The sequence below is a fragment of the Oreochromis aureus genome, linkage group 8 (genome assembly GCF_013358895.1).
Source record: "Oreochromis aureus strain Israel breed Guangdong linkage group 8, ZZ_aureus, whole genome shotgun sequence".
Classification (NCBI taxonomy): domain Eukaryota; kingdom Metazoa; phylum Chordata; class Actinopteri; order Cichliformes; family Cichlidae; genus Oreochromis; species Oreochromis aureus.
The window spans coordinates 442,300-499,976 of NC_052949.1; the positions used below are offsets into that span (position 1 = coordinate 442,300).

Sequence of the window (57,677 nt, forward strand, 5' to 3'; positions counted from 1 at the left end):
TGGCTGAAGAGAGTTTGTAGTTATATACAGTGTGTGAGAATGAGTGGATTTAAGAAAGTGAGTGACTCAGGTGTGTCAATTAGTTTGTCATGTGTTTGAATGAATGTTGAGATGAGTTAAAAAAACTTCTGTGTTTTAAAGCAAAGTTAATATTCATAATTTAATTTCCAAAATTTGCATATGATCTTCTATTTGTAGCAGATCTGCTGACTATCACATAGCAACTGGAGCAATCTCAAATAGAGGTCAGTCCACCTGTCACCTGTGTTAACGTCTTCAGGGATGGGCAGAATGAATGGTAAGGACGTTTTGAGAACCTACTCAGCACTCCAGAACAAGCGTGGAACAGTTTCACGCTTTGCTGGATGTCTGGTTGGTTTCATCTCTTGCATTTTTAGAGATGGACCATGGGATTGGAGGTGCTTTTGGCAGGAAATTTGGGCCAAATGAAATGGGAATGTCTCGCAGTAATTTTGGAGACTCTTTTGAAAGAGGAAGGGGTTAGTATTCATGTGACAGACTGTTCTCACTTACAGCTCAATTAACCTTTTATATTTGCCTTTTTTTTTGTTTTTTAAGAACAACTGCACTTTATGTTGAAATTATTATTATTTAAAGACAATACCATTTTGAAAATGTACTTAAAGTACTTAAAATAACACTTTATTTTTAAGTCCAATTTTGGCCAGGGATATTTTTTTACTCTGTTTTAAATTTAAATGTAGTTTAAATGCCCCCTCCTCCCCCCCAAATTAAAAGAGCTTGAGTTTACAATATTCATGTCCATGTCTATCATTTCATTCTGTCGCCCACTGAAACCCTTTAAAACAAAAAAATATTTGAGCTTTGGGGCAAATTTTTGTTGTGCGGTTAAATGTGATTAATCGAAATTAATTAATTACAAACCCTCTAATTAGATTTTTTTTTTTTTAAATCAAGCCCCACTCCTAATGTACCCACATACACATATGTATATTTGTTTTTTTTATACTGTAGTTTTATGGTTGGGCATTGCACAGCTACAAGCATTTCACTGCATGAGACAAATAACATTTGAATTTATCATCTATAGCAGCACTTTGCCATCATTCCCAGTCTGCCTAGAAATACAAGAACCTTTTCCAACAGGTATTACACCAGAACAATTTTGACTGTGCCAAATCAAGTTCATCCACAGATACCTGATCTGTACTCTGTGGGTCCCCATTTCTTAATCCCGTCAATAAATACAATATTATGTGCACGGATCCTTGAGAACCAAGCAGTTTGTTCTTCTTGGGGAAACAAGGGAACCAGCGCTTCATGCAGATGAGCTGCATCAAGCAATGCAGACAAATTTTCTAACTGAGACTGGACATTAGAAACATTATCCTCAAATTGCATTCATTCTTTAATAACCTTTATAGCACTTTTAATTTCATTAATCTTAGCGTGGCGTTCTGTTTGAAGCCTTTAATTTTATTTTCCGAGGCTGTAGCAGTAGGTTTCTGTTGTCTTCTTTTTCCATTGCATTAATTGGTTTCCTTGCATTTTTCTTTAAACATTACAAAATCCAAACACCTTATATGCCACACAGCTTCATCATCAGCTTAATGACATTCAGTTCAATAAACCTTGGCCAACTGCCTTCTTTGAAAAATTATCAGGTGTCTAAAATATCATCATGGTATTACATAACATGGAGAAAAAAAAAATCACTGCTGTGGTCTTTTAAATGACAGTAATTGTGATGATCTTAATTCTCATTCTGTAGTTTGGGACTGCGAGGCGGCTGCCGTCCTTTGCTGCTTCACTTGTTACCTCCAACATCTAAGGGAAGGAAGTCTTCAAAGATTAGCAGATCAGATGCTGCTCACCTCCTAATGAAATTCATGAAGGTATGATTTTTAGAATTGTGTAAAAGTATATGTCTCTTTTGATGAGAACAGATGCAAATTATCAAGGGCTGATATTTTAAGATGACAAGGTGATCCAAAGTGCAGCAGATGTATCTATCCCAGACAGGCTTGGTGTTGCAGGACTGACATGTCAATGTTTCTATTAAAACTAAATGTACACATTGGAACAAAAATAATTGTGCGCGTGGAGTGAAACATTTCCAAATCAAATCACTTTTATTGTCACATCACATGTGCAGGTACACTGGTACAGTACATGTGAGTGAAATTCTTGTGTGCAAGCTTCACAAGCAACAGAGTTGTGCAAAAATACAATAACATAAAACAAGCAAAATATAAGAATGGCTAAATCTGAGAGTAATAAATATATGTACAATATATAAGAGTATATGCATTACTGGATGTGTATACTAATGTTTTTCTACGTGTGTGCGTGTGCGTGTGTGTGTGCGTATATACATATTTTACAAATTAAATAGAGTAAACAATAAAATAAGATATATAAAATATACAGAGGTTGGTAGTCGGACATGTGCAAAACAGTGGCATTAATGTACAGTATGGAGTGCATAATGTTGAAGTTCCAGTAGTGAAGGTGAGGTGTCTATGACGTGTTCAGCAGTCTGATGGCCTGGTGGAAAAAGCTGTCTCTCAGTCTGCTGGTACGGGACCGGATGCTGCAGAACCTCCTGCCTGATGGAAGTGGTCTGGACAGTTTATGGCTGGGGTGACTGGAGTCCTTGATGATCCTCCCCGCTTTCCTCAGGCACCGCTTCCTGTAGATGTCTTGGAGGGAGGGAAGCTCACCTCCAATTATCCGTTCAGCACACCGCACCACTCTCTGGAGAGCTTTGCGGTTGTAAGCGGTGCTGTTGCCATACCAGGTGGTGATGCATCCAGTGAGGATGCTCTCAATGGCACAGCGATAGAAGGTCCTGAGGATGCGGGGGCTCATGCCGAATCTTTTCAGTCTCCTGAGAAAGAAGAGGCGCTGCTGTGCCTTCTTCACTGTTTTGTTTAGGTGTACTGACCATGTGAGATCCTCAGCCAGATGTACACCAAGGAAGCGGAAGCTGCTCACTCTCTCCACAGCAGCGCCGTTGATGGTGATGGGGGTGTGTACTTCTCTGCACCTCCGGAAGTCCACTATCAACTCCTTTGTCTTTGCGACGTTGAGGGTGAGATGGTTGTCTTGACACCAGTGGGTCAGGGCGCTGACATTTTAATATTGTCATAATTTCAGGCAGCAATGCCTCAACATCAGATTACCAATTTTGTTTAATGTGAATCACTTTCACATTATTTCTCTCTCTCAGGTGGGAGGTAGCACGGAGGCTTTTCTTAAGGCTGGCCCCACTCAGTCATTTGTCCTGTGTTTTGAAGAAAGAAAGAACATCCAGAGTTTCTACATTGTCCTAGATCAAAAGGTCATTCCCTGTGTGACGCAGATGGGAACTGCAGGTTTTGACAAGGCAAAACTTTTCAAGGCACATTTTGTATTTGCCGTGTCCTTTGACGAGGCATTGGACAACTTCTACACATTCATCCAGACCACCGTGTATGGCATTGATGTTGGCAGCGTGAAGGACAGTCCTCGGGTCAGGGAAACAAGAGGAAGTCTTCACTGTACAGTTTAAAGATATCCACTATTCAGCACTTTGACTGGAAATGTTCATCTGTTACATTTGCAAGATACACCACATAAGTTGCTCAGTGTTATTTAGACATTTGAAGTTCCAGCATGGTTTGTACCCAGGAAGGTTTTTACGTTTGACCTGTGGAGAGCCTGGATGTTCATTTATCTTTCGCACGTACTCTGGTTACAAACGGCACTTATCCCGAGCACATGGAGACTGTGTTCACTCTGAGGTCGTCAATAATTTTGATTTTGAGCCTGTACCTAACAATGGAACCTCTGTTTCACAGCCTGTAAATGTGGCTCATCCCATGACAATTACTACACAGGTTCCAGTTGAAAAAAGGCAAATACTGAACATGTGCAGCTCTGTTATTGCTCAAGTACAATCATCAGGAGTTCCTGAAAGTACTGTCCAGCGTTTAGTTGGTACATTGGAGGAACTGGTTAATGACATCCATGCACATGCAAAACAATTTGTTGTTGAGTGTTTGTCAACTGATACATCAAGAGAAACCTTAGAAAAATTTGAGGATTGTTTTGATAAGACATGAAAATGGATTTTCAAGCTGAACACAGAATCTAAAAGGATAAGACATTTTGAGCAAAAACGGAAAATAGTCGAACCCATAGAGCATGTTCTTGGTGTGCGTTTTGATGTACGCAAAGATAGAACAACAGGGACATACAGGCAAGTTCCTGTCAATGATAAATTCATGTAAGTGCCCATCATGGGATCCCTTTCATCTATGTTTTGGAACAGTGAACTTTGGTTTTGTTTTTTGGAAACTGCTACAAACATGGAGGGATTTTACAGAGATTTAAATGACGGCTCCTACTTCAAAAATCACAGTTTATTCTCACAACAAGAACATGCTCTCCAGATCCAGCTCTACTATGACGATTTTGAAACTGCTAATCCTTTAGGCTCAAAAAAGGAGTGCACAAATTTGGCTGTATTTATTTTGTTTGAGAAATTTGCCATCAAAGTTAAATTCTGTGTTGATGAACATTCATCTTGTAGCCCTTTTTCATTCAGAAGACTTAAAAAAAATATGGGTTTGATCCTATCCTAAAGCCACTTGTTGATGATCTAAAGATTTTAGAGACTGAAGGAATGCAAGTGCCCTTTTCAGCCACACCTGTGAGAGGTTCGCTTTTTCAGATTACAGGTGACAACTTGGCTTTACATAGCATTTTTGGTTTTGTTGAATCATTGCAAACTATTGTTGTAGATTTTGTTTAACTGATAAGAGAGTTGCAGTCAGTTTTTAGTGAAGATCATGTAGGCTTAACACTGTGTTCCAAAGAACTTCATTACAAACACTGATGCCATTCAACAAAATCCTGCTTTGGCCTCAACATTTGATGTAAAAAGAAATTGTCTACTCAATTCACTTCGGCTGTTCCATATTTCAGACAACTATGCTGTAGACATAATGTATGATCTACTAGAGGGAGTGGTGCAGTATGAGTTAAAGCTTGTGTTTGAGTACTTGATTAAGACCTCTTTGATATCCTTGAATTCATTGTCACAGAGAATTATAAGCTTTAACTACAGATATGGACAGAAGGAACAGGCCAGGTGGACTAAAACTGGATGACAACGGCAAAGATCTTGGGCTTAATGCTGTGCAGTCATGGTGTCTTTTGCGGAATAGCCCATTGATTTTTGGAGATATCGTTTGCAGAAATGATGGCCACTGGAACTTGCTACTTTTGTTTGTTCAAATTGGGAACATTGTTTTTTCACCCATTATAACTCACGGCATGACTTGCTATTTGAAACATCTGATTGTTGATCATCATAAGGCTTTCAGATCTCTCTTTCCAGAATGGAATTTGATTCCAAAGCACCACCTAATGATCCATTACCCATGCTGCATTAAAAAAAAAAAAATTGGGCCACTCATACATATGTGGTGCATGAGATTTGAAGCAAAGCACAAGTTCTTCAAAAGATCTGTAAAGAACTTTAAAAATATCACAAAAACACTAGCAAGAAAAAACAAAACAAAACAAAAAAACACAACAACAACAACAACACACACACACACACACACACACACACACAAGAATCAATTAGCCTTTCATTTTGGAAATTTTTCATTTTAAGAGGGGACGGCAGTAAAAACTCCAGACCTGTGACATCATCAAGTACACTGGTGCTCCAATTGTACAAATCACGAGTCCGTGCTCGCGTTCTTGACAAGTCCGGACTCGCGTACTTGAGAATTGAGAAAGGGCCCATGTTTTGGGTTCCTGCAACTGGGGCCCGTTCTTCGTACCTCGCTTACTACATCCAAGATCAAATGACACATCCAAGATCAAATCATCGCGCTAACTTTGAGCTCGCTAATCCGGTTCTCCGAACACACCTGTTGTTGACGATTAGTATAGCTGGATGAAGTAATCTGAGATCATTGGGTGGCTTAAGAGGGGCTACGCATCGATAGTAGAAACATTGATCGGCAACCCTGTGATTGGTCGGCGAAGATGTCGAAGGAGCGCGCTCAGTATTTTACGGCAGCAGAGCAAGAACTCTTGATTGAGGGATATCAGGAGTTTCAGAGTTTAATTAAAATGCAGGGGAACACTGCAAAGGCTGCAAAAGCAAGGAGAGAGGGCTGGCAGAAAGTTGCTGACAAATTAAACTCGTAAGTGATCCATGATATTACATTATATCATGTGATATTATATTATACCACATTATATTATATTACATCATATCCTCTTTCACATTAGAGCCACAACAGGACCCACTAGAACATGGGAAAAAGTAAAAGTGAAATATAAGAATATTCTACAGAATGGTAATATTTATCACTTATATTGCTTTTAGTCTATGACAAGAGACCCTGGAATAATCTGTTTGTTTGTTTATAACAGCAACCAAGAAAAGGGCAGAGCAAATAAAGACAGGTGGTGGTCCTGCACCCCTCGTCACACCCTTTTTGTACTGTGACATTTATTGACATTGTGGGTTTTTTGTGTGTAGTTTGACATAACACTCCATCACTTTTACCTGTTCCCATGCAAGGGGTGACTGAAGCATGCACAGTAAGTATATATATATATATATATATATATATATATATATATATATATATGAAGAGAGAGAGAGAGAGAGAGAGAGAGAGAGAGAGAGAGAGAGAGAGAAAGTAAATAATACCCTCACGGGAGAATCGATATCTCTCTATGAGCACACCGTCGCGCTGAGCTAAAGGATCCTGTCTATCCCGCAATATCCGCTAAATTCTGTAAACTCTCCTTATCAATCTTGCACCTTCCTTGCTCGCGTACATACGGACAGGACATGGCTGCGACAGACTTCCCAAATCCACCTTCGCTTTTATAGCCGTGGTCTCTCATCTTGATTGCACGTAGTAATTTACTATTACTACTCTAAAATATGAATTACATCTGACATGATCTACTACATGTAATAGAATGATTAATAGTACATTTCCCTTTTTTTCGGAAATGACCTGTATGTATCTGTATGAAATCAATAAAAGAATCAAATGCTGCATTATCTTTAGTTACATTGATAATATTTATTTATGGTAAAACAGTGGCGAAATATCGCTCTTGCTTTCATATAACTGCAGCGGACATACCTGAGTGGCCGGGATCTAATCCTGTTTACATAAAGTAAGCCTGCTCCCGAGCAGGTTTACACTTACGGATCTGTTGCTATGACAGCAAGTCCCAGATGAGCTTCGGAGAACCGAACGATCCAAGATCACGCGAAATCGTCAACATTCAAATCCGGCTAACTTACTTAGCGAGGTACGAAGAACGGACCCCTGGTCCGTAGGGTTATTGTCTCCCTAGAAACACTTTCATTGTGTTTATTCCTTTTTGTTGTTCTTTTTTCCTATTTCCGTTTTGTTTTGAGTGCTTTTGCAGCGTTTTGCTTATTGATGGTGTTTTCTGAAGTTACAGTCCATTTGGGCCCTCAGGGCCACCGTATAAAGCCCTCAAAAAGGCACTTGTTTTGCCTGAACAATAATAATAATAATAATAATAATAATAAACGGAGCAGATGCAATAGGGCCTTCGCACTCTCAGTGCTCAAGCCCTAACAAGTGCTCAGACTTCACAGACAAACATGACTGCGACTCACAAAGTGTTACACCAATTATTACGCCAAATTGCCATATTCACTCACAGAATCAGCCTACGGCATCAAATGCTGTATCAAACTGTGCATTAAGCTGCGGTCAACAGAAAGCTTCTCCCCATGCTCATCGTACCTTTCCGCTCATCAAACAGCAGGTGCGCGAACAGGTGAGTGCCATTATTCATCATCTAATACACACCCAGGAGTCACACCCCACAACCGTGCACCAATACAGCGTGTGGACTAAACCAGCCCTCTAACCCAAAAAAGGAAAAACTCACATATGGCTCCAACACTGAGCTTTCTACAAGACAGACAGGACATCTGTGTCCACAGCTGGACTGGCCATCGGCCCACCGGGCAAATAATTTTTCGTTTTTATGATAATGTATACTTTATGTATACTTGATTTTTCGTTTTTATGGGCCAATGGGTTCTTGTTTGTTTGTTTGTTTGTTTGTTTGTTTTTGTAATGGTATAAACAATGAAAAGTGATGGATTGGCCAATTGGTCAGGATTGACTCTGGGCTGGACCAATTACAGCCGAGGAGGTCCGATGTGCTCTCCCTCTGAAAACAGTCTTATCACAGACAAACAGAAGAAAATGGTATTGAGGTGAAAAGGAACACAGTTTGTCCCGGACTTCAGCTAGAATGAAAGAAAGACACAAAGCTGGAGTTATTCTGTCTTTACGTTGCAGCTGCCTCTTCTCCTCTCATTCTCTCCCCCTCCCTCTCCTGTTGCTACTTCAATCATGAAACTGATCAATGATCAGCTGATCGGCTTTTCTCTCTTGTTTATCGTCCACTTTGCTCCAGAAACAGGAAAGCAGTTAATAAACAACAGCAGCAGGTTTAAGCTTGATCAGCTGTTGTTAGAATTGATTTAATATTACTCTCTAGTATCAGCTGATGTTTGCTGGAGCCACAGCTGTAAAGCTGCTGGTCATGATGTCGGTTTGGATATGTGGTGAGAGGGAAACATGAAGATGAAACCAGGAGATGTCCTTACTGAATCATCAGAGCTGAACAGGTGATGGAGAAACATTTTAATGTGGGACAAACAAACAAAAAAATACATACAATAAAACAGCGTGCTCTAATCGCTCTAATAGGATATTATGGTCAACAGTATCGAACGCTGCACTGAGGTCTAGCAGGACAAGCACAGAGATGAGTCCACTGTCAGAGGCCATAAGAAGATCATTTGTAACCTTCACTAAAGCTGTTTCTGTGCTGTGATGAGCTCTGAAACCTGACTGAAACTCTTCAAATAAGCCATTCCTCTGCAGATGATCTGTTAGCTGTTTGACAACTACTCTTTCAAGGATGTTTGATATGAAAGGAAGGTTGGAGATTGGCCTATAATTAGCTAAGACAGCTGGGTCTAGAGATGCTTTTTGAGTAAAGGTTTAACTACAGCCATACATAGCCGATTATTAGAGATCTACATTGTATGAGATGTATCTATACAACTGACTATGTGATTAGTGAATACATCAGGCAGGAGAAACCTGAGAAAAAGGAGCAAGGAGAACCATCGTGGAGGACAGGCCCCTGCACAGTGTGTACCCCCCACAGATAGAGAACGTGGCTGGACTGAACGACAGCACAGAGGCAGGCTCAGCTGTTTCTATTAAAGCATCACTGAGCAAGTTTGAATGTTTTAGCTTTAAAAAGAACCAAAACTTTCAGCAGACCTGCAGTTTGCTGCCTCATCATCTCCTCTTCCTCCTGTCTGATAAGTTTCAGAGTTCCTCCTCTTCATCTTTCACTTCCTGATGAGCTCTTTGTTCCTGTTCACTGATCATCACAAAATCAATCAAACAACTAATTGAATCTGATTCTCTCCATGTAAGAAAGATACACATGATTTGGTGTCATGCAGACATTTCAGTAACAACTTATAATCACTCATTCAGTTCACAGTGAATAAAAAGAAAACTAGAGTCTGAAGTTTCTGAGGTTCGGGCTTCACAGACACACTGAGGAGGAAGAGGTTTATTTGTGATTGAACCAGTTTCTTAGGTCTGCTGAAGGATCACTGCTTTGATTCACACTTTGGGATAATCTGAAATTTGACAGATAAATCAGCACTGTGGCTGTAAGCAGTTTCCTCCAGCAAGAATGACCTGGAGAGTAAAACATTTTAAAAACCATCAGACTTGCTTCTGATGCCTCGAGGCTGGACTCCTGTAACACATCGCACGCTCATCTTTCTTACAATGAGTCTAAAAAGCTGCAGATTGGTACCAAAAAAGAGAGGTCACATGACTGCTGCGATGCGCCGACTCCCGGTGACTACAGAGCGAAGCGTGTCTGCTGCGTCCACACATTCCTAACCATCCTGCAGTTAAAGGTCATGTGAAATGGCGCTGTGCCTTCCCCGTGTCTGCACCTCTGGAACGACCGCCCAGCTGATCTCAGACCAGCTGCAGCTGTACGCTCTTTAAATCAGAATCAGAATCAGAAATACTTTATCAATCCCGAAGGAAATTAGGTTACAGCAGGCAGCACGCTAATGGCGCATGCGCACTTACAATGGAACCCTCTACCAAACTTTACACAAACATCACATTGGGAAGACACGTCAGACAGGTAGGCTGATAGGAAAAAACAACGGAAATAGATAAGATGAGGTGAGAGGAGGAGAAAAAAAACACACTCAGACTGAGCTCCTAGTGGGAGATCAGTTTGAGAACAGAAAAAAACACCTCAGCACAAAAAGCACATGACTGTCAATACACCATAGAAACACACGACAAGCAACAGGGGCGGGTAAGGGTGAGAGAGAGCTGGTGTAGACAGTGCATCCAGTCCTGCAGCATGTCTGCGCTGGTCCAGTAGCTGAGAGTGTCGCCATCTGCCAGGGAGGGGACAAGCATCTGTGGAAGGCGATGGTTGGAAAGGAGGCGGGATCAGTTTGTGTGATCATTGTATGACTCGTCCTGAGTTTAGCTGATGAGAGGGTGTGGCTTGCTTGCCTGAACCCTGCCAGGCTAATTAAACAGTCCAAGTTCAAATCTTTCTGTGGAGCCTTTGAAACAGCTGATGGTTGGAGGCGGGTCGCAGTCGTGACCTCGGCGATCTTCAGGTTTAAACAAGCCATGAAAAGGACCGACAACTGATTTTCATTAAAATGGGCCTAACGACTCTGTTCTGAGTGCTCAGCAACAGGAAGTGATGTCACTGAGGGTGTGGCTTGCTTGCCTGAACTGCCTACGTTATCCATGAGTATCAGCTGCAGCATGAAACAATACAGAGATGATCAGATTGTTTTATTGATCAATTTGTCTTTTTTTTTTTTTACTTTGTTTTGGTTTGCCAGACTTTGTTTTCAGGGATCAATAAAATGTGAATTTGAAATATTGATGTAAATGTTGAATGACTCAGCTCTGATGATGTCAGCATTCCTTCTATGGAGCCAGATTTACAGATTCAGTCATAACTAATGTCAGACTGCAGGAAACGGATGAGTCTTCAAAGCTCGGCACGTGTCTCCACAGAGAAACCGGACGAAGAGCGTTTAGCACCATCAGACTCTACAGATCAGAGACCTCTGTTCTTCCAGACGTGCAGACGTTAGCCTCTATCAGAGCTTCTCTGCCTGCAGAGAGTGCTCAGTGAGAAACATTGAGCCTCATCTAAAAGTCAGAGGCTCAAACTTCCTGCTAAAAAAAACAGCTGCTCCATTTGGGCAGGAAGTAAATAAATCAGGAGATAAATGGAAAATAAAGAAGGAAGTAAAGCAGGAGCAGTGAAAATATTTATTTAAATATTTCATTAAATGTTTCAAACTCTTTCAGGAGGAAACTCAAACCCAGAACTGCAGACAGGTGACCTGCACTAACATTACATGCTGAAAGTAATCAGAGTACATCAAAAATGCTCAGTAACTGATCACTTTCTGCTTATCAAACATGTTTGTTAGCCTCAGCGTGCTAACAGTCAGACTCCTCACATCCCACCACTGACCCCCTTATTGGTCAGATCAGAAACAGACTCCTCCCACTTCTCCATGGTTTCTTGACTTTACTTCATGTGCTGAAGACACAATACTGTCAACTTATTGGGTATTATGGATCCACGGATCAAATTATCAGTAAATCGGCTTCAGGTCAGGAGCCAATCAGACGCCTGAATTGGAGTCATTATGATGATGATCCTCTTATATAAATGGGATAATCTGAAGTCAGCATCTGTTTACTGTCAAGTTCAAACTGCATGTCAGGGCTCAGCATGGCTGAAGTCTGCCCGGCAACAGATGAGTGCCGTCAGCGCTGACACTAGCCAACCGCAGTGTTCTAAAAACTAAAAAGCAGTTCAATCAGTTTTCAGTTAAAACTCAAAAAGATACATTGAGTTAGTTCCTGATAAAATAAACATGGATGATTTTACAGGTCAGTGAATCCACAGCAGCAGGACGAGGAAGCTTTGCTTTAAACCTCACAAAGCTTTTCAAAATAAAGAGCTGAAAGAAGGCTTTAAATAAAGTTTAATCTCGGGGTCAGACAGCAGCTCCATCTCTTTAATATTTAAAGTGATGAGCAGTGTGGGGTCATGTGACTTCAGCCTGAGAATGACGTCCAGTAGAAACCTGTGGAGACAAGCTGCTCTCAGGAGGAAGAGGTGGTGGTACAGCCGACCCAGGGACGCACAGAAACAGCTTCACGGCCTCTGAGGTCATGTGACAGCAGCGATGTAATCCACATCGCATGTGACAGCACCAGATTTAACTTCCCGTCTGCACGCACGCTTACAAGCTTATATAAGCATAAATCTCCCTCAGTGAAAACTATCCACACACACACACACACACACACATTCTGGATCAATAACTTGTACAGACCGTCCATCTCACTTCCATGTGATTCTGCTCAATCACATGGCTACTCTGACTCGCTGACCCCCTTTTCCCCTCGGTTCAGTCAGCTGGACTCTAATCGGACAAAACCAGGAATGTTAATCACGCCTGCAGCCATCACCTCACATCTCGTCACGCCAGCCGCCTCCTCCTGTCCCAGAGAGCATGTTCGAGTTTATTGAACCCAACTGAAACCCTTAGCCAGTTACCATGGTAACAGCCTCAGAGTTGGTTGAACAACAACAGGACACTTTTAGGTGAAAACATCTCAATTTAAAACAATTAGTGATTATTAAACTTTGATCTCTTCATATGATGTCAGTTTTTCAGAATAAAATAAGCGAGAATCAAACTTTACAAATGTTAGACTTTTATTATGAAATGATACACAAAAATAGGAACAGACAAACACTCCCTGCTTACATCACTTCCTGGTACAGACATCATTACATTTCACATTACGTTACAGCCTTGCTACGGTGCTAGCAGCTAGTTAGCTCACGAGCTAACCAAGTTAAATACCATAAGTCAGAGCTGAGGGCGGGGTTCTGTGGTTAGGGACCATCAGGACTGTGCCCCCACCCCCTGATACAGTTGCTCATACAAAAACTCCAAGCCTCAGGGTTGACAGCACCTGAACGCAGCACAAGCCCTTCAGGAAACACTTAAGGGCCCATCAGTATTGACATCATCATCGTTCACTTTAAACACATTTCCCTCTTACTGCTTACTTCCTGTCACATGGTCCCCACATCCCCCACACACACGCACGCACACACACACACACACACACACACACACACACACACACACACACAGGTAAGAGCACTGGAGTATTCAGTAAAGGTTTCAGGAGCAAAGAGGAAGTGAAAGGTCACGTGACTCCACCCATAGCAGAGGGTCAGAGTGAAACAACTAAACGTGACAAGGCTTTCCTGACCTTTGACTGTTTAAAGCTACATCAGTGAGGGGGAAAAACATGGCTGAAATCTGCCCGGTAACAGATGAGCCACAGTTTTGACATTGACGTCAGACAAGTTTGCATCATCAGGCTAACCTTTGAACTTGGTCGTGTATGAGGTCATGTGACTTTAGCTCAAGGACTAGCCTCTGAAGCTAACATTTTCAGGAACTCAGGATCCCCACAGGGAGACGTGAAGGCACAGCTCTGTCTGAAGCTGGTCCAGTCCCTGAAGGGTCCAAGTCACAGGTCAAAGGTCAGATATTACAAGATCTCAGCATCAAAACAAGTTCAGACTCAGACCGCGAGAAGTCCGGTTAGTCTAAGCTCACTGACATAACATGACATACAGCGAGTCCGAGTCGACGCAGTAGCGAACGACTGCAACAAACAAATCTCCGATAAGAGAGCGACCAGTCTGAACAGAGACGGACCACAGGTGTGCCAGCTAAACCAGCAGCAGCTCAGGTGACCACAGCTCTGCCTCCACGAACCCTGCCATCATCATAATAACTAGCAGTGAGTCACAAGCCCTCTGCGTGCCGTCTGATGTAACGGCTAAAACGCTTCCTGAATCTGACCTGTTACAGCACACCACCAATCGTCACGGTCATGCACAGTTCATGAACTAAGGACACTCAAAGCTGTGTCCTGACGACAGAAGCAATTCAGTTCATATAAAACAACCCAAAAAAGGTGAGCCCCGCACCACCTCCTCAGGAACCCTTACATTAACCATGCTGGTGTTTCAGAGTCCTCCAGAGAAGGATGGTCGTGAAGGTCATCCAAGTCCTGTGAAACCCAAAAGAAGAAGGAGAACATGTAGACCAGAGGAAAAAACGTTTGTAAGGCGCTGAACTGATTACGGATCTTTGGGAGCTTCTGAGAAAGCACTGAATCTTAAGCCCGTCAGCTCATCTCGTGGATCCGTTCAAAGTCTCCTTTGGATGCTGGTTTAAAGCCCTTTGGAACTCCTGGTTCCTCCCGACTGCTTCTCTGTGCTGTGTATAAAGGAGCCCCGGGTGGTATCCGGCTGGGCGCCGGGATCGTGGGAACCAGGGTGTAAGTTAAAGGTTCAGTTTTTGGGTGCATGGGGTAAAAGAGTATGAGACAGATCCGGAAGTAAACATCTGTCTGAGAATTCCTGTGAGGTAAAGTGAGGAAGTGCGCAGTGAATCCTACAAACATCTGGATCACAGCTGGAGGATAAAGTGTTTCTTTAGTGCTCGAGTGGATCTTGTACATCATAAAAGCCAGTGAGTGTGACCTAAAAATGTGTCTTGTGGCAGTCTCACCAGTAGGGGGTGGTCTCTATGTGGCCCCAGCTCTGCCATTCAGGAAAGATTCCCGCTGATGTCCGAGGGCTTCCAAATGGATCAAAGTCCGAATGGATATCATCTCTCTTGTCTCCGCTGCAGTCCCTCTGGAACGGCACTCCAGCTGGACTCTCAACGGCCGTGCTCCGACTGTTTCGATCGGCCGTTGCCAGCCGGTAGTTGTTCCCAAGGTTGTTGTCCCAGAAGGTCTGGTCCTGAGTCTGGTACCGGATGCAGAACTCCACTTTTCCAGAGGGCTTGAGGAGCTCCGGGAGTGCGATGGAGAATGAGAAGGTGTCAGTGTCTGGGCAACCGTACACGTTGTTCAGGTACTGACAGCGAACGTCCTGGAAGGAGCACCACGAGTCAAAGGTGATCCGCACCCAGACAGACTTCTCAAAGCAGATGTTTCGGACCTGGACGGTACCCGAGAGCAGGTGTGCCTGGACTGAACAGGTCTCCAGGCACACCTGTTGGGCTTTGAGCCGACTCCTTAGGTCTAAGTAGTCTGCGGCTGGCTGGGTGAAGGCCAGAACCAGGCAAGAACCACAATCTGCTGAATCTGGAAGGAGGAGATGAAGAAAAGTGTCAATAAAGAACATGAAGCTCAGCTGAAATGTTCTGACTTGCCAACTGCTTCAGGGATGCAGAAAGAAGAGCGAAAAACAGGCCGTGAGTAAGCAACCAGGCACAAAGAAGCTTCCAGAACAATGTATTGATTAATAGATTACGGATTTGTTTGTTGTTAAGTATCAGTGACCTCCTCCGTCACCTTTGATGTCTGCCAGGTGCAGTCCGGCGGCAGCACCCTCGATCTCGGTCAGCAGCTCGCTGAGCGCCTCATCTTCGCACTCGTTGTAGACGTGGACAGTGGCGAGTGCCAAACCCCGCGAGTCAGCAAACACCACGGTCTTCCTCTTCTTCCTCCTCAACATCCCCAGGCTGCTGCTGCTGCTGCTTTCTGCGCCCGCTGATGGTGCCGTCGCCATCGCGGAAGAAAGGCAGGGTCGCAGTGGCCGGCAGTGGGGCAGCAGAGTGGCTGAGGATGAGGAGCGCTTGTTGCAGTTCCCGAGGAAGGAGCGCAGAGGAGGTGAGCTGGCCAGGCAGATCCTCACGGCCACGTCGATGGGCATGATGGGAGATGGGCCCCCGGGGCGAGGGTTCAGGACATGGAGGACCCTGAGGAAGACAGAGGGGGTCAGTATTCAGAGCGCAGAAGAAGAAATCTACATTAATTTGAATAAAGTCAATAAAGATACCGACTCTCTGCAACACCAAACACCTGAACTACAAATGGCCACTCAGACGAAGTTCAGATCGTGATGAAAAAGTGACCAATCAAATAATTCTTTCCTCGTTAATGTATTAAATGGTCAACATTCTGTGATTCTTAATACATTAAAACTGCCTATAAAGCAGGTATGTCAGGTGTGCTCATACAGGACCAGCACTCATTTCTGAGTACTGGACTGACTTTTAGACCCAGCTGTGGGTTTTCAGAGATTCTCTTTCCTGCCTGTCATTTGTTTTCTTCAAAAACTTGGCTGTGTGAAGACAGCGAACAGTGCAGGAGGCCCAGGTGTCTTTAGAGGTGATTTTACACATAAAAAACCCAAACTGGACGATATCATAGAACTGCAGGTCCAACTTCAAATTAAGGAGCTGGTAAAAGTTGAGACTTAATACAGTGTCTAAAAATCAGCTGGCGTGCAAAAGTTTTTTCATGCAGGAAGTGAGAAAAACTCCAGCGTGAGTCTCTGGGCCACACATAGTTAGGTTTCAATACAGACAGTTGGATTGGCTGGTTCTTCTGATCAATGTTTGAAACCAATAACCACCAAATGATTGATTATTGGGCATCTTTACTTAGTTACCTTTAGCTAACAGGTATGTCGGACACAGAAACATGAAGAGGGCGACTAACAGAAGCCAGGTACGTTTTTTTTTTTTTTTTAAAGAAAACACATTTGCATTTATCTGCTTTCTGTTTCTGATTTCACTTGAAGCAGCAAGAAACATACCTGAAGAGGTGCTGACATTGTAATCTGATTACTGAGTGAATGGTCAACAGTCAAAGACAGATTATTGCTTATTTGATGGGTAATCTGCAGCTCTGTGATGAATATTTAAACACTTTTCCGATTTTAAAGCTTAAGTTCAGAGTTTACAGACTGACCCGGCGGTTCTTCTGATCAATGTTTGAAACCAATAACCGACAGAACCATCGCTTACTGATCAGTGCCAGGCTGAACTGGAGCTCGAGTTCACAGACTGATGATGAGAAGGAGGATGAAGGCTGTGGCGCAGTTTAATTTTTGAGCAGCTCACCTGGTGCAGTTCATGGAAACCTGTCGCCCGGTTCGGCCCGTCCCGGACAGCAGCGGGGTTTCCCTCCGTGTCCACGGTTTTTTGTTTTGTTTTTTACTTTTTTTTCTTCGTTTATTTTTCCGCCATTTTAAAGTCCGACCGCTGCCTGTCCGCGCGCACCGACACGCCCCCTGACAATCCGAGAACGGGGAGAGAGTGAGAAGCCAATTAGCGCTCGGCACCGTCAGCTGGTCACACTGACAGCCAATCAGAGAAACGCCACATAGAGCGAGTGAGAGCGTGAAGGAGAGAGAGCGTATCTCGGGACGGAGAAGGTGGGCGGGGCCTGATGTACACTGAGCTTTGACTGACAGATTTGTTAACAGGAAGAAATGCAGGTGTTAGTGAGTGAGAGACACCACTGATAACTGCCAATCACGCTTCTGTACGTCATCCACCCGCCCCCTCTTAAACTGACGCATGTGCCTGAAGCAGAATTTGCTGTTTTTAAAGTTACCACATCAACAAAGTTATGATTTTGATCTGTCTCATGTATCACTGATTCTGGATCTTCAATGTCATCAAGGTGGACTGATGAGGACAGAATCTTCTCTGGTGAAGCTGCACCTTCTGAAAGATGGATGAGACGGCCATCCTACAAACTTCCCCACAGGTTGGTCGAAGCTGCTTTCCTTTATACGTACAGATTTCAGCTGCAGAGACCTCAGGAAATCGCTGAGTTTTGTCAGACAGACTGAGGGCTGAAAGTTCCCACAGTGAACAGGTAAACTCACAGGTAAAATCAGAGGAAGCTTCATCCTTAGCTGCCTCATACATGATCAGCCTGTCCGTCAGTTTGCCTCCTCTGCAGACCGTGAAACTGAGGTGAGGACAGGATTAGACTTTTAGACTTTCCTGCAGCAGCTTTGCATGATTCAAAGATCAGAATAATCCTTCTTTGTCTGTTACTGGTTGCAGCTCCTTGACTCCTCCGTTCTCGTAAAACAAGCTGTTTTAGTGCCTTCCCTTTAAGGGGGGTTTGTTCTGATTCACTGACTTCCGGAAGTCTGCAGAGGGGCAGTCTGTAGTGCTTTAGAAAGACGCTGATGTTTTGTGAGGAGTCAGAGGTACGTGTGATCTCACATGATGTAGATTTAATCTGTGACACATTCAACTGTTTACTTAGCCTGGCAGGGCGAAGGACACTGTCTCCGTTGAACTATGGACACGCACACACATACACTTACACTGATAAGCAAACACTGATCCCTCTCCCCTTCCAAACGCCTTCGATGCTTGTTTCCTGCGGGGGAACACGGCGGGCCTATGTGCCGCGCTGGAATGATAGCGCTGTGCAGGGCGGCTGCTGTGTTCGCTTCGGATAACTCCTCACCCCCCACCCATCCCCGTGGCTTGTCATGTCCTTCATAATGTTGTGCTGTGGACATTCATGTGCTTTTTGTGCAGAGGAGTTTTTTTTGTTTCCTGTTCTCATGCTGTCCTACCATGGAAGCACAGCATGAGTAGGGTCTCTTTTTTTTCCTCTTGTACTTTCCCATTGTAATGTACATTTCAATGTTTTTCTCTAATGCTACCAATCTCCGACCTGTATCCCCATGTAATGTCTGTGTTTTATGTGTAAGGTCGGGGGGGTCCCATTTCACTGCAGGGCAACCTGCATGTGGCGAATAAAGCTTTGATTGATTGATTGATTGATTGATTGAAAACACCCTTTGACAGAAACAAACCTCCAGCAGAACCAGGCTCAGGGAAGGGCGGCCATCTGCCGTAACTGACTGAGGTTAGGGAAGACGAGACAAACTCACGCTGTGGAAGAGAGCCAGAGATTAATAAGAGCTAATGATTAAATGCAGAGAGGTCTATTAACACATAGTGAGTGAAGAAGAAACACCCAGTGCATCATGGGAATCCCCGGCAGCCTACGTCTATTGCAGCTTAACTAAGGGAGGATTCAGGGTCACCTGGTCCAGCCCTAACTATCCGGTCTTTAAGTGATGACGTGATGAATCCTGCTTTCAGGCCCAAACTACCCTGCGTTTAATAAGGCTTTTGTGTTTTTAACATGTTTTAATGCTTTGTATCTGGTTCTATTTATTCTCAAAAAGCCCCTAAAAACAGTCAGCGATCACTGTCGGCCTCTCTCAGTTTTTATTACCGCTGTTCATTTTAAAGCTCAATTTTTAAACTCTTACGCTGTAACTACAGCCCAGCCCATGCTGCAGTATATTAATGACTAACCTGTATTGTGGATGGATTATCTCAGTTGTTCTCCTGACTGAAGTTTGGTCCGTTTACAGCATCCTGCCATGCGATTGCATGTCCCTAACCATCAGGAACCCTCACGCTAACTTTTATCGAGTGGAAAAAAGTTAGCATTCACCCTCCAGCTTCATTGTGTTTATGGTCGTGTCCAAATTCATGGGCTGCATCCTCCTGAGGACCCGGCCTTCGCGGTCTACGTGGGCCGGGTCCTCAGAAGGTCGGGTAGGCCGGAAGTAAACGGCTGTGAAATTGGACGGTCTAGCCTTCTGATTAACGTCACCGCTGACAAGAGCTGTGCATCTTGATTTGTTTCAGAAATCTCTCAGTCAGCACAGGCTAAATTATATTTAGATGGAAACTAGCGAGCTAACTTCCTGCTAACTTCTAACTCCATTAAGTTTAATAAATTCCATTTTCATGGATGCCTGGCTGTTTAACTTAATTGTTGTACCTGGTAGAGCAGCCACACTGATCATTTTATTACAGATGAAAGAATTTAGACAGTTTTTAACTCTCAGTGATGCCGCAGTGACTTTTGGCTTATGGACCTGCAGCGGAGTTTGGGCCCAGACACGACCAATGACGTCAGACTTAAAGACTGGATATGCTTTAGCAAAAAGGAAAGTTTTAAGCCTAATCTTGAAAGCAGAGATAGTGTCTGTCTCCTGAATCCAAACTGGAAGCTGGTTCCACAGAAGAGGGGCCTGAAAACTGAAGGCTCTGCCTCCCATTCTACTTTTAAATACTCTAGGAACAACAAGTAGGCCTGCAGTGTGAGAGCGAAGCAGTAAAAATGAATGCTATGTCTTCAGTACAGCACAAGTGAATGGTGCACTGAGGTCTAGCGACAGCAGTGATGATAATGACCACACCAGGCAGAAGCTTCATTAATAAGGTGTTTAATAGCTGTTTGGGGTAATAAGACACAGATTGTGTTCTGTTCCAACAGGAACTGTGCTTCATCACTTTGCTTACTTCATCTGCAGACAAACGTCGTCTTCATTGTAAAAAACACAAGTGCTTATTGAAGATGTGCAAAACAGAGTAACAACAACAACAACAACAATAATATAATAATAATAATAATAATAATAATAATAATACTGTCAGCAACAACAAGAAGAAAAGAGCTTCAAACTTCACAAACTCACAGTGACAAAACTCTGTACCATCAAAACAGAAATTATGGCTTGAACAGTGCAAACAGTCCAACACCAGATCCTCCGAGGTCCAGCCCTGATACCCAGATATCCGGTGCTCGCCGCTGTGAAGGGAGGTTCCTGTGCCTCCTCCACGCCTCATTCTTCACACTGAAACTGCAGTCAGGTCCAAAGTTTGTGGACAGTTTGGGTCTCTGAACGGCATGCCTGAACTTGGAGCTCCACGACCTCAGAGAGCGGTTGTTATTAATAACCCCAGTATGCGTACTGTCTAACCCAGGGGTGGGCAATCTCAGTCCACGAGGGCTGGTGTCCCTGCAGGTTTTAGATGTGTCCTCGAACCAACACATTAGTCCAATAACATGATTATTGGACTTTGTGAGCTAATGTTAACTCACAGGCTCTGAGGCACATACTTTGGTTTTAACGTTAGACTCACCCTGAGACTGTCACCGTCCACGCCATAACAGGGTCAAAGTTACAGACAGCACAAATTAAAGCTTCAGACACGTGTATGGGGAAAAACTTTGAGTCCTTTTTTGAATTTATTCCTGTTTTTTGAACCAAACAGGAATAAATTCCTGTTTGGTTGTAGGCACAGCGCCTCCTTCAGGACGTCCTGAGCAGCTGATTTAATCAGTTTAAAGAGCGACGTAGCCTCACCTTCAGACTTCACCAAAGAAACACTTTGAATGAAACTTGATTTGAGAACCTTCATCACCGTGATCACCTTTTTCAGATTATAGTTTCCCTATATTTAAAGAGTATTTTCTATCATTTAAGGAATGAGAACATTGTTACTTTGAGCCCTGATGATGGGATAATGGAAGGTTGTATGAGTTTAGATGATTTAAAGGTCACAAATTTAATTGTTTCCTTTTTTAACTTTATAGTTAATCAATAAAAACATTCTCACAATGAAAAAGACTCTAAAGTCATGGTAATGAGAACATTTCCCATTTTTCAGGATAACTATTTATTTCATTTTATTTATTTTAACTAGAATATTCTTCTTTAAGGCCCAAAACAGAGAAATACAAAACTCATATTTTACCAGCACTAAGATTAGTTCAGGTTTTTCTTTTCATGCTAATTATTTATTTTTTATTATTATGAGAAATGTTTTCATTTTTTTTTATTTTTAATGTTTGCTTTTGAAAGAGTAAAATTACTCTTCTCTCTTTTTTAAAAGTCTGAAAATAAACATGTCAGGTGTTTTTTTTCATTACATTAAATAAATCAACATTAATTATAATTCACTGAAAAAGTTATAAAAAGTTTCTTTGATGAATTCTGAACATTGAGCGATTATTAATGTTCATCCCTGTTGCCATGAAAAGTTATTCTGCTCTCATTGCTGAAAACAGCTACAGAGTAAAACGTCCGATGTCAAGCTAACAGCTGATCTGCTTTCCCACACAAACATCATTGTAGTTTCATTTAAGCACAAACTCAAACCATCAGAGACAAACACTTTAAAACTCAGCTGATCTGAAATTTAATGAGGTCAGATCTTCCTCCTGCTCCTCCTTCTCTACAGACAGATCTGTTTGGCGAGCTCGCGGTCCAGGTCGTGGATCAGCGTGTCAAAGTCCTTCAGGCTGAGTCGACAGTTAAACGGAGCGTCAAAGTCCAGGAAGTCATCCATGTACAGAGCATCGCCCCCTCCTGGTGGCCATGCCCTCTTCTTCTCCTCCTCGTCTTCATCATCACTCCCTGAAAAACCAAGAGGAAGAAGCAGAGGAGTCAGAGAGGAGGAGGGGCTAACACCTGTCAGTTCTACAGTCACCTTCTCAGGCCGTGATGTGACCCAGCAGGAATCAAACAGGTGTGATTTGAGTGACACCTGTGAAGGTTAACCATGTGTATAGGTGGGTGATCAGCTGATTTTTACCTGCATCGCTCTCACTTCCTGCCACCTCATCGTAATCGGCATCCTGCCCGGTCAGAAACTCTTGGCCGCAAACGCTCCAGTCTCCCGCGTACCTGTTGATTGGCGGTGGACTCTCCAGCCGGGCCAAACCACCGCGCCCTCGCCGTGACACCACCACCTCCTCTTCAGGGCTCTGTTGCAGAGCCAGGTGCAACGCAGGATGCCGCTGCTGCTGCACCAAAGGATTCTGGTGAAGGGTGGAGGAGGGAGTAGGTGAGGCATTGGCGTTGGCTGGTGCTCGATGAGTCGGCACTGAGGAGGAAGAACAATTGGGACGATCTTGATGGGTTCCATGGCAACGTAAGGTATGTGGGCAGGTCTGTAGGGCTTACCTGGCCACAGCTGCAGCAGGTAGTGCAGCGCTTCGATGTGCCGTTTGAAGTCCACAGCGCTCGCCATCTCCTCGCCATTATAGAGACCCTTCATTGCTCCTCTTCCCGACTTCCCCCCTCCCCCCCTCCACGCATCTTGGGTTGGCGTGAGGAGCACAGGCCCGAAGCACACGGCAAGGTTCTGATGAGTCATCCTGTTGGTGGAGCTGAAAGATGCTACGAGGCTGAGGTGGTCGAGCAGGAGCGACAGAGTGGCCTGAGAGTGAGAGATGGCGAGGAGAGTTAGTAGACAACTCAGATGTCGACCTGCTGAAATGTGACCTGATGTCAGATTTCAGATTAACTCATCTCAATTTTCCCGAATGTAAAATATTCAGCCTGTTTATTTTACTTCAAAGGTTCCAGGCTGTGAAAAGGTCAAAGGTCAGGGTGTTAGGTTGCAGCTGAAGCTCCCAGTTTTCTACCCCTCTGTAGGAGCAGGTGTTCATACAGGAAGTAAACAGGAAGCATGCGTTCATTATTCCAGACTTTTCTTCCTGTTTAGAGGCTGCTGCCAACATTACCCACAATGCACCGGGAACCGCGACAGGAGCTTCTTCATTAACGTCCCTATGAGAAAGTAGTTGGTGCATGCAGAATTCCTTTACTACTGGTATTATGTCACTGGCCAGTTGCAGCGCGACATGCTCGATCAGACGAAATCAAACCTTCATCGTTTGCTTTAAATGTAAACACTGCGTGTTCTTTATCTGTCTGACACCAACTCTGCAAACTAGAGGGGTCATAGAGGGCTCGCAGCTGGGTCACAGTAGTTTCCCAGAGACAGGAAGGACCAGGACCAACACCAGGCCTGCACACAGAAGATGAAGAGTAGCATGAGGAAGAGCATTGTGGGTTTGTGTCCTTCAGATAGACCGAGTCGAGGTACTGCTGACTGTGGGGACGGAAACACGACACTGTCACAGCAGGAAGCTGTGCTGTAAGAATATTGCCGGTGTACTGCAAGATTACCACAGTAGTACTCCAGGAGTACTGGGTGTTACCATTTCTGGAGGTGGCAGACAAGACAGCAGTTCCATGGTCCTTTGGGACAGTTGGGGATCAGGTGTTGCAGGTTGGACAGGTGGGGGTCGTAGGGTCATGGCCTCCCGGACCACCTGGTACAGAGTCCTAGTGATGAGGGGGGATGGCAGCTCCCGCAGGTAGTCCTTTAGAATCCCTGAGGAGACAGATGAGTGCAGTGACAATGAGTATGAGGACGATCAGAGGTCGGGTCAGAGTCAAGGTCAGATACAGGGACAGGGTAAGAAGTCAGGGGTCAAGTACATGTTCTTGGCTGTGCTTACCTGTGATCACGTTGATGTCAGGGTAGAGGTCCTCAGACAGACAAACTGCTGAGCTATTCCTCTCGAACCAATCCCTGAGCTCCTTCTTCACCGCAGCAGAACCACAGAGCCTGTAAAGACCTACCACCTGACACACACACAGACACACAATCAGCTGACAATGAAGCCGCGGCATGTTTGTCACAGCAGACTTGCACGCTAACCTTCAGTCCCCGTCGTTCGATCTCTGCCACTGTTTTCTGGATCAGCAGGGGTACGGGAGTTGCAGAGCCCTCTTTCTCCACCAGGTGGTGGAGCTCAACCCCAAACACAGAGGACGGGGTGGACGTGTCGCCGTTGGGCTGCAGACACACAATTTTTCATTGAGTCTGTAGCGGTGGTGGTGGTTGGTCCACAGTTCACAGCACTTCATGCTCATCGTGGAGATGCTGATTTCCCTTTTCAGCAGCACTTGGCACCTCCTCACAGTGGTGCAACTCCTACCAGAGGGTTTGCTGAGCATGATGCTACTGTGATTGGTCTGCCAGCTCACCTGACCTGAACCCCTACTTGGGCTTCTGTAATACTGGAGCAGCTGCAGGCTGACCGTGTCTATGCTACACTGCACTACAGCAGGCATTGATGGTGAAGGAGCCCCCACCAGGTACTGACTGTGTGAGTGAACACACCCTTGAGAAGCTGGACGTTTCCATATCACAACCACAATCACCAAAATGAAAACAACAAAAAAGGCTTCAAATATTTCACTTTATGTGTAATGAATATGTGAAAGCTTACTTTTACCATTATATACGTTGTTACTATATTCAAAGTTTTTGAGTTGTGGTATTTGGAGAACAGTCCATATGAACAGGACGATGTGACCCCGCCCAGATGACCTGTGCTGCATGTATCAGCAGCAGCAGTGGGATTGTGTACCTGTGTGTCCCATTTCTCCTGCAGAGACAGTTTGATATAGAGAAGTCCTCTGGGCTCCAGCTTCACACAGAGCTGCTGACAGCGACTCCCTGACAAATCAAACACATCCTCAGTATACAATTCAGACATCAATGATAATCAGTGTCAGCTGCATTAACAAATGTGGTACAATGAACCTTTGAAGAGAGGAGGGATGGAGACCCCACCCAGACCGCACACCCGGTTTCTAGTTGGACCACCTGAGTTGGGACTCTGCTCGGATGTTGTTTTGGGTGCACAGACTGAAAAAGGGGAAAAAAACAAAGAATATTATGATGGGGGGGGGGGGAGTTATAACAGGAGGTTGCTTAAAGTAGTTTTTCACCAATGATAGAAATGGAGGAATCGTCAATTTGTCTCAAGACTAAAGGGGAGAAGTGAACTGAACCAGTTACTTGCTGTTTGTTTAAAAACATTAAGAGTTTTTTGGATAGATGAGTGTGGTCCATGCTTTTTAGAGCTTAAAAAGCACTTTGATGCAGTCAGTAACAAGATCGTGTCTCAATTAAGTGAATTTAACCTCTCTTCACAGGAGACGATATGGTTTAATACCCACATTAGAAATAAGAGTCAGTAATTCATCATTTCTCACTCTGAGTCCACAACATTCAGTTTTTTAACCTTTGCTTTTTTATGAATGTTGTACAGGGACTGGACTACACGTTTACGCTGATAGCATTTTCTATAACTGTTTTGGCTTGTTCACAGAGAATATGTCACCCCCACATCCTTATTTCATCTTTGTCCTGCCTGAATGTGGCTTTGTTGTATTACCTGGTGTTAATACCACTATGCGGAGCTGCCTGGCTCGCTCTAGCTCCAGGTGGAAAGTGTGGTTTAAGGGGAGGGCCGAGCCTCGCAGCATCAAGAGGGCAGTCCGCGCTCTCGTCACCCCATCAATCTGTATCGCCAGGAAGACTTCCTTACTGCCCTCTGACCTGAGACCAAACATCCAGAGAGAAAGAGAGAATGACTGCTCCAAAACTGAACCTAACCCTCCAACAGGGGGCGCACCTGAACACAACATTCACAGAAAAATGTTGTCAGTGGAGCCAGAAGTGACCAAGAGGGTGGATTAGTCTGTTAGACTGTACAGGTCTGTCTGGTGTATCACATAGACACAGACCACCCGCTAATTAGTACTCAGTAACATCCAAGTAAATTCCTAAAACTGGAGCTCAGACTTCTTGTATTGTCTGCTGATAACCTCAGCAGACATATTGTTGGTCAGATACCTGCCCCCAAGAGCACAAACACCAGCCAGAGATCCAGTTAGAAGAATGTTTTATATCAGACAATTTATACCCTATACAGTCATAAATTAGCTGCTCGTAAAACAGCCAATCTGAGCTTTAGACTCTTGACCTGCAGTTCTCTTAATGTCCACTGGATGGTGCTGTGATCAGATTCTGTGTTGAAGTGTATTAAAGGCTTGAAGGTATGTTTATACCTGCTGGTCTTCATCTCCTCCAGCCCCAGCAAGTGGACTGTCAGTAAACCTGTCACCCGTTGGCTGCATCTCGGCGGGTCGGAGCCCACATACAGCTGGAATGAGCTGACGTCGCAGGGCCCATCCTGGAAGGTCATGTGTTGAGAGGGGTACTGTCGTGGCAGTAGTTCAGGGGAGTCCCCGTCACTAAGATACCCTGACAGGAAGACAGACATGTTCTATTATAGTAGTTTTTCACTGGATTTCACTTAGAGGCTGAGACTCCCCACACTCTATTGAAAATGGATGAAGATGGAATCCATGACCTTAATGTGGTTCTGACAAGGTCAGAAATATCAGGAAAATACACAGATTTCTGTGAAACACAGTCACAGACGCTTTGTATTTACTGTGTACTCATTCTCAGTATCAGTTTAGTCCCAAATCCTGCCCAGAGCCATGACAGTTCCTGCTCTACATCTGAGCTAACCTCTTCCCCCCCCCCCCCCCCGAGCGGTTTACCTCCTTTACTGGCTGAAAGTCCTCTTGATGACCGTCGCTGTGGTCGGGCTGGAGAGGTGGTGCTGTCCAGATGATACTTGCTGATCACGTTCTGGTTGGAGAGCGCCAATAATGATGCCGTGCTCTTACCAGCCGACTCCTCTCCGCATCCTCTATTGTCATTTGCTTGCCGATGGGCCCGAGAAGATGAGCGGAGGCTGAGTTTCCGGCGCAGCTCGGGAAGTTTCTTCATCTTTAGAGAGAGTTTTCTTACCGTACCAGGCGACCTCAACCTGTCAATCATACTGCCTGACACACCCCCTTTCTTTTGGGAGGCGGGACTAGAGTCTGGAGGAGAGTCTGAAACAGGGTGAGATGAAGAACGCCAATGAAGACAAAACCTGAGCAATGTCATGACAGCAGGTGAAACAGGAAGTCTTACCTGTATTTTCTGCTTTGATGTCATCGATATGGTGACTGACACTTGGATTGGGGAGGCTGGAGCACTGAAAGTCCTCCAGTGGACTGTCACTGCTACAACCTCCGCCAATGTCTGTTCCAGCACTAGGCTCATCTTTTTTTGCCCTCCGCTTCCATACATCCTCTTCCTGGCGTACACCTCCTAAGTCCTCCTCCTCAGGGATCGGGTTGTACCAGATGTTGCTGCCACTGTCCTCCTGAGGGTCGCACACTTCATCTGAAGTCTTTCCTGAGGAAAGCACCCAGGCTCGGCTGCTGCGATCCAGGCTCTGCAGGTAGGCACGCTGGCCCGACAGCTTGGCACTGACGGAGGTGGAGGGAGATTCAGTGGGGTCCCCTGCTGGGTAATAGGATTCCTGTTGCATTGTTGTACTAACACAGGAGGCACTGGTCTTATCCCAGGCCAGATTGGTGCACATCCTGTCAGCACACTGCTGCATCTGCAAACCATGACAATAAGGAGTGGACATATCACTGAAAGGAGAGAAGGAATAGAATGAGGAGTCAAACCACCATCAGATCCAGGAGGTGGTGTCCATCTACCAGCAGGATAATCTCTGTCCAACAACCTTGCAACTGTTATTTCTGGGAAGTGCACATATTTCTGTGTTTAACATTTCCTTGTTAAAATCCATGCCCAACACAAATAAGTGCACGCTCTGTATTGTTTTAATACATGGGAATGTATTAATAAAGGTACCTGAATTGAGACATAGGAAAGGGTTCAATAAGCAGCAGCAGAACAAGAACAAGGGACCCAACCACCATGGACATCGTAGCTGGAGGAATACCAGGAGGAGAACATAGAGAACTACCAGGAGGACAAAGACTAAGGATTACCAGGAGAAGAACAATGATTAAGGATTAGCAGTGGATGTAGAAAGACTAAAGATTACTAGGAAGATAAAGTCCAATTATTAGCAGGACAAGAACAAAGATCGTGGACAGAACAAAAACTGAAGCAGCAGTAAAGGTCTGACTATAAGCAAAAGAAGGGACAAAGAAGAATAGCAGTGTGAAGGCTCGGTCATATAGATAGTGTGCTATTACCTTGTCTTGCACCAGCCTATGGCTCAAGGCCTGCCCAGATGCATCCTGAGATATCCCTGTGGGTCTCTCCTGGTCTGAGAGTCTGATGGTGGAGCTTGAAGTCAAGAAGGTGGGTGGAGCTGCAGAGCCCTGACGCGCCCACTGCTGTTTCTTCGCCACTGTGATATGGTTTCGAGGAGGCGATGGGGGGTCAGGGTCTGTAAGTGTTGGCGACGATGGTGAGGAAGAGGACTGGAAGATATTGTCGGGCCGGACTGGAGCCTCTGTAATAAACAAACAGCTATTATTATGGACTGGATATGTGCGTTTGGTGCTATCAAAGTGGTGAGGTAGGATGAGTTTGATCTGCACGCTGATCAGATGATAGGAAGTAAAACAAATTTTTCCACATGTGGTTGTCCCTCCCTGAGCCTGGTTATGCCGGAGGTTTCTTCCTGTTAAAAGTTTTTCTTTCCCACTGTTGCTAAGACAGTTGCTTGCCTGCTCTTGTCTCATGGTTGTGTCAGGTTATCCAGCATTTTTGAGTTTTTGGACTTTCGAGTTTTTGTTTGTAGAAATACTTTATTTTGATTCCCGGTTGCCTTGCTTTGCATATTATTATTGTATTTGGTCATTAATGTATCTGTGTCGTCCTCATTTAGTGAGCTCACTTCCTCTTTTGCTTTGAGAGTTAGTGTTCCTTGTGCCTTTATTTCAGTCCTCTGTGATTTGGTTCAGCTGTGTCTCCATCTGCACAGCTGTCTCCTCTTGGTTACCCTCCTGTCACTGTCCTTCATCAGAACATTTGTTCCCCTTACCCCAGTGTTCTGCTAGCATTATGTTCCAGTCAGTATGTGTTTCTAGCTTTCAGTTTCCTCTGTTTTTGGACTTTATGATCTACCTTTGGGATTTCCTGCAGTCAGTCAATAAAAGTACAACTTTGTCTGTCTTCATGACTCCTCTAACTCTCGCATGGTCTGCAACACCTACAGCCTTCTGATATGTTGAAGTTTCTCTGTAATATTACAGGGTTTTTACTTTGACATATACAGCGCTCTCAGCTGACTTTTATTTTGATTTGAAGCTGAATAAATAAAATGAAGTTTAGCGCAGAAGGCTCTGACTGAAGGTCTGATTTCTTATTGATGGTCATATGATCAGCTGTTGCTGTGAAGGAAAGTGGAACGTTTCTCTGTCACATCCTATACATGTAGATTACTGTTCCAGCCCTCAGCGCAGACCCTGTGTGTGCGTGTGTGTGTGCGCGTGTGTGTGTGTGTGTGTGTGTGTGTGTGTGTGTGTGTGTGTGTGTGTGTGTGTGTGTGTGTGTGTGTGATCCTCGTGACGGTCTGCAAAGTAGCTGTCTGAGCTGCATGAATACACTCTGTTTCTGTGTGTGTGTTTCAGCATCTGTAAATGTGACGTTCTGAGTTCATTTGTTAAACTTGTTTGTGTGAAATTGTTAAACACCATGAATGCCAGCATTGTGCCTTCTTATTGGGTAAAGTCAGCAGTTTAACCTGTGTCCTCTGCATTCATGCACCCCCACCAAGAGAATCTAAGAGAAGTCCGAATTCAGGACTGCATTCAGGAACCCTCAGACTGTTTTAAAGTGGTTTGGATGGTGCTCGAGTATTCTCGAGGGTCAGTTATCAGCTGGTGTGGTTTCCTGTAGTTAAACTGTAGTTAAACAAAGTCCTAAAGGACATCAGGATCATAGCTAAAGTAGGATGAACTAAAGAAATCCCTCCTGGAGGTTAGGATCCCTCTCTTTCACTTCGCAGGTTAAAACATCGTCACACTCACGCACACACGGGATCCTTTCAGTGCATTTGTTTTACACTTTAAAGAATGAAAGGTGGACTGAATCAGACCAAGCTACAACATGAAGGCTAGCTGTTCTCCTTGTGTTCTTAGCACAGCACCTTTGGACTGAAAACGGGCCCAGACAGGAAGTGACACTCTGCAGAGGTTGTCCCTCATTTCCTGTCATCATAGCGAGGCAGGACCAGAGTGTGAGCGCTAATAATAGTCCATCTGTTTTTCATTTCAACGGTCCGACAAACAGCGACCACTGTGGGGCGGGGGTGGGGGGAGTTAGGGCGAAGGGTGGGGGTGGTAGGGTGAATAAACAGCTGTGACTGTGCAGATGTGAATGAAGTCTCTGTGTTTAAAACCAAATACACTGCTGTCTATTCACGATTCATTACAGCCTGCAAGCACGCATGCACACACACACACACACACACACACACACACACACACACACACACACACACACACACACACACACACACACACACACACACACACACACACACACACACACACTTTCTAAACAAACTGATGTGTTTCAGACACTTTCATTTAAAGGCTCTTAAAGGGACAGTTCTCTGAAAATCCTCCTCTGACCTTTTGTCTGCTTCAGCTATGACCTTTGACCCACATGTTTACATCAGAAACTCAGTGAGTGAGTTTCAGGATGACCTTCAAACCATCAAACTAACCTCCGCACTGGTTTAATGTGTTCACTCCGGCTCACTCCATGAATCGCAGCGTGTATGTGAGCATGTGTGAGCTGAAGGAAGAAGCCATCGAACTCGTTTTCTGTGAAGTTTAATCCTTGTGTCTGCATATGAACATGTTCACCTGCGTGGTTTTACAAGTCCTTACACATAATGTTTGAAATGTTAATGTGAAGTAAAGCCATCGTGTTCACTGAGATTCATATCTGAAACTTTTACTCAACATCCCAGAGAGATAAACAGGAAGAAACCACACACAGGCCTAATGACAGGAAGTGGCTAACTGAGCCAGATTTTCTACAGAAAGCTGACAACGTGCGACTTCAAACCAGGACTGAGGAGAACCTGTGACACTGTTTCAGTCTGAACCCTGAACCCTACTAAGGATTTATGCTTCAGCAGGAGATCTACGGCCTCACCTGAAGTGCCCCTACTTTGAAGTGTAACTACATGTCGCGTCAGTGATCGGTCTGTGGCGCACCATCTCTTCCTCCTGTGTACTTACAGCTTTACCTCTGCGTTTTCAGAAGTTATCAGTTCCAGGATAATGATCATCACTTTAGTGTAAGGACTCCCAAATGTCAGAGAGAGATCAGTAGAACGATCAGGATGGACACGAGCGGAAGAACAAAGAAATGGAAAACTTAAGGGAAAAAATATGTCTGCCCCTCGCCACAACAAAGAGCGAGGACTCGGGAGTGGAAAAGTCTCAGCACTTCATTTCTTTGGCTGCAACTGCTGATGAAACAGCAGGACAAGAGCACACAGCCATGAACTCGTGATGCACCTGCATGAAGGTCTGCACAGAAGAAATTGGGCTCAAGACATCATGTTTTCACATGGCACTGAGTAGTGACATCGCAGTGACATCATGAGCCTTCAGTCCATTCATTGGCTGTTTGTCTGTTGTTATAGAAACAGAAGACGTCACTGCTCTGTGTGTGTGTAAGAGTTCGGCCCTGAGCCCAGAGTCTTGATCCAGAGCAGACCTGCTCTAAAAATAAAGTGAGGAGGAGGTCTGAGCATGCACTGAGGAGGCTCGCTGAGGACTCTCTCAGAGAACCGAGGTCATGTGGCGACATTTTTCCTCTCCACAGTCTCTGATGCAAGAGCACAACTCTGCAGCGCGCACACACACTGCATTCACAAAAGGATCTAACGTACATATTAGTGAAAACAGCACAGCAAATCAACACTCTGAGTTCCCTCAGATGTGACGTGACGGCTGATTGGCTCAGGTAGAAGTGTACTGTGCAGGTGTACCTTCACCTTCTCTTACACCCCCAGTCACAGGAAAGTGCACTCTTATTTCTTATTGTTCCAAGCTGAGAAAATTTTTATAAACAAGCTCCAGCAACACACAATGTCACACAAGCCTGTTGCACAGGAGGGAGAGCAGATCATTTGTTAATCTGAAGGTTGGTGCTTCGATCCCTGGCTGCTCCAGTCTGCGTGCCAAATGTTCATGGGCAAGATGCTAACCCGGAGTTGCTCTCTGATAGATCCATCAGAGCATGAATGTTAGATAGAACACACATACACAGTAAAAAGTGCTTGAGTGAATGAGGCAAGTTTTGTAAAGTGCTTTGAGTGCTCAGATTAGAAAAACGCTTTATAAGAAACAGACAACACAACATCAGATGTGTTTGACATTTGAAGAGTTTCAGTCAGGTTTCAGAGCTCATCACAGCACAGAAACAGCTTTAGTGAAGGTTACAAATGATCTTCTTATGGCCTCTGACAGTGGACTCACCTCTGTGCTTGTCCTGCTAGACCTCAGTGCTGCGTTCGATACTGTTGACCATAATATCCTATTAGAGCGATTAGAACATGCTGTAGGTATTACAGGTACTGCACTGCAGTGGTTTGTATCATATCTATCTAATAGACTCCAATTTGTTCAAGTAAATGGAGAGTCCTCTTCACATGCTGAGGTCAATTATGGTGTTCCACAGGGTTCAGTGCTAGGACCAATTCTATTTACATTATACATGCTTCCCTTAGGCAGCATCATTAGAAGACATAGCATACATTTTCACTGCTATGCTGATGACACGCAGCTCTATCTGTCCATGAAGCCAGGTAACACACACCAATTAGTTAAACTCACCAACACAGTGAGCTGTTGATGTGATTACCGGTATGTGAGTGAAAAGATCGTGTCTAATATAGATTGATGGTTTTGAATGGTTTGGGTGACCACGTCGACTGGAAACGTGTGGACATTGACCCTGAAACATTTGAGGACTGGACAGCAGAGATGAGGATGCCGACCTTGGCCTCTGTTAGCGTGTTAGTACGAGGTCGTCTGCTTATCCACGGATCATGCTGACCTCCACTCTTTGCTGAGAATGCAAACACAGAGCATCAGAGTCATGTGTCCTGACGAAGGCTGCGAGGAAAACAGAAAAGTCACACAGACTCTCCCTGTGCTCTGCTTCAGCTCTGATCAGACACTGTTTGCCCAATCAGATGCGACCTGAGGTCATGAGGTCAACGCTGATTCCAACAGCAGAACTTTATTTAAATTAACTTTTTCATACGAATGGTCCTCTGCTTTAGTTTCCCGCCCACAACAGGGATGAGAGCAGCTTTAGATTCAACTTTGGAACACCGCAGGAAGCTTGCAGTGAGCATGCTCACAGTGCAAGATAAAACCACAGAATGAGCCTTTAATCTGCGATAGGAAGCAGCTTCATCACGTGAAGGCATCGTGAGGTGTTCACTGCCCTCACTTCATAAACTTTATCCTGACATTAAATGTAGTGTGAGGCATTTACAGGCTGCATGTAAGTGAAGGAAAAGTGAGTTTCAGCTGCTTACCGCTCAGTTTGGGGTCTGTCTTCCTGCGGCTTCTGTCTCTGCCTCTCAGCCTGGAGAATGTCCTCTTCAGCAGGGGCTCAGCCATCGTGCACCTCCCTCTCCTCCTCCTGCTCCTCCTGAGTTGGGAGGTGCTGGGAGGAGAGTGGAGTCAGTAATCCAGCAGGAGAGCAGGAGATAGAACTCCTTCTCCTTGGACTTCTCGTCTCCTCCTCCGTTCTCAGAGCTGTTCTACAGGAAATGAATTCCTCGCATTCTTTCCCAAACTCCCCCTTCGCCCCCTCTCCGCCCCATGCTCCTCCTCCCACTCTCCTCCCTCTGCAGGGACACAGGGAGAGCTGCACTGAGGCATCATGGGAGGCGTAGTTCCGCTCCAAACAAAGTGCTCAGTTTCTCTTCACTTGATGATTTTAAGTGATTCTTAACACTCATGTTGACGGGCAGCAAGGGTGACTCCCGCCTCATCGGTGACACTCGTCTTCTTCTAATGTCTAATTCAGGGTCATTAACCAAATCATGGGGAGGACCTGTAAACTCAACACAGAGAAGCCCTGAATCCAAAACCCAGGACTCCGCTGCACTCTGTCCATCTACTGATCTGTAAGAAATAACATCTGACTGATCGAACTCACGACTCAGCTGTTAGCGCCCTCTGCTGGAAGGAAACCGGAACAAAGAGGCTGAAGGTGAAACCAGGTGGAGGTGCAGGAGGAGGAGCTTTGGAGGTCTCTGTTGGTTTCTTTAGTTTTGTAAAACACAAAGTGGGAGTGAAAGCTGGAGTGTCGCCTCACCTCCCAGTGACCTGAGGGAGTCTCCTCACGCTTGCATTCACAGGTGTAACCAAAGTAAACTCACTTCCTGTGTGAGCCGTATTGCATCAGAATCAGAATCAGAATCGTGTTTATTGGCCAAGTATATGTGCAGACACATACAAGGAATTTGGTTCCAGTAGATGGTGGCTCTCAAGCACAGCAATGTAAAACACACACACAAACACACGTGTCTATATATACATTACACATACATACACAAAGCTGTGTAAACCAACTATAAATAACCAATTTAAACTTATATACATAAAATACAGAAATGAAATGAGGTGGAATGAATACTAGAGAATGTACATAAGGTGCAGTTGCAGTCTGGCAGTGGGAGCAGTGTGACAGGTCAACTGTTTAGAAGGGAGATGGCGAGGGGGAAGAAACTGTTCCTATATCGGGTGGTCCTGGTCTGCAGGCTTGTCTGGAGTTGTTGTCTGGAGCTGAGCCTGTCAGGCAGCAGGTAACTCACCTGTGCTGGAAGCTGAGTCCTACATTAGGCGTCTGAGCAGGAGGCGAAATCTGATGTAAATCCTTTATTTCTGTGTCTCAGTGGAGATAAAGGAGCGAGGAGTAACATCCATGCGACAGGAAGGAGAGCTCTGAGGTCTGGACATGGAGCTGCAAGCAGAGACCAGACAAATGGCAAAGAGCTTCCTCCTCTTCATCAGCACTAAGGTGTTTGGGGGTCTAGGATCTCCAGACCCCCAACGCTCTCAGTGAGCTATCCCATGTGACAGCAGACAGCCAATGAGGTGACATCACTCAGAGCTGTAACCAGGTATCTAACCCACTCAGAGGCAGGTGAGCCTGTGGGCCTCCTTACTCACCTGTCCCTCCTCTTTGTTTGAGGCTGCCTCAACGGCCCTCAAACAATTTGACAGCTGAAGTTTATTTTCTTTACCAGAAAGTGTTTGTTGACACTATGTTTTCTGAATCTTCATCGATCAGCTGACTCATCTGTGTCATGGTGACCATCAACAACCAGCACCAAACTTAAATCTACAATTAAAGATAAAGACAAATCATAACACATTATGTGAACATCAGCAGGTATGAAATCACCCCTACTGACCAATCAGATCTCAGGAAACTGCGTCACCACTTCTGCAGCTCCTTCAGCTCAACAGGAGGTCCAAAGTCTTTGTGTTTGATAAGTAACAGATTTTTATTCTTTATCTCACAGAACTCTGTTTTCTATAAGCATGAATATCTGATCCTAACGCAGAGCAGCTGTGTATCAGACCCACAGCTCAGAGCATCACAGCTGGTCTTTAATCAGTCACTCGATTAGTCTGTCACACACACACACACGCACATGCACATGGACACACACACACGAATCTACATGGACACACACAGACACACACTCTCTCTCACACACACACACACACACACACACACACACACACACACACACACACACACACACACACACACACACACACACACACACACACACACACAGACACATGGACAATCATAAGTTTCTAATTTAACTCTCCTTCTAGGACACCTGTTCATATGTGTGATTGGTTAGATGCTGACAGCCCCGCCTCTTCCATGTGAACCTGTTTTAACACTTGGCGTTCACTCTCTGGGCAAGTAGCATGCCACTTCCTGTTCCTGTTACAACACACAGTGGTGTTTTTGTGTACCCCATCCCCTTATTTGTTATCATCTATGGTCTATGAGTTTCTGTCTGATTTCTCAGACTTTTTATCTGATTTAGTGCTCAGCTCAGATAAAATAATTATTGTGGGTGATTTTAACATCCATGTAGATGCTAAAAATGACAGCCTCAACATTTAATCTGTTATTAGACTCAATTGGCTTCTCTCAAAATGTAAAAGAACCCACCCACCACTTTAATCACACTCTAGATCTTGTTTTAACATATGGCATAGAAACTGAACATTTAACAGTGTTTCCTGAAAACCCTCTGCTGTCTGATCATTTCCTGATAACATTTACATTTACAATAATTGATTACACAGCAGTGGAGAGTAGACTTTATCACAGTAGATGTCTTTCTGAAAGCGCTGTAACTAAGTTTTATCAGCATTTAGTTGAAGATAATTATCAGCCATCCAATCTCTAACGGAATCTAAGCAGGACTGCAAGATTTGGAGCTTAGAAACATCAGGTGGCCTAAAAGAGATATATAGCTGAATATCATCTGCATAACAATGATATGAAATATCAGAGAAAGAGCTAAGAAGTTGCAGAAGAGGGAGTAAATACAACAGAAACAATAACGGTCCCAAGACAGAGCCCTGAGGCACCCCATAGGCGAGAGAGCTGACGGAGGATCTGAACTTAGAGGTAGCCACAGAGAAAGATCGATTAGACAAATAGGATTTAAACCATTCCAATGGGGTACCTAATACACCCACCCAGTGGTTTAATCTGTCTAACAAAATAAGATCAACAGTGTGAAAAGCAGAGGTCAGATCCAGCATCAAACATCAAAACAGTGCACTCTCCAGCATAATTCATCAAAATATCATTAGACACTCTAAGAAGTGCAGTTTCGGTAGAATGAGCCTTACGAAAGCCAGATTGAAATTTATCAAGAATGTTATGTTCATCTAGAACAACCGTGAGTTGCTTGGCCACAACCTTTTCTAAAATCTTGGCAATAAAAGGCAATTTTGAGATGGGTCTGTAGCTGGAAAGCAAAGAAGCATCAAATATAATCCACCCACTGTTATCATCTTCAATGCCCTGTACCAACACAGAGCAGAGCAGCTACCTGAACCAGTGTTTCCCAACCACTGTGCCGTGGCACATAAGTGTGCCATGGAAGATTATCTGGTTACGCCTGATTAGTTCTGTAAGCCAGCGGTCCCCAATGACTCACGGACCAGTACCGGTCCATGGCCCGGGGGTTGGAGACTGCTGCTCTCAGTCACCAGTGTGAGTAACAGACAGAACAATTACATTCTCTTCCACTAGAGGGCAGTATAACTACCTGCTCTAATTAAATGGGTTGCCAACTGCCAGTACAATAGAAGAATATGAAGAAGAAATTACATAATAGTCACGCTGTGAGTGAGACAACGCAGTGCGTAATAGCAATAGGTAAATATTTGAAAGTAGTCAGTCTGACCTGGGTCCTGGAGAAATTTTTGATCCAGATGAAGGCCCTAGCACAGGGGTCTACAACCTTTAACACCCAAAGAGCCACTTGGACCCGGTTTCCACACAAAAGAAAACACTGGGAGCCGCAAATACTTTTTGACATCTAAAATGAAGATAACACTGTATATATTGTTTTTTTTTACCTTTATGCTTTGTGTGAACAACTAAAGTAAGTAAGTAAAGTTTATTTATTAAGCGCTTTTCACAGACAGGCAGTCACAAAGCGCTGCACACAAATATTAAAATAAACAATACAATCAATAGACATTATACACAATGTAAAAGATCAAATGTAGATAATGTAAAGAATATAAAATACGTAGATCAACAAAAGGCTTGTTTGAAAAGAAAAGTTTTTAACTGCTTTTTAAAAGAATCCACAGAGAAACTAAGGTGTGTTGCTTATGAAATCCATGAAGTGCTACAGAGAAAATTACATTTTATTTATTTAATTAACACATTTTGAACTCTTAAAGAAATATAACAAAAGGAAAGAAACCCAGCTGAACTAAAATGATCCATGTAGCAAACAAAAACTGTTGTGAGCCGCCACCCTTATATCGCCTTTGGGCTTTTGGAGCCTTGACCTGACTTTTAAAAAATTAATTCGAAAAAAAGCACTATGCCGCTAAAAAAAAAAGAGTAAAATAGATATTTGCAAAATTCTCCCCAAATATGTATTTTACCTGGTTAATGTGTGTGGCGGGGCGTGGTCTGCAGTGCCGCTGCAGGGGAGTCGGACGCACCTGAGCGGCACCCGCAATCACGCCTCGCCGCCTTAACTTCTGTGCTCTCTCTGCTGTTGTGTTGGTGGTGTATGTCGGGCTGTGAGCTGAAAAGCTACAGCCGGCTGTATGCGTACAGCAACCGTGTGTGAAAAGTGGTCAATAAAGAGATGCTGAAAAGCATGTTCATGCAAACATCGTCGGGTCTGCCGTGATGTGTTTACAATGAGACTTCTGGTCCCGAACCTCTGCGCACAGCGTCTGCTGCGGGGCTGTACGAAGTCATTTTCATCTTTCATCTTTACGCAGGACTGTAAGCTGTCATCTGTGAGGCGGGAGCGGTGTTTGTTTTTAACATAGTTCACGGTGGAGAATAGCTGCTGACATAATGTGGATCCGAAGACCCATAATTGGCCTACCTGGGGTTGAAAGTCTCGATAAATGCACGGCGTTTCATGGTATACCAAGCTTCATGAAAGTGTGACGCTTATTTTGAGCGATGAAAAAATAATAAGATATAATTTTATTTTTATATTTCAAAATCACAATAATCTTCCAATTTAGAACTACGAGTTAAAAAAAAGAACTAAACACAAATAAAATACACTTCAGCTAAATACTTCTAATTTATTTTCCCAAACCACCCGGAGCCGCAAAATAAAGACTAAAGAGCCGCATGCGGCTCCGGAGCCGCGGGTTGCCGACCCCTGCCCTAGCAGGAGTAGTGGTCAGAAGAAAATAAAAAAGGTAAACTGGGGACAAACCGAGCCAAATCCACTATGCCTGGGGGAAAATTATCAATATGCTTTTTGTGACTTTTTTGGTGATTTTTTTTAGTTAAAGTGCAGGAATGTCTTAAAGACATAAAGACCTGGATGGCAACTAACTTTCTGCTTCTTAATTCAGATCAAACTGAGGTTATTGTACTCGGCCCTGAAAATCTTAGAAATATGGTATCTAAGCAGATTCTTACTCTGGATGGCATTACCTTGGCCTCCAGTAACACTGTGAGGAACCTTGGAGTCATTTTTGACCAGGACATGTCCTTCAACGCACATATTAAACAAATATGTAAGACTGCTTTCTTCCATTTCTAAACATCTCTAAAATTAGAAATATCCTGTCTCAGAGTGACGCTGAAAAACTAGTTCATGCATTTATTAATAGTAGTTCTGATTAAGCAGAGATGCACAAATAAAAATGTAAGTGTCATGGAGTAGGATCTGTCATCAGCAAGCACTTTGGCGACAGTGGGAAGGAAAAACTCCCTTTTAACAGGTAGAAACCTCCAACAGAACCAGGCTCAGGGAGGGGCGGGGCCATCTGCTGCAACCAGTGTTGGGGAGTAACGGAATACATGTACCGCCGTTACGTATTCAGAATACAAAATATGAGTAACTGTATTCCGTTACAGTTACCGTTTAAAAAGGTGGTATTCAGAATACAGTTACTTTGTTGAAATAAATGGAATACACAGCGGTACTTCCCTGTTTCATATTGTCATGGTCAGGACTGTTTGGGTTTGTTTGACAGCTATGTTCTGTTGTTCCAGGCGGCAGCGTTACGGTTGCCATGGTTACAGGGTGACGCCTCTCTCTGCGTGTTTCCTGGGTGAGAGAGCGCTTTTTGTTGTTGTTGTTGTGCTAAGCTAAAAGGCAGAATGCTACAGGCATGGCCCTAAAGCATGTAGCCTGATGGGCAGTGTAGTCCGTGCTGCAGGGAGAATGGACTACCATACCGTTATGTGTCTGTGAGCGAGGGAGGAGAGAAAGGAAAAGTCCGAGCTGTCACGGAGCAAAAACGGGAGCTGGAAGCATGTAAATATAATAATAACCACAGCAGCCAAGAAGAGTGCCTGACGAGCCCAGCTGTAAGTAAGCTATTAAGACTCAACTGTACACTGTGTTCGTGTTTTCCTCCGGAAAAAATAAGTTCCGTTGGAGCCTTTCAACGCTCTCTGTCTCCGCAAGCAAAGTTGACCCAGACAACAAAGTAAAGCTAGTTTTCGGCTACCAGCCCGACACGAACCCGACGTATTAGCCAGAGGTCCCTTTACTACGTTTCGGAGCCGCGGACCTTCAGTAACAGTAATAAATCACAGCAATAGGACATTCATGTAGTTGTAAACAGCATGATAATATATTAAGTATTCCAAAGTATTCAGAATACGTTACTCTCATTGAGTAACGTAACGGAATACGTTACAGAATACATTTTGGGGCATGTATTCAGTATTCTGTAGTGGAATACATTTTAAAAGTAACCTTCCCAACACTGGCTGCAACCGGTTGGGGTGAGAGAAGGAAGACAGGATAAAGACATGCTGTGGAAGAGAGCCAGAGATTAACAACAAGTAGGATTCAGCAGAGAGGTCTATTAACACATAGTAAGTGAAACACCCAGTGCATCATGGGAATCCCCCAGCAGCCTACGTCTATTGCACCATAAGGGAGGATCCAGGGTCACCTGATCCAGCCCTAACTATATGCTTTAGCAAAAAGGAAAGTTTTAATCTTAAAAGTAGAGATAGTGTCTGTGTCATGAAACTGGAAACTGGAAAGCAAACTGGAAGCTGCCACCTTGTTTTGCATGTTTCATGTCTGAGTTTGTGAATCCAGCTGCCAAAATAAGTTTGATATTGTTCTCCACCTGTAATTACATGTCTCTCCTCCAGATGGAGACAGACTCCATCAGATGGTTTGAAGTCAGTCCCAACAGCCACCATAAAAGTGTTGATTTTAGTTTTAGTCATAATTTAACTGAAGTGTTATCATATATCATTATTAGTTTTAGTTCACAAAATATCGCAAGATTATAGGAGATTAAATCTAAAGTTGACTGAAATATAATCTGTAAAATCTGTGGAGACAGACACTATCTCTACTTTTAAGATTCAAACTTTCCTTTTTGCTAAAGCATATAGTTAGGGCTGGGTCAGGTGACCCTGAATCCTGCCTTAGTTATGCTGCAATAGGTGTAGGCTTGCTCATAGAGCTCATAGAGGGTCACCTGATTGGGATTTTCAGATTTTTCGTCTGACAGTTGAATGATGTGTTTATAAACTTGATGTTTATATACTTTATTTGAACACAGACTTTCTGTTTCTTCGTCCTGTTTTAGATTTAAAAAGAAACGTTTGTGATCTTGTGTAGATAATTACATCTCATGATGTCTTGATGCATTCTCAATCATCCAGGAAAGTAAATCTCCAAAAGTTGAATCTGTTCATCTGGATGTAGCGTTTTGTGGGAGAAACATTTCGTCACTCATCCAAGTGACTTCTTCAGTCTCAGCTGACTGCAGGTTTCAACCTTATAAACAGTACATTTGCATAATGACTGAAACCAGCCCACTGAAGGAACAATGGGCTGTGAGGTCAGTTCCTTAATCATAATTATGCAAATTCCCATGACCATTGCGTGAAAAGGGAAAGACCATCTCTGAATCGAGGAGGGGGCCTAAGGGTACATCTTTCGCCATCTTACAATGCTGTGATTGCAGCCATTCCCCAACTCTCTGTGAATGGTACTCATGGCCATTGATCAGTGTTCTTTGATCAGTGGGTTTTGGTCAGTGATTGTTGATCAATGGTCATGGGAATTTGCATAATTATGATTAAGGAACTGACCTCACAGCCCATTGTTCCCTCAGTGGGCTGGTTTCAGTCATTATGCAAATGTACTGTTTATAAGGTTTGGGGAAACCTGCAGTCAGCTGAGACTGAAGAAGTCACTTGGATGAGTGACGAAACGTTTCTCCCACAAAACGCTACGTCCAGATGAACAGATTCAACTTTTGGAGATACATCTCATGATGTTGTAGAACAGGAAATAAAGTTTTTGTCCAGCAGGGGGCGTAATGTCTCCTCACAAACACCACTCACAGCACCTTAAAGAGTATGAAGGAATGTATTAAAATAACAATAAAAATAATTGTTATTATTGTTGAAGTAATGACCTAATCAAAACTATAAAAGTGATTAAAATGAATAATAATAATAATAATAGTTATAAAATCCTCCACCTTGTGTGTGAGGTCACTGATCCTCAGTCTGGCCTGACAGGCGCGTTGCCCATCAGGCTCGATTACCGTGTGTGCGCTTCTTTAATTGCTGCTAATGGAAGTTGACGCTTCTTTAATGAATTGACAGCGAGGTTAATGAATACAGCTGTGAATGGTAGGTCCAGATGTCCAAACCCGGCTGTCCTCAGTTTGTATTCTGCTAACTCGTCCTCTGAATGTCTCTTTGTCCTCTTCATCAGGACAGAGATGGGGACTTTTATTGTGAAGGGGAAGCTTTGACTTAAACGTTAAATTGTAGAGTTCAGCCAGCAGTGATGTCAGCTGATCAGCTTTTCATGTGAAGTTCTTCATACGATGTCTGAAGAAAGTGAGTGGTCCTGAAGCTGATCACATCATTACAAATGGTCACCTCCCACTTTGAGGAAGAGTGCAGGACACAGGGCTTGTGTTGGGACAAATGAGGATTTAATTGGGTTTCGGGTTTCCAAATGTTTTGTCTGCAGTTTTATTTCAGTGCACAAACGTGAGCAACGTTGCCAAACTGATGTGTTTTAGTGCTAAACTTTGAGCTTGTTTAAAACATGAAGAGGAGTCTTCACAGAGAGTATGGGACGAAGAACAGGGAGACAGTGTGTGGGTTTTTTTTCTGTTTGCAGTGAATTTTATTTTGTTAGATTTATATTTAAATGTTTGAAATTAAAAGTCGGTCAATGAAACGTCTTCATCAAACCCTCAGATTCCACGGTCCTCCACACAGCAGTTTCAGGAAACGTCACCAGCCTGCTTCCCTGCACAGCAACCGCTCGTCCTCTTCATGTTTTAAAGTGTTCTTCCTGTTTTCATGTAACACGGTCTCATCTCCACCTCTGCTGGATGCATCACTGTTCCTCTGGATCACTCTTAAACACTAAATTCATTTTTGTGTCCTCACAATAAAGCATATATTTATAGAAATGAACAATATGATGTAGTTTATTAGCACCAGTTATTATAAAGTGTTTAATATTATTATTATTCATGTCTGTTCTTTTCTCACAGTTTGTTTGTTTTTTTGCATGAAACTCTGCTTCACTTTGTAATTCCTTCAATATTATTATTAATATTATTATTATTATTATCATTATTATTAATTATTATTATAATAATAATGATAACAATGAATAGCTCTTATTTCCTGTTAACAGGATTTAGATTGATTTAGGTTCATGTTTTTTACAAAAGTGTATAATGAAATATCTCCCAGCGTTTTAAAGAAAACAGTATATTTGTAGATTCATTTCATTGTAAAAGGAGAGACAAACGTTTGTGTTTGTTGAGTTCTTCTGATCTTCCTGAACTCGTGTTAAACAAACAGAGGATCTCATGTTCTGAAGCCTGTTTCTGCTGTTTTTCCTGTTAATCCGAGGCTTTGAGGCTCAGTGTCATCATCATCATCATCATCATCATCATCATCATTGTTCTACTGTTTCTGTTATTTCTTTTCTTTTGTAACTTTGAAATGAATGTGAACAGTGTCTTTGCTCTGCAGCAGACAGCAGCTTCATTCTCATCTGTGCAGTCTTCATCACGGACCAACCAGATGATGAAGGTGAGTTTGGGGTTATTTTCCCATTAAAGGCTCGTGTTGTGGAGTTTGATTTGGTTTCTGCTGTTGGACTCGTGTCTTTAATGATGCTTAGACTTTATTCTGAATCATTTTAGATGACACTCACAGCTGAAACGTATCCTCGCTCTCTCCTTCTGGTGTCGCTCTTTCCTCGCTCACCCAAGTCTCTGCTGGGATGGAGGGAATTCCCTGAACTGGGATGCCTGGAAATCCCTTAGCAGCACAAACACACACACACACACACAGTGTTTTTCTGTTTGCTGCTGAAGGTCGAGCGCTTTGTTTCCTCTCGTTTTATTTCCATTTTTCTGCTCTCTCTCCTGTTTTGTCCTCTTTTTGCTTGACTCCCTCAGTACCTGCAGTAGACTCAAACAATAGAGACACATTGAAATAAAACACAACGGAGACGTGAGGAGAAAAAGCCCACATAAAAGATGAAGTGGGGACGAACGGATCAAAAATAAAGGGTAATGTCAGTGATGACAGGACACTGAGGAGTCGAGCTGAAGCCGGTAGAGTGTGACTGAGAACCTAAAGGAGAACTGTCAGCCATTATCCAATCAGATGCAGTCAGCAGTTTGATTGACAGCTGAGAGACTGGTTGACTGAATCAGCTGAGATGTGAGGCACGCGAGACAATATGAGCTCAGGTTTAGTGTCAGGCTTAATACATTATTATCTTTGATTTTATTCCCATCTTCAAACTGACCGCGGCACAGCCGAGTCTTCACAAACTTCCTACAGCTGTTTTGGTGACGCCGTCATCCACAGCGGGCTGATGTCAGACTCGAACCGCTGGCTCGTTCACACCGAGCTCGTCTCTTTTCACTCAAATGGAAGAAATCATTCAATTCAATTCAATTCAATTCAGTTTTATTTATATAATCATGCTGAAAGCTGATTGATCAGAAATCGTATGTCTCTTAAAATAAAATGAAATTTACAAGGTCAACAAGGTCAGAATAATGTTGGAAAAATGTGATAACATAACCTGACACGACGTCGTCTCTTATTTTGTAGCTGTAGTAAGATCCCAAGGCAACACTTAATGTAAGATGTCTGCAAATGTTGTTTTTGAGGAAAACTGAATCTTTGACATGAGCCTGCCATAACAATTTAAATAAAACTGGAAAAAACAGAGGTACTGATGTGTGCACAGGTGCAGGTGTGCAGAGAGTCGTCTGCTTAAACCATCATAAAAGCAGATGAAACAAAACTGGAAAGAACAAAAAATTGGCACGTGTGAAAAATTGGAGCCGTCAAGATTTACTGAAATTTAGATGGTGAGTTAAAATGTTTAGAGGTCACTGACAGATTTAAACATGTTCATCTTCCTAACGCTGCTGCAGAGGTTTGTCTGTGTTATCACCTGCTCTGGTCCTGGGACAGGTCCTGGATGTCTGGGTGATCAGGAGGAAGCTGGACAGATCCAGAGTTCCTGTAAAGGAGAGCTGCTGGTGGAAACACTCAGGTGATCAGACCTGCTCAGTCGGGTCAGTTTAAACACCTCTGTGAAATCAGCTCAGACCGGCTCAGGCTGCAGGTTCAGACGCTGCTGTAGTTTAAGCTAAACAAATGAACCAATGAGTGTTTTTTACAGAGTCAGCTGTGTGTGTGTGTGTGTGTGTGTGTGTGTGAGGGAGAGAGAGAGAGAGAGAGACAGCTGGGCCATCTGACTTTGCTGTGACATCTGGGAAACCCGCGGTTTGTGCCGTGAACGCTGGTTGATGTCGCTATTTAAATGCAAATGTGTGTGTGTGTGCTGAGTGCTCGCAGCGTCTCTCACACACACACACACACACACAAAAGGAAACACTTGACACACAATACAGAGACGCTGTAACATACACACACACTCGCTGCAGCGCTGAGCCTCGGCGGTGAATGGAACGAAAAACTGCAGAAAGAAGAAGAAACGAGGTAACATATCTGAGTTTATTTGAAATTATTACAATCACATATTTTAACTCGTCTGCAGATTTAATCCAATGATTTCACTCAGACTAATAAATAAAATAAAACAGACAAGCAATGTTACATTTTTCATTCAAAGAAAATATAAAAAGCTAATTTTAATTTCAGCACAAACAAAAAACAAAGACGAATTCAGGCTTCAGTCTGGTTTCATCTGTTTGAGCTGAAAGACTTTTTTAAATCCTACATTTAAATCATTTTTCATTAAGCTGATAAAATGTTGATAAACCTGATCACTGAGAGGTGAGACCTTTGTCACGGCTTCAGACGCTCCAATAATGAAGTCAAATGTGGGGAATAAGTGATCGCATCCATCAGTGTGAGCGTGCGAGGATCGGTCGCCTGCAGTTGATGAATGGACTCGGACCCTAACCGAGTTTCTCTGCATGTAGATCAGATCATAAAAGCACATTTAAATAAAAGCTCACAGTGGAATCAGGAGTGCGTCTCTACTGACCTCTGCACCCACATTTACAGCCTCGCTTTAAATCAACTCTTTTTCCTCTTTTCACCTTTAGTCTGCTCTTTATTCTAAATCTGAAAAAAAAGAGAAACTCGATTTTCTCATGTTTTATATCATTTAAAGGATCGTTTTCTGTCTTTGTCACGTACGTAATAATGTAATTAGTTACAATACACAAGCGTCTAAATTACTGAATGTTCATACTAACAGTTCATCCATGGGAGTTTAACAAATAAGCAAAAATTAAATTAAAAACATAAAATTATTTTTATTAAAAAGTAAAAAACCACACCGGCTGATGTGGAAGTGAAGCAGCGGGGGTGTTTGGGTGGGGGGTGTTTACGTCCATCCCCCCTTTATTTTCTCTTCACCCTGCGAGCGGGTCGGGGATGTGTCCCAAAAGAGCGAACCCCCCTTCACCCTACCCCGCCCGTCCTGCTTGTATTCGAGGCGGCTCATTTGTTCATTGTTCACTTTGTTAAATTAAAACCTGCAGGCTGATAAATTATTATTAAATATAATTTTTAATTATCGCTGATCGTTTTTTGGTCGATCAGCTGCTGAAATTTTTATTTACATTTACAATTAGTTTTTTCATCACTCACATTCTTCCTGGAGAAAGATCACCTCCTCTCCTCCTCTCCTCTTCCCTTTCTGCTCCTCTTCATCATATTTTTACTTTGAATTTCCTGGAAATAATTTAATTCTCCTCCTTGTGTTTTTCCTCTTCTTCTTCATTTGTGCAGATGGGTTTTCTCTCCTCCTTCTCCTCTTCTCTTTTCCTTCCTCTGCTTGTCGGTTTGCAGCCCTGACTTGGTCCACCCCTCGGAGCCTCGGAGGCCTTCGCCCCTTAAGACTGGAGCGCCTGTGAAAAACCTGCCTCGCTTCCTGTCTGACAGTCAGATCGTCTCAGAGGAAGTTTCTGAGTGAGGTGATGAAAATCAGACAAAAGACAAAAGCAAAGGAAGCAGCAGACAACTGAAGATCGGTCTCAGTGAACCACAGGATGCAGGAACGCACCGTGACGGCCGATTGGACATTTACTGATGGAGATGATCGATTGAGATCAATGATCAGGATTCAGAGATAATTGGATTTCTGAAGCAGTCATGGCTACAGACACCTCTGAGATGGGAAAAACAGGCCCAAACCTATTTGTGACCAGGTCACAGCGCTCCCTGGTGATTGAGCACGAGACTATTTAAGCTCAGGTGTTTTAACACCTGTGTCGGCTTCACGTTACCCAGGTTTCAGTGAGCGAACACCTCCGTACCGCTGGTGCTTAGATTGGTCCCTCTGAGCAAGCGGGAAGTGGTCACAAACTTGAGTCATAGAAGACATTTGCTGTGTTAGAAACATGAAGACAGGACCTGGTCCTGAAGCTGAACCAGAACTAGACCCTGGTGACTGCTGTTCAGGTTCTGGATCAGGGTCAGAAATAATTCCACCTTGTGGAGCCATGACCTCATCCCTGGATGAGAGTCTGAACTCGGTCTGGTCTTTCAGCCTCCGTCTGGCCTGAGCTGCTACCACAGAGACCATCAGGGACCCGTTGACCTGGCTCAGGGTCTGATAACAGACCCAGGACCACAAGGACTGGATCGCTGAGCGGATTTTCATCACAACCACACGAAGTGATGGGATAAACTAGAAACCAGTTCAGACTGAGAGAGAGAGAGAAAGCAGGTGACTGCATGGGGCGATCAAGACCTCTCTCTCTAGCTCTGGTTGGTTGGCACCTCCTCCCCCTCCTCCGCCTCCTCCTTCTCTTCATCTCACTCTCGCACACCCGCACACTCACATCGTCTCTCACCTCTCCTCTCCTTATAAGGCCAGGCTCCACCCCCGCCGTGATGTCGTCAGCAGCAAGGAGGAAGACCCGTGGGGTTTTTGGGTTTTGGCGTCCAGTCCTGTGGGGCCGCAGGGCTGAGAGTTTCTCCTCCGCTCCTCATCCCTCCATCCAGGCCCACCTCCTCTCTCCTCCTCTCTTTGGGGAAAAGAAAAAAGACACTTTGCTTGATTCGCCGTCCGGACCTGGCTGTTCTCCCCCTCGTTTTCTCATCCTCTGAGGATTTTATTTCTCTTTTCCTGTTTCCTCCTCCTCCGGCCTTTTTTTCTGTCACTGATGATCAAGAATAAAAAAAAACCTTCTTAAAAACTTGCAGACTGGATTTTTTTCTGTCCTGAAAAGTTGAATTAAATCTGCAAATCAGACAAAAAGTTCTGCAGAATTTTAAACTCCTCATTTTTCTTCATCCTCGCCGCCTTGTTTTATACCTCGACGTGCGGGTGAAGAAAATGTCGCCCGTTCAGAAGCCTCGCTCCGTCCTGTAGATCACATTTTTTCTGCTGGACTTTTTCTTCTTCTTCTTCTTGTTTTTGTTTTTGTGGCTGAGCTGCAGCAGCGCCGCTCACAGCGTCCGGGCCCCTGAGATGTTTGGGATCCAGGACAACCTGCCCCGTGGGGCCACGGCCAACATGAAGGAGGAGCCACTCGCCGTTCGCTCCTGGATGCACTCGGCCGGTGTGGTGGACGCCAACACGGCTGCTCAGAGGTAAACTGCCTGCCACCCCGTAGGGACTCTGGGAGCTGTAGTGCCAACGGTCCCACAGCAGCTTTATTTCACTCCAAAGAGAAAAAATCTGCAGCTCAGAGGAAAGATTTTAATTTTAAATCTTCAGCAGAAAAAAACTCAAATTATTAATTTGGCGGAGGGGAAAAAAAAGATTATTTAGATGTTTTTGAAGGTCAGACAGATTAAAAATAAGATGTTAAAATGTTTCTGAAGTTTAGGAATATTCCTGCAGCTCACAGACAAACAGGGAAAATGTTTTGTAAATGTGAGTTATTTAAAGTGAATTAAAACAGTGAGGAAACACTTATCAAAAATCATCCAAATAATTCTTATTTGACCTTTAAATTTTTAGAGTTTGACTCAAAGACTTTTCCTTATGTTTGTTTCCCAAAGTGAAACGTTTCTCTGAGCCGAGGAGCAGCTCGTTTTATTTTTACTCAGACTGACTTCATGTTTCTCGGGATGGCGTCGAGGGTTTGGGGTTAAAGCGCTGCGTGTAATAAATGAGGCACGGGTCGGCGGCGGCGGCGGTCTGAGCTCGCCCTGCAGCTGAGCATCACAGTTTGTCATCGTTAGCAGCTTCAGCCGTCGGATCTGTTTCTGCATTAGAACCATGGAAAAACCACAAAGTTTTTTCAGGATGATCCACAAAAATCATTTCACGCTGAGAAAATAAACATTAATGTTCAAAAATAGTCAGAACAAAAAGAACTAAATTCATCTGAACATCTGCAGGAAATTCACTTAAATAATTTTAAACATGAAACAAAAACTTAGAAATATTTTAAAATTCTCAGCACAAACTCTTTTCTCTCGTCAGATTTCCTGAGACGATGGTTTTAGTACATGATGACATAAACTACAAATTCAAGTTTATTCTCATCAAAAACATTTCTAACATATTGTAACTTTTAAGATTTCAGATTAAAAGCATGAGTTGTTTCTGTGAAAGCGTGTTTGTCTCTTTGCCGCCGCCCTGGTTTAACGCTGCAAGATATTCCGATGATGTTTGCGGTCGAGGTCAAAGCTGCAGTTTGACTTCTTCACATGAATATTAATAAAACGAGCATGTGATTCACAGTTTGTGTGAATCTGATTTTCTCTCTTTAACATGTTGCTAAATGCCTGAAGCTGCGTTTATGTGATTGTTTAAAGTTGTGCAGCATGTTTGGTGAATATTTTTATCCTCACACATTTATGAATAAATTGGATCATGTAGGTTTTCCTGCAGCAAAATCCTCCGTTTGATTTTAGCAGAAATATTTCACCTGATTTATTATGATTAAACTCATGAAATGTGAATTTTTCTTTCTTTTAGTGCAGAGCTTGTTTTTCCACAGTTACCTTCTCGCTGTGAAACAAGGAAAACCTTCTGGATGTTTCATCCGTGAGAAGCTTTTTAAAGTCGACTAAAACGTGTTTATTTATATTAAACAAATTTTACTGCAGTAATAATAATGTACTGCTGTATTATTACTGCAGTATAATGTGTAATTGGTCAGAAGTGCGTGTGCTGAGACTGAGCGTGTGTGATGATTGTTCAGACTTTGATGCCGGTGGATGTGTGATGTGTTTCTCGGCCTGACGACTGCGTGAAGCTGCGATTAATCACGTCTGACCTGCGTTTTTCTTCAGCGAGTCCTAATCTGAGCTCTGACCTTGTTCAGCTTCAGGAAGTTTTCCTGGATTTAAAGCACTTTGTGTATTTTACTGTAATACGCTGTTTTTCAGCACATGAACCAGACTTAAAATATTTTACTGTGACAGAGACACACTGTAGAAAACTGTAATCCTGCTGAAATAACAGAGCAGGAAGCTCTGTGATGACTGCAATAATAAACCTGACCTCGTCCCCCGTGTCCTGCATCTCTTATGTTTCTGTCCATCTCTTTGCTTTTAGTGGGGTGGGATTAGCTCGCGCTCACTTTGAGAAGCAGCCGCCGTCCAACCTGAGGAAGTCCAATTTCTTCCACTTCGTGCTGGCTCTGTACGATCGCCAGGGTCAGCCCGTTGAGATCGAACGCACTGCCTACGTCGACTTTGTGGAAAAGGAGAAGGTGAGACACAGAGGGACGCGGGGAGGACCTGGGACATAAAACAAACACACTGCACAGTGTGCAAAGACAGAAATCAAAGACACTCATTCTTATAACGGAGAACAGAGACCAAATCTGAACTTTAGAGACTCTGTCGCAGCCCGACAGGAAGGAGACCCTCTGCCAGACGCCGTAATGCTGCCACTGCCGTTCAGGCTGAACTCAAGCACAGCGAAACAGTAGTGCTGATTTTATCAGCATCGCACACGTGGCTTTTATTTGAACATCACTTCATATTTTTTACATTTAAATAAAAATGCAGATTTATCTGGACAGCTGAGACCGTCAGCTCCACATCCCGAGCTCAAGCTTCATTTATCGTAAACTGATACCACAGCTCCAGCACCGTAACGAGTCCACAGCAGTATAATGGACAACAGCACCTGTGACAGGTGTGTTTGGCAGTAGTGTGCACAGTAAACACGATAAAATGCAGTTTGCGTCATTTTAATGCAGCAGTTTTTCCCTCTGACAGTCACGTCTGTGCCGAAGGTTGATTCATATTCATCAGCCCAACAGCTTCGGCTCAGTGCAGACAGACCAGTGTGAATGTGGCCCCGAGTCACCAAACAGGGAAAATGAAGCCCCAAATAGAGCTGATAGGTGTGTTTAGTTTTACGGTCGATTTCTAAAAGTTTGGGTGATTTCTAAACGCAGGGGCTGACGCTTCATTTCAGCATCAAGCAAACAACGTGTGGTTAGAATAATCAGTAATTGTATACTGTTATTGTATATTTTACACATGTTGGTATGGGATATTGTATTTGTTTTAAATGTTATATACCTATGTGGTATGTGACTTTTGTTGCCATGATGCCAGGTCTCTCTTGGAAATGAGATTTTAAATCTCAATGAGATTTTTACCTGAATAAATAAAGGACTAATAAAAAATAAAAGTAAATCAGTTTAAGGACTTGGTTAAATATTCCCCTCTGTTTATGCAGCAGGTTCAGCCATCTCAGACGTGTGCGCTGGTGTAAGGGTTGAAATATATGGACTCACCAGTTACACACCAGCGCGCTCTAATCCGCTAAAACATGCAGAACTTCTGCTTGGTCACATCAGGTGGTAAAACCAAATGCACCCACGCCTCAGTTTGTTTCCTGACTTTGTTTCAGGAGCCGACGGGAGAGAAGACCAACAACGGGATCCACTACAAGCTGCAGCTGCTCTACAGTAACGGTGGGTGCGCTTGTTTTAATGAGCAGCACAGCCTCGTCTCTGCTTGCTCACGCTGACCCTGACTGTTGGTTTGTGTGCAGGAGTGAGGACGGAGCAGGACCTGTACGTCCGCCTCATCGACTCCATGACCAAACAGGTGAGATTACTGATCATCAGCATGTGCACCGAGAGGATCAATAACAGCAACGGCAGTGATTATTGGTTGGATCTGATTAATGAAGCTCCAGCAGAAAAATCAGACGTTGCACAATAAGAGCGTCTTTTTCTTCCTGCTGCAGTCTGAAGTGTCAGACGGAGTTTCAGGCTGACTTCTTTCAGATAGACATCTCCTCCTCCTCATCCTCATCCTCGTCCTCCTCCTCCTCCTCCTCGTCCTCCTCCTCCTCGTCCTCGTCCTCCTCGTCCTCTTCCTCCTCCTTCTCCTACTCCTCTTCCTCCTCCTAGATATAGTTCAGGTTTTTCTCAAACAGGACTCTGAGCCACTGAAGTCAAACCCAGACTGAAAACCTTTAAACACAGAGTTTATTGTTCTCACGTTGCTCACGTTTGTTTGACGGTTCGACGTTAAAACTAGCGCCAGAGAATCGGAGCACTGATGGCACTCGGTCTGCCGCTGTGTTGAGTTTATTAGAGATTGATCTGATGTTGTGTCACAGCTTGTTTGCATTTGTCTCTGAGTGTCAATAAATCAGCTGTTAAAGATTCGTACTAGCGCGCCACTTCCAGAGTAAAGGAGTGATCGAAGAGACTGAGGAGCCATTCACCTCTGAGCAGTTTCCTCATCGTCTGAAACGATGGCGGGAACATGGCAAGCACGTGTCTGTCAGCTCTGTGTGGTCACGCTCGCCTGCTCCTTTCCGATCAGGCTCATCCTGACTGGTTGGAAAAGATGGACGCTGTTACGTACACTGTCGGTTTCTGTATTTCGTGTAAAGCCAGGCTCAAAGCTGAGGCCAGACGGGGGCACCGAGGATCGTTTGTGGTCTGTAGGAGGTGCTGATGGGCATGGTCCCTGTGTGATAGAGAAGCGCTCCGTCAGCAGCCGGGTCTCTCAGTTTTGACTCTAATGAAAAGCAGCAGCAGCGTTTGAATCCAACAGCTCATTCAATTAGCGCACTTTAACAAGCGAGCCGTCAGCCAGCGCTCGCCGTGACAGAGAGGCGTTTCATGCTCTTGGTTCCAGCTGTTTCATGTGAATATCTGTGGGCTGCAGCTGTAATGAAACATTCAGAGGATCAAATGTTTGTGTCCCGCTCCTCTCTTACTCAGGCTAATCGCTAATAATGAGCTCTAATTGAGACGAATGAAACCGGCTTTAATGGAGCTGTTTCTGCTGCAGGCCAGTGGGCGGCGCCTGGATGAAGCGTAACAGGTGATCTTCACCTTACCTGTTTGTGTGTGTGTGTGCAGGCAATCATCTATGAAGGCCAGGACAAAAACCCTGAGATGTGCCGAGTTCTGCTGACGCACGAGATCATGTGCAGGTAAGGCCGCGAAACACCGACCAGATCTGAGTAGTTCTTTTTCTCTGCTTCAAATAAAAGTCCTGATGTTTGAGAGCGGTATCCTCATGTCCACGGTGACTCGTGCCCTGATGGAGCCTGTTCCCTGCATACAGAGTTGGCCTGTGCAGGTGTCTCACCTGAGCTGTCTGAAAGAAATACGAGGCTCTGCAGTGACTGATGGGTCTGCTTTCATTTCTGTCTCTCTGTGTGTGTGTGTGTCAGCCGCTGCTGTGATAAGAAGAGCTGCGGAAACAGGAACGAGACGCCGTCAGACCCCGTCATCATCGACAGGTAACAGATACGAAGCATCACGCACTCATATACACCTGTCAGACTGTTTGTGCGCTCGCTTTAACATTGAGCACGCAAACAAACATGCAGCAGAAACAAGCAGATGCAAGAAAGACGAATAGACACTGATGACATGCGGCGCATCCCTGTCAGGCTTGTTACGTACGTTTAAAGGTTGTCTTCTGCCCGAGCGGCAGATTCTCGATCAGTCATCAGAGAGCACCCTCCGAGTCAGGAGCAGACACAGGAGGAGCTGCAGGTTGAATAGTGCCCCCCTGCATGAAGGTTATTAGCAGGATGTGATGAAAGACGTCAGCTGGTCTGCTACGTTCAGGTGAGTCTGTTCATCCACCTGCCGGTTTCATATCTGGATGAAGAGGCGGTTTGGTGCCACACAAAGTGAGAAACAGCAGACTGGTTGGATTTGTTTATTGGTCAGTTACCTTTGTCAGTCTCAGGTTAGCATACCTGTAGTGACGTCACAACAGCACAGTATGAATGAAGTATGTTGTAACAAATGTGTCACACAGTAAGGTTCATGCTGGCGTTCCTCAGGGTTCCGTGCTAGGTCCAGTCATGTCTCCATGTGGCAGATGGCCCCGCCCCTCCCTGAGCCTGGTTCTGCTGGAGGTTCCTTCCTGTTAAAGGGGAGTTTTTCCTTCCCACTGTCGCCAAAGTGCTTGCTCATTGTTGTTGGGGCTTTACCTCGCAGTGTAAAGCACCCTGAGGTGACTGTTGGTGCCACATCAATAAAAGTGAACCAAGCTGTGACACGAACCTGCTGATTATGTGCGGTGGGAGCGTGATTCACGCCGAGTAGCTCTGTGAATTTAAGGGCTAATGAAAGGTGAACATTAAATGCAGCTCAGCTTTAAATCATTCAAACAGGATAACACGTAGAGCTACTGGGCTGATGTGGTTGAGGCTGCGCCTCCTCTTCATCCTCCTCTCAGATTCCTCCCCCTCCCCTGCTTCCTGGCCTCCCATGAGGAATCATACGCTATGCTCTTCTCTTTTCACCTCCCCCTCCTCTTCCTCCTTCTCCTCAGCTCTTGTCCTCCTCCTGAGTATTAATCTCAATCCTTCCTCCCCCTCTCCCTTCTCTGAGGCTGTGGACGGAGGAGGGGGGAGTATGGATGGAGGGATGGAGGGATGGATGTGACTGCAGCCGCTCTTTGAAAAGAGAAGTGGTGATTTTTACAGCAGCTCTTTTTTCTCCTTCTGCCAGCTGAAATGCATGATGGGAAGGTCTCCTGTGTTTTTGGCGGCGTCCAGTGAACAGGAAACATGTCAGGGTCAGACTGCAGAGAGAGCACAAACACTGCGATTCGTTCGCTCTCACTTCAAGAAAACTCAGAGCAACACAACAGCATTTCATTTTTTCTCCTTCACTCCAGAACCCACCGCTGATTTCTGTGAGCATGTCCACCTGCTCTAAGGCACAAACATCTGCTTTTTAGGTTATTTTTGTTTTGTTTGTGTTGTTGAAAAAAAAACCTAAATGTAAAAGCTGAAAGCTTTAAAGATAAGTGTTAATTTACAAGGTGCATAAACAGAGCACAAAAGTGCAAGAAAGGAACATCAAAAATAAACTGGGAGGATTCAGAAAAGAGAAATGCACCAAAAAACTGACAGGTGAACGGAGTGAGCACAGGGTGGGCCGTCACAAAGGAAAGGAAGACAAAGACAGGAAGTAAAGCCAGCAGACACGCAGTCAGAAGATTCATAAAATAAAAGCAGGATGCAGCCATGGGTTTAAAATCTTTGAACACTCACAAATTTTTACATTTAACTTCACGATTGTTTTTGTGGCTCATTAATTTATTCAAGTACATTTTCTAACCTTTAATCTGTTCCTTTCATTTCCATCTTCCATTTTTAAGCAAACATTTAAAAATATATATAAAAAATATCCTGAATGCATTCACTCATAATTATGGATCATACTGCTTTTAGTTTATTAGGACTCTGCATACAGGACAGAAGCTGGACAGTAATAATGATAATACTACTACTACTAATAATAATAATAATAAAACATATGCAGGAATTTTACAGTTGCTTTGTTTAACGTGTTCTTTCTGCCACTTTGAAATCTGAAACACCAACTGTAATTCCTTCTTCACTCGTAAATGTGCACACAGAAATGCTGTATAAAATAAAGCTGATATAAAACAAAAAAACACTCTTCACTGTGACATGTCAATAAATGAGAACTTGTTATTAAATATGTCTCATTTTTATATAAAACCGCACATTTCAGTAAACTTGTAATATAAAAGAGACAATGACGGATGACGTGAGTCAGCTTTTTATTGCTGTCGGTGAACACAGCCATCGGTGCAGGATACCTGTCAGTGTCACGTTTAGCCGTTAGCTTTCAGACATGTGAACAGTGCCGCATCATCTGCAAACACGACAACCGTCTGACAGGATGCAGCTTCCTCCTGCTTTCTGCATGCAGCAATTCACATTTTTACTTCTGCGATCATCACTTAGTTTTGGATCTCTGAGTGAAGTCCAATAATCCAGACCTGAATGACAGAGAACCTGCACGAACATCTCCCCTCCCAGATGTTTTTGTTTCCTCCTCTGAAAGCGTAGTTTCAGATCAGTGACCTGATTTCTTCCTACAGTTCCTCCGTCAGGCATCCTGTGGCGTTCCCGTCGGCAAGCCATTACTCTATGCAGGTTATTTCTCCTCACGGCCTCCAAAGGGGCCCAGCCCACAGGCTGAACCTCGTCTGGCTCTTTGTTCTGAGTGAAGAGCTTTGGAGGGTCACCGATGATGGGACGATCCCCCTCTGAGCGCCGACTGTGAGAACATTTTAATGCGATGATCTTCAGTCACGTTCACATCTTTAAAAAGCTTGCCGTCGATCTGTCTGCCTGTTTGTAGCTGCTGCTGATGGTGGTGATGGAACTAGCTCTCATCTTTACACGCTCTCGCTCTGAATACCTGATGTGAGAAATTTTTGGGGGGGGTACAATCTCCTGTCTGTGAGGGTCTCTGGTGTCTGCAGCGTGGGATTATGGGAGGACGATGGGCTGTCAATCATTTAGCGGGCGTAGGTGTGATTTCCCTCTCATGCTGCAGGTTGGTTTTGGATGGAATCTCATTACTGGCCGTGTTTCAGGGTGACTGACAGCAGAATAATGTTTGGGCCCCAAGAGGGCCGCGGCCGGCTAAATGTTAAATGTATGAATGCATGGGAGTCAATGGAGAGATGAAGTGTAGCTGAATATTTTATTCTTCCTGGGAAACAGTCACGGAGTGGAGAATGTGACCCTGAACACACCATCTGCTGCTATTTCGCTGCCGAACACGCCGTTCACAGGAAGCGCAAATATGGCTGACTGGCAGAGTCAACT

The 57,677-nt window shown here is 44.0% G+C and overlaps 3 protein-coding genes and 1 long non-coding RNA gene across 11 annotated transcripts in view; 2 read left to right on the top strand and 2 right to left on the bottom strand.

The window, feature by feature from the left end:
* Positions 1-11,246: 11,246 nt before the first annotated feature.
* LOC116326132 (protein phosphatase 1 regulatory subunit 3C-B-like) lies at positions 11,247-17,302 on the bottom strand. Of its 3 annotated transcripts, none has more exons than XM_039616506.1 (4): positions 17,129-17,301; positions 15,573-15,979; positions 14,780-15,362; positions 11,247-11,262 (listed from the first exon to the last, which is right to left on the bottom strand). In XM_039616506.1, coding segments are annotated over exons 1-4 (1,005 nt in total). In that variant the 5' UTR covers positions 17,143-17,301; the 3' UTR covers positions 11,247-11,261. The 3 variants fall into 3 exon arrangements, with proteins under 3 accessions (XP_039472440.1, XP_039472439.1, XP_031603130.1); XM_039616505.1 differs by lacking the exon at positions 11,247-11,262 and adding an exon at positions 12,877-14,628 and having other exon boundaries at positions 17,129-17,302; XM_031747270.2 differs by lacking the exon at positions 11,247-11,262 and having other exon boundaries at positions 14,493-15,362; positions 17,129-17,300.
* A 156-nt stretch (positions 17,303-17,458) lies between these two features.
* LOC120441441 lies at positions 17,459-43,460 on the top strand. Its single transcript, XR_005614090.1, has 3 exons — positions 17,459-17,780; positions 35,274-35,501; positions 43,349-43,460. It is a non-coding gene; the product is annotated as an uncharacterized LOC120441441 (long non-coding RNA).
* Positions 20,273-34,150, bottom strand: LOC116326136 (rho GTPase-activating protein SYDE1). The gene is made up of 14 exons (XM_031747273.2): positions 33,906-34,150; positions 28,579-28,841; positions 27,491-27,968; positions 27,070-27,408; positions 26,569-26,764; positions 25,893-26,056; positions 25,256-25,360; positions 25,080-25,168; positions 24,365-24,502; positions 24,162-24,288; positions 23,859-24,034; positions 22,816-23,071; positions 22,445-22,735; positions 20,273-22,266 (listed from the first exon to the last, which is right to left on the bottom strand). The coding sequence occupies exons 1-14, from the start codon at positions 33,988-33,990 to the stop codon at positions 22,085-22,087; spliced, it is 2,889 nt and encodes a 962-aa protein (XP_031603133.1). The 5' UTR covers positions 33,991-34,150; the 3' UTR covers positions 20,273-22,084.
* Positions 43,461-49,088: 5,628 nt separating the features above from the next.
* The window catches only part of ebf3a (EBF transcription factor 3a), a 64,785-nt gene continuing 56,196 nt past the window's right edge, over positions 49,089-57,677 (top strand). For all 6 annotated transcript variants that reach the window (XM_031747259.2, XM_031747265.2, XM_031747263.2 and 3 more), the window contains exons 1-6: positions 49,089-49,210; positions 51,132-51,288; positions 52,446-52,509; positions 52,590-52,645; positions 53,920-53,993; positions 54,237-54,305. In XM_031747259.2, coding sequence (XP_031603119.1) covers positions 49,089-49,210; positions 51,132-51,288; positions 52,446-52,509; positions 52,590-52,645; positions 53,920-53,993; positions 54,237-54,305 — 542 coding nt within the window. The remainder of the gene's footprint in view (positions 49,211-51,131; positions 51,289-52,445; positions 52,510-52,589; positions 52,646-53,919; positions 53,994-54,236; positions 54,306-57,677) is intronic.

Excerpts from the sequence above, each read along its gene's own strand:
- LOC116326132 (XM_039616505.1), bottom strand. Across the intron at positions 15,363-15,572 it reads GCACCTGGCAGACATCAAAG|ATTCAGCAGATTGTGGTTCT; the intron begins GTGACGGAGGAG and ends TCCTCCTTCCAG. Across the intron at positions 14,629-14,779 it reads ATAGAGACCACCCCCTACTG|GAATTCTCAGACAGATGTTT; the intron begins GTGAGACTGCCA and ends TTTACCTCACAG.
- LOC116326136 (XM_031747273.2), bottom strand. The coding sequence starts at position 33,990 with ATGGCTGAGCCCCTGCTGAAGAGGACATTCTCCAGGCTGAGAGGCAGA. Across the intron at positions 24,289-24,364 it reads TCGAACGACGGGGACTGAAG|GTGGTAGGTCTTTACAGGCT; the intron begins GTTAGCGTGCAA and ends TGTGTGTGTCAG. Across the intron at positions 22,267-22,444 it reads AGGAAGTGAGAGCGATGCAG|GGAGTGATGATGAAGACGAG; the intron begins GTAAAAATCAGC and ends TTGGTTTTTCAG.